This window comes from Arachis hypogaea, chromosome 19 (genome assembly GCF_003086295.3).
Source record: "Arachis hypogaea cultivar Tifrunner chromosome 19, arahy.Tifrunner.gnm2.J5K5, whole genome shotgun sequence".
Taxonomy (NCBI): Eukaryota; Viridiplantae; Streptophyta; class Magnoliopsida; order Fabales; family Fabaceae; genus Arachis; species Arachis hypogaea.
In genome coordinates, this window is record NC_092054.1 from 33104276 (window position 1) to 33176364 (window position 72089).

General features: G+C 35.3%; 2 protein-coding genes, 1 non-coding gene and 1 pseudogene across 3 annotated transcripts; 3 read left to right on the plus strand and 1 right to left on the minus strand.

The window, feature by feature from the left end:
• Positions 1–1474: 1474 nt before the first annotated feature.
• On the plus strand, positions 1475–3029 carry LOC140182235 (protein MAIN-LIKE 1-like). The gene is made up of 4 exons (XM_072228375.1): positions 1475–1546; positions 1666–1755; positions 2108–2861; positions 2968–3029. Exons 1-4 carry the CDS (start codon positions 1475–1477, stop codon positions 3027–3029), a joined length of 978 nt encoding a protein of 325 aa, XP_072084476.1.
• A 3590-nt stretch (positions 3030–6619) lies between these two features.
• On the plus strand, positions 6620–9841 carry LOC112778224 (ferric reduction oxidase 5-like; annotated as a pseudogene).
• Positions 9842–13294: 3453 nt separating this feature from the next.
• On the minus strand, positions 13295–24395 carry LOC112775584 (lon protease homolog 1, mitochondrial). The gene is made up of 20 exons (XM_025819313.3): positions 23865–24395; positions 23306–23371; positions 23018–23209; positions 22872–22937; positions 22641–22682; positions 22408–22530; positions 20887–20985; positions 20636–20701; positions 20471–20557; positions 19785–19824; positions 19180–19351; positions 18213–18337; positions 17489–17619; positions 17285–17389; positions 16990–17103; positions 16226–16393; positions 15969–16070; positions 15318–15569; positions 14155–14664; positions 13295–13729 (listed from the first exon to the last, which is right to left on the minus strand). The coding sequence occupies exons 1-20, from the start codon at positions 24186–24188 to the stop codon at positions 13526–13528; spliced, it is 2988 nt and encodes a 995-aa protein (XP_025675098.1). The 5' UTR covers positions 24189–24395; the 3' UTR covers positions 13295–13525.
• Positions 24396–43547: 19152 nt separating this feature from the next.
• LOC112781173 (small nucleolar RNA R71) lies at positions 43548–43655 on the plus strand. Its single transcript, XR_003191966.1, has one exon. It is a non-coding gene; the product is annotated as a small nucleolar RNA R71 (small nucleolar RNA).
• The last annotated feature ends 28434 nt before the right edge of the window (positions 43656–72089 follow it).

A 72089-nucleotide genomic window follows, 5' to 3' on the forward strand; every position in this document is an offset into this window, starting at 1 on the left:
ATGGAGAAAATTGAGATATTAAAATGTATACATGAAATTAAGGATTCAAGTATTCAACAAAGAAAATTAAAAGATGATAGATGAAAGTGGTTTAGAGACAAATATAGAAGCTAGATTTGGATCCTCTAAAGTTTGAATTTCACTTTAGAGAGTAAAGTGTGATCTTCTACCCTTGAATAGTTTCTCTTTCATATTTATTATTGGTCCCACCTATGAAATCAATGGTGAGAGATCACACTTTACTCTCTAAAGTGAAATTCAAACTTTAGAAAATCCAAATCCGGATAATCGGGACATGTGTCAAAGAAAGCGGGATGTTAAAAAAAAAGAGCATTAAGTACAGAGCGTTAGACACCATTAATGTTAACGTAATTAATATTTAACAATTTTTATATTAAAATAGATTATAATAAATAAATATTATTTAAATTATATTATTTAAAATTATTTTTAAATAAATAATTATTAAAAAAACATCAATTTAAATATTTTTATATTATCTTATTATTTTAATTTAAATATTTAAATAAATTTTATTAATTAATTTTATAATAAAATTAATATTTATTTACTAAATTAAAAATAACATATAAAAATTAGTAAAATATACTTTATATTAATATAAATAAATATTATATTAAAACATAATACACCAATAAAATACATAAAAAATAATATCTTATAAATAACTAAATAAAAATAAGTAAAAAATCAAATGAATAAAGTCAAATAAAAATCAAAAAGATTTTCTATAAAATAGACATAAAGAACCTATAGTAAATAATAAAAAAAAGGCTCATATAAACAAAGAAATAATAAAATTTTATCAAAAAAAATGAAAATTTAGAACATTAAAAAAGTAATATAAAAAATATTTATCATATAAATAAAATAAATAATAAAAAATAAAAAAATAAAAAAGAGTACTACAAATTTTATAATATCAAACAAAAAATATTTTATAATTATTTTAGTACTCTCAATATTCTTTGATTTAGTATTAGGGTAAAAAACGTATATGTGCCAAGGGGGATTAAAATTACCCAAATCAGTCAAACGAAATTCTGATATATCAATCCACCAATGAACAAATATATGTAATTCGAATCAATACAATTCTAATTAGTTTTCAATGTAATTCGAATTGATATAACTCGAATTACTCGAAACAATTGGCAACACGTAATTCGAATCAATATGTAACGAATTATAAACTTATAATTCGAATTGATTCAATTCGAATTAGTAGGGAATCGTGCTTTTAAGGTAGTTCGAATCAAATTGATTCGAATTACTCAATTTTGCAAACTAGTAGTAATTCGAAACGAGTTCATTCGAATTACGTGGGAGTTGTTTATATAAGGAGTTCGAACCAAGGTCATTCGAATCACTTTTTCATTCTCAAACTCCACCAAATTCCAGAGAAAACAACTCAGAATCGGTCCAAGAAAGAGTGGAGCGGCAAAGTCAGGCGATGGGGGACGATCCGGGAAGGCTGTATCGACTGGATGGAGTTGCTCATATCGCCAGGGTGATCAACGACGAGGTTAGTGGTTTTTGATAGTGGTTTATGATATTAGTTTATGTTAGTGGTTTATGATAGCGGTATTGATAGTGGTTTATGTTAGCTGATTTACATGCGGTTTTATTGGCTGTTTATGTTAGTGGGTTGGGCTAGTGGTATTGCATGCGGTTTCTTCTAGTGGTTTTGTTTGCGGTTTTGATGGTGGTTTATGTAAGCGGTTTATGTTAGCGGTTTAGGGTGGTTTATCTTAGCGGTTTATGTTAGCAGTTTAGGGTGGTGGTATTGATGGTGGTTAATTGAGTGGTTTTGCATGTGGTTTTCGTAAGTGGATTTGGGTGTGGATTATGTTAGTGATTTTTTGTATGCGGTTTTAGTATGTGGTTTCGCTAGTGGTTTACCACTATTATTTTGTGCATGTGTTTTCCAGAAAAGGTTTATGTTTGCGGTTTTCGTAAGAAATTCTGTTAGTGGTTGACTATATCTGTTATTGCAAGTGGTATATTTTAGTTGTTTACGTTGTGAGTTTTATCTGTTAGTGGTATTGTAAATCGTTTCTAATTATGCGGTCCATGTATTGCGCAGCCCCGGTGTTGCATATCGAGCATTCGGCGGCAGCAGAGGATGCGACTGGATGATAGGTACGTTCCGTACTTACAGATGGCCGGATTATACCATCTTGCGAGACTAAACGACAGATGGTTTAGATTGGACGAGCCCCTTGTGAGTGCCTTCGTGGAGCGGTGGCGTCCGGAGACGCACACGTTCCACATGTCGTTCGGAGAGTGCACGATCACACTCCAGGACGTTGCGTACCAGTTGGGGTTGCCAGTAGATGGACGTTACGTCAGTGGTTTCCTGACAGACTTCCACGTATACATAGATGGTGGCAGGCCAGCTTGGCAGTGGTTCCATGAGTTGCTAGGTGTGTTACCTCTCGCGAACCAGATACAGAAGTTCGCAGTGAACTGCACCTGGTTCCAGGAGACTTTTGGAGAGTGCCCCGAGGGGGCAGATGAGGAGACGGTGAGGCGCTTTGCCCGAGCCTATATCATGATGTTGTTGGGCACCCAGTTGTTTGCAGACAAGTCAGGCAATCGTATACACATCAGATGGTTACCGTTTGTGGCTAGGCTTGAGGAGATGGGTAGCTATAACTGGGGGTCGGCGGCACTAGCATGGTTGTACCGTTGCATGTGCCGAGTGGCCAACAGACATGTAGTGAAGTTAGCTGGGCCGTTACAGTTACTTCAGTCGTGGATCTTTTGGCGTTTTCCTGGTTTTAGGCCTGCTGGGTATGATGCGTTTAGCTGGCCCCTTGCCTCGAGGTACCGCTATCGTATTGTACTATTTATCTTTAGTTTATTTATTGTCAATTTCTCATGCAATTTTATGCCTTTTAGAATCATTAATGACCGCAGTACCATGTTTAATTTCCTACGCAGGTGGTCAGGTTACAATCCTGGGATTAGCGAGAAGGGACCTCGGGTACAGATGGCTCGACTGAAGATCGACTTGTTACAGGCTCGGGATGTAAGTACGCTAATCTCATATGTATAGTTAATGCTTCTTTCAGTTTATACGGTTTAACGAGTTCGTCAAATGGATTTGTGATGAGCGGATAATTTATACGCTTTTTGGCATTGTTTTTAGTATATTTTTAGTAGGATCTAGTTACTTTTAGGGATGTTTTCATTAGTTTTTATGTTAAATTCACATTTCTGGACTTTACTATGAGTTTGTGTGTTTTTCTGTGATTTCAGGTATTTTCTGGCTGAAATTGAGGGACTTGAGCAAAAATCAGATTCAGAGGTTGAAGAAGGACTGCTGATGCTGTTGGATTCTGACCTCCCTGCACTCAAAGTGGATTTTCTGGAGCTACAAAACTCGAAATGGCGCGCTTCCAATTGAGTTGGAAAGTAGACATCCAGGGCTTTCCAGCAATATATAATAGTCCATACTTTGGCCAAGAATTGACGACGTAAACTGGCGTTCAACGCCAGCCTTCTGCCCAAATCTGGCGTCCAGCGCCAGAAAAGGATCCAAAACCAGAGTTGAACGCCCAAACTGGCACAGAAACTGGCGTTCAACTCTACAAATGTCCTCTGCACGTGCTACACTTAAGCTCAGCCCAAACACACACCAAGTGGGCCCAGGAAGTGGATTTATGCATCAATTACTCACTCATGTAAACCCTAGTGACTAGTTTATTATAAATAGGACCTCTTACTATTGTATTAGACGTCTTTTTGACCATCTTTGGATCTTGGGATTATCTTATGATCCTTTGATCACATTTTGGGGGCTGGCCATCTCGGCCATGCCTGGACCTTCACTTATGTATTTTCAACGGTAGAGTTTCTACACTCCATAGATTAAGGTGTGGAGCTCTGCTGTTCCTCAAAGATTAATGCAAGTACTACTGTTTTCTATTCAATTCATCTTATTTCGCTTCTAAGATATCCATTCGTACCCAAGAACGTGATGAAGGTGATGATTATGTGTGACGCTCATCATCCTTCTCCCTTATGAACGCGTGCCTGACAAACACTTCTGTTCTACATGAATTAAGCTAGAATGAGTATCTCTTAGATCTCCTAACCGGAATCTTCGTGGCGTAAGCTAGAATGATGGCGGCATTCAAGAGAATCCAGAAAGTCTAAACCTTGTCTGTGGTATTCCGAGTAGGATTCAATGACTGAATGACTGTGACGAGCTTCAAACTCGCGAGTGCTGGGCGTTAGTGACAGACGCAAAAGGAGGGTGAATCCTATTCCAGCATGATCGAGAACCGACAGATGAATAGCCGTGCCGTGACAGGGTGCGTGAGCATATTATTCACTGAGAGGATAGGATGAAGCCATTGGCAAGGGTGATGCCTCCAGACGATTAGCCGTGCCGTGACAGGGCATTGGATCATTTTCCCGAGAGATGACCGAAAGTAGCCGTTGACAATGGTGATGTATCACATAAAGCCAGCCATGGAAAGGAGTAAGACTGATTGGATGAAGATAGCAGGAAAGCAGAGGTTCAGAGGAACGAGAAGCATCTCCATTCGCTTATCTGAAATTCCTACCAATGATTTACATAAGTACCTCTATCCCTATTCTACTATTTATTATTCGAAAACTCCATTATCACTTTATATCTGCCTGACTGAGATTTACAAGGTGACCATAGCTTGCTTCATACCAACAATCTCCGTGGGATTCGACCCTTACTCACGTAAGGTATTACTTGGACGACCCAGTGCACTTGCTGGTTAGTTGTATCGAAGTTGTGACAATTATGAATTAAGATCAGAGCACCAAGCTTTGGAGCCATTACCAGGATTTGTTTGAGCCTGGACATCACAATTTCATGCACCAATTTGATTTGCTTTTTTCAGTTTATATGGATGCCCTATAGCACACCCGACGTCCTCCAGGTTGTCCATCCGGAGGTCTTGGAGCCTCGGCATACGATGTTATGGTGGTGTGTGACCTCCCTGATATATTTTGCGGTGGTTGAGTGGCATCAGGTTGATAGAGTGTTACCGCAGTTCGGTGGCGTACAACCTCCCCCGCATCCCGCCCTGAACATCGACTTCTTGATGTCACAAGAAGCCTCCGAGCGTCTTTGCCCTTGAAGGTGAGGGTGAAATTTGCTGCTACGTGTCGAATGCAGAATGTCCGGTATGCAGCCGGAGGTAGCCATCCCCTGATAGGAGCCTCAATCGCGGCCTTGATGCCGTTATGCCTGTCTGAAATAACTAGAAGACCTGGCTGCGGTGTGACGTGCTGACGGAGGTGAGAGAGAAAGAAGAACCACGAATCAGCATTCTCACCCTCAACTAGTGCAAATGCCACAGGGAGTATGTTGGAGTTCCCGTCCTATGCAATTGCGACAAGCAACGTTCCCCCATACTTACCATATAGATGGGTGCCGTCGATACTCACCAACGGCTTGCAATGACGAAATGCCTCGATACAAGGTGGGAACGTCCAGAACAGCCTATGAAAATAAGCATGAGACTTGTCCAACTGTCCCCCAACTCGAACAGGGCATGTCCGAAGGACTGCTACTGAACCAGGCATGGTCAACTGGACTCCTAACACCCACCTAGGGAGCTCGTTGTACGACTCATCCCAGTCACCATAGATGATGGCAACAGCCTTCTGCTTCGCCATCCAGACCCTCCTGTACGTCGGCCTGAATCCAAAGTGTGCGGCCCTGGCATTTAGGAGCACCTTGATGTTGACGGATGTATTAGCCCTCACCATTGGCATAATGAATGTCGCTATCACATGATAATCCAAACTCCTATGGTCGCTGGAGATAGAGGTGGCGAGACACGTATGCGGTCCGTTGTACCGTTTCACTTCCCAGACTCCCTTGCGCTGCCGGAGACTCAACCGAATCAACCACGTGCACCCATTCCCAAACTCAGAATACTTTCCCACATACCGGCGATAGTCAGACTCAACTACCTTGTACTGTACCCCTCGGTGGATGCTGTAAGTCTTCACACTCAACAAAGCCTCATCTTTATCCTGAAACTGCTGACCAACCTGGAACTCTGTCATACCAGCAGACCCGTCCACATCTCTAGCGCCAAATCCAGCAGCTTGCCCAGAAAGCCCATCATGCCTCATGGCATCCAGGTCCAATGATGAAAAATGGGGTGGGTACTGCTGTTTCCCAGAACTAGATCCACCTGCAGCCCCTCTTGGGTCACTCGCTCCGAGATCATCGCCACTGTCGTCAGCAATCAGATCCGGCTCAACATCATCATCATCTGGATCATCAAACAATCCGTCTCCAACACCAGCTGGTGTAGCACAATGTACTGAGGTCGGAAGATGTTTCCCTGTACCAACCTCGTCGCCGACATTGCCACTGAGGTCAATAGCGAACGAAGGGGAGGCGACAGGCTGGGTCGGTGGCTCATACGCAGGGACGGAGGAAGAAGCAACGGCAGGTCTCGAGCTAGAACCGGCCACCGTGGCTAAAGTGTGCGTATTCTGGTTCGAACCCCCCGAGTTGGATACCACATCAACCAACTTTGCCAACAGCTTTGGTGTCCTCACCTCGGGAAACTGCCGGCGACAATGATACATGACCTACAAGTCCTCATCACTCCCGATCGTGAAACAGTCATACTTCACGGTATCTTGGAGCACCGTCATTGGAATGCGATAGAAAAACTTCTTAACCCTTTTCAGACCATCCAGACCAAGTTTCAGAAGTACAGAGCTAACAAGGTCATCATAGCTCGTCGTAGGCCTCACGATAATACAGAGAGGATCCTTATCGGTGAACTTCACACTGGATCGAGTTTTTCTCTTAATCGATCCTCTGTGGTGAACCAACACTAGAAAACTATCCTCACTAGCCATCTGACCCCTCTATTGAGAGCAACTCACGTACACATCATATATATAGACCTCTGCTTCATAGTAATTCGAATCAAGTTCATTCGCACTATATATATATATAATTCGAATCATATCAATTCGAATTACCCTAAGTAAGCAACCAATACTAATTCAAATCAAGTAGATTCGAACTCCCTCTTCATGCAGTTGATGCTAGTAATTCGAATTGACTTAATTCGAACTACGCTTCCTTAAATCGATGTATATTGATTCGAATTACTTAGGAACGTTACTAGTCAATAATTCGAGTTATATCAATTCGAATTACGTTGAAAACTAATTCGAATTACATATATTTGTTCTTTGGTGGATTGATGTATCAGAATTTTGTTTGGCTGATTTGGGTAATTTTAAACCTCCCTTGGCACATATACGTTTTTTACCCTTTAGTATTATTTTGGATTATAAATTTTTATTAGGGCTAACCACCAAAAACGCTTTCGAATTATTCAAACATTGACAAAAATACACCCGAATTTTACTATCGACAAAAATGCCTTTAAATAATTTAAAAACACAATAACAATACCCAACAGTAAATATATATTTGTAAAACATACCTTAGAGATTGAATTTTGATGTGATTTTTTACAAGCATAATTAAAAAAATGAGATATCATTATTCTTAAAATTTAGTGATTTTTTTCTAAGTATATATTTTTTATGATTTTTTAAAAATATTATTAGTTGTTAAAAAAATTACAAAAAAATATATACTCAACGAAAAATTACCAAAATTTAAGAATAATAATATCTCATTTTTTTTAATCATGCTTGTAAAAAATTGTATCAAAATTTAATTTCTAATGTATTTTTTGAGAAATACATATTTAATATTAGATAATCTTGCAAAAAAACTAACATTGAATATGTATTTCTCAAAAAAATACATTAGAGATTGACTTTTGATGCAATTTTTTATGAACATGATTAGAAAAATGAGATATTAATATTATTATTAAAATTTGGTGATTTTTTGTTAAGTATATATTGTTTTATAATTTTTTTAAAAGTATTATTGGTTGTTAACAAAAAAAATATAAAAAAAATATATACTTAACCAAAAATCACCCATTTTTATGTATAATATCTTATTTTTATAATCATGTTTGCAAAAAATTTTATCAAAATTCAATCTCTAAGGTATTTTTTAAAAATATATATTTACTATTGGGTATTGTTGTTATGTTTTTAAATTATTTAAAATTATTTTTGTCGATAATAAAATTTGAGTGTATTTTTTTTAACGTTTAAATAATTTGAGAGCATTTTTTATGGCTAATCCTTTTTATTATTTATGACTCTATTATTAATTAATTTATTATTTACTTTATTTTTTTAATAAAATCATAATTCATATTATACAAAATTTTAATAATAAACATAATATATAAGAATTATAAACTAACGTAGATGATTACTTATATTTTTTTTATAAAAATAAATAAATAGTAGAGTTGATAGAAAAAAATAAATTTTTTTATCTAATTTTTCAACGAATAACAAACTAATGCTAACAAAAATACAGAAATTACAACTTTTAGCATTCAGAAGTAAAATCACTTCTGCAATCGGGATAACAAAAAAATTATCACACATTAAAAAAGGGCATTCATTTGTTCAAACTCTTTCAAAGACTAAACTAAACACGCTCTTGCACTTAAAGGTTTATAACGTTAAACCAACTTTTCTTTCTGCTTCTGCTTCTGCTTCTGCTGCTTCTTTAAGTGGCTGCTTCCAACACTTGACACTAAAAAAACACTTCACATACATACGTGCTGCCGCCAACTCCGACTCCTACCTCTCACAACCTTAACCACACTCCACGGTATTATTTTCTCTTCGTTGAATTGGCATAACTCCCTTCATATCCGTAATCCGTGAACTCATCTTTCATACCCAACAACAACAATCTCACACTCCAACTACCTCTTTCTTCTTCAATCCCCACACAATTATAATCTTCAGTTACAAATCAAAGTATACATTACAAGAGAAGAGAAAAAAAGACCAAGAAAAAGAAACCCACCAACAAACTCTTACATGTGTTGGGTCGAAAAATTGGCTATAGCTTTGTTCCATAATCTCTTCCTCTTTCCTAATGTTCCTTCTCCTCATGGGGCTTGTAACTCGTTACTGTATCTACCCAATCGAACAAAACAATGGTAAACTTTATGATTGGACATTTAAGGTTTTGTGGTTCATGTTTTTGGCATGTGGAGGGATAAGTGCATGTTCTAGTGCTGTTTTTGTTTGGTGTAAGAGATTAAATGACTTGAAAAGTAAGAAAATTTCGAATGTGCAAATTTCAATAACACCACCATCATCATCATCAACAAGAGCAAGATCGGAGGAGAGAGAGCTTGAAAGCTTTCCCCATCAAACTCTAATGGAAGCTACCAAAGTGCATTTTGGTGCAAGGCCTGATCTCAAGAGTAAGGGTAATTGCATATTTAGATTAGTGATTTCTTTTAGTTGATTCATATTACAAAATAATATAAGATATGTATTTTGTTAATATAATAATTTATATTACTTTATATTTTCTCACATAATATAAAATATTTTAACTTGTTACCAATTATATTTAATTAGTTTTTACATATTTTATGATTATTGATAAAATGTTAAAAATATAATTTATTTCATCAGTAATATTTTATTTGAATCAACCAAAATAATTGGTTCTAATCTGCATATATTTGACGTAATTTTCTATTATCATCAAGTAATTAATACTAATTGGCTGCTCATGATAATTCAGAAATTCTGTATGAGTGCAAAGAAGAAGATGTTGGAGTAATGGTTTGTGGGCCCAGCAGCATGAGACATGAAGTAGCCGAAATTTGTGCTTCTAGTTCAGCCCACAATCTTCACTGAGTCCATTAGCTTTAATTGGTGATAAATGATTCACACTTATATTACAATTTAAGATGTTATATATTTATCATCTTATTGTAATATTAATACATATTTTGTTACTAGTGAATTAGGTACTTTTCTACTTAGAGTTAAGTCTTATTTTAGTCTTTGAGATTGACGAGTTATACCGATTTAGTTCTCGAAATTTCAATTGCTCTAAATTAGTTTTTCAGATTAAAAAAATACACTATGTTAGTCTCTTCCTCATTTTCTGTCATCAGAACACTGACATTGTCAATGACGTAGTCGATTCTTGCCACGCTGGACATAAAAAAATGACGTCATTTGTATTTGGCGCTAAACATACTTTAAAATGACATTGTCTGCCTCTGAAAGAAAAATAAAACGTTACTCTTCTTTTGTCATCACTCTTTGTATTCAACTTCTCCATAATAGTTGCAGAAAAAAAAATTTCACTTCTAAGTGACAAAAATTAGTGAGTGGTAGCTGTGTTAGGATTTCTGGAAACTACCGGATCACCATATAGTAATCCAAACAAAAAGCTACTTATTTAAATTATGTTGCACCAGAATTTGTTGTTGATCCAAATTTTATTGCACCAGAAGTTATTATCGTTCTTCTTTTAAGTAGTGATCAACATGCACCTGTTCAAGCTCCTCCAAAATCTGCACCTCAACTTACTAATGTCCAGGAAATTGAGATCAAAATTTTTCAACTAAGTTACTCAGATACACAAGAGTCTCAAGAAGTAATTGCATTTAGTTTAACAAACCACATTTGATTTAATAGAACAATCAAACTAAATTTATGTAATATTTACAGAGAAGAAAAGAAAAGAAAAAAGATGAAGATGAAGTGAAGAAGAGTGACATAAATCTTATTTAGGTTATAAAAGGGGATTAGGTACGATTTTGGTCTCTAAGGTAGGGACTGAAAATTTTTTTCGCCTCCAACTTTTTTTGCATATAAAATTGTCCCTAAAGTTTAACTTAGTTTTAAAATCGTCTTTTTTACCAAAATTTTAATTTTTATTATTAAACTACCCGTAATTAAAAAATTATAAAATGAAAAAAGAAAAAAAAAAAAGAGAACACGGGGAAGGGGGAAGGGGGAAGGGCAGAAAGGAAGAAGAAGAAGGGGGAAGGTCAGAGGGGAAGACGAAGAAGGGGGAAGAGGAAGGGCGAGGGACAGACGAGGGGAAGAGGAAGGGTGAGGGACGGACGAGGGGAAGAAGAAGAGGGAAGGGCGAGGGACGGATGGACGTCGACGCCAGTGTTCGACGTCAACGCTAGCAGATCCGCGAGGGTGCGCGCCGCTCGCTGTTTCTGCTCCTCCTTCTCGCTCGCTCGCTCGCTCGCCGGTCATCACTGCTCCTCGTCGGTCGCCGCTGCTTCTCGCCACTTGCCGCTATGCTTTGCATCCTCGCCGATGTTCTTCCATAGGGTTCCAATTTTACTCCTGATTTGTTGATTTTGTTAATTACATTGTTACTTCTTCTGTATCTTCTGTTAATTATATTGTTAATTTTTTTTTTGTAGATTTGTTGATTTTGTTAATTATATTATTTCTAATTATGATTCTATTATTGTTATTGATTCTAATTCTATTCTACTTCCATGGTTCTTCTGCTTCTGTTTCTTCTTCTTCTGATTCTGATTCCATTATCCATTGTTGTTGTTGATGCTTCTGGTTGCTTCTACTTCTATTTTTTTGTTTGTTCTTTGGAGTTGAGAGAGATAGTGATGGAGATTATACAAATTTATTTTTTCATTTCTGTTTCTGCTTTTTTGTTTATTACATTGTTTTATTGTTGTTATTGCTGGTGCTTTGATGAAGAAGAAGAAGTAAAAAGAGATGATGTTGTGATGGAGAAGAAGAAAAAGAAGAATAGAAAATGAGGATTTTGGTGAAGAAGGAGAAGCGTATTTTGGTCCAAAAGACGATTTTAAAACCAAATTAAACCTTAGCGACGAATTCGAATGCAAAAAAAAGTTGGGGATGAAAAACATTTTCAACTTTTACCTTAGGACCAAAATCATACTTAAATGAAACAATTAAATTGGAGTAACTCCACTTTTATGGCATATCATCTAACCGTTACTATGTTTATGTGGCAAGAATTGGTCATGACGGTGTTAGTGCTCCGATGATAGAAAATGAGAGAAGGACTAACGTGGTGCATTTTTTTGAATTTGGGGCACTAATTTAGAGCAATTGAGATCTCGAAGACTAAATCAGTACAACTCACCAATCTCAAAGACTAAAAGTGGGACGTAATTCTTTCTATTTTTACTAAAAATATAAGATAGTAATAAATGTATGAATATTTAAGATGATGATAGGTATTTACGTTGGTGTTTATTTCAATACAATGATAACTTTTTAGTAAATCCTATCTAACCCTCTCTAAAATAACATATAATTTATCCTCTATGATATGTCAACTTCTAATTATTGGATGTTATCTTAATGATAACTAACTATACTTGTAACTTGAGTTACCTCAGTTTAATTAGAGTTAATATCTTAACCATAATAAAATTATTTTGTAATTAATTTATTATTTAAAATGAGTAATTATCTAATTTTTTAAAATATTAATAACCAATATTTTTTTAAAATAATTCTTTCTAAAAGAACACTTTTGAGTTCTCGTTACTTGGACATTATCACTCTTTAATATAACCATTCACTATCTACCATGATAATAATTGAATACTTTGAATATCATTTTATTTATTTATTTTTTGTCTTTTTTTAAGATATTTTTATCAAAATATAAGATATTTTTACTAAATTATAAACCCGGTGAACTTTTAAATTTTTAAATAAATCTAACTATTCATGCTAAAATTTTAATCTTATTAAATAAAACCAATATAAAGAATGATCTATCATTATCAAAAAAGATAATAAAAAATTGGATAGAAATGAGATTTTATGAGTTCACCTCTTTAGAAGGCGCGACAACAATTAAAGAATGGAGAGGAATGAAAACTATTAGAGAGAGAGTTAGGATACCTGATTTGGGAAAAGAAGTTTTTCAATTTTTTCTTCTGTATTTCAAAAGAAAAAATGATTCAAAAAAATAGGATTAATTATTAATATTTTAAAAAATTATATAATTATCTATTTTAAATAATAACTTAATTACAAAATATCCTATTATGATTAAGATATTAATTCTAATTAAATTAAAATAACTCAAGTCACATATAATTAGTTATCAGGTTAAGATAATATCCAATTAAGAATCGAGTAAAATTTACCTAAATTTTTACGTATAGATATAATAAAAATATAAACATGTAAAAATACGATACATAGCCTATATTATCTATATCAGTATTTAACTTTTTTTAAAAATATATATTATATTTTTTTTATACTAAAATGTCTTTATAATTAATTAAAAAGGGAAAGACGAACTATTCTCCTTCAGGCATGAGCACTCCCCATCTTGAGAAAACAATTTGATACCGAACATCTCAAGTCTCAACTATAAAATATAAATGTACATATTATTACACTCGGTTACAAAATCTGAAAGAGAAAATGATACTTCTCCTCTGCCCAGCAGATGAATTTAAAGGTCCAAGAAACACTGGCATTAAATTAAATACAAAAATATAGTACAAAATTCAGGCTGGTTACCAGCACATCAAAGAATTGAGTTTCAAATAAAGGATGATCCTACAGAGCATTATAGCGAGACTGACTTCTCCGAATGCTGGGAATTGTCATCATCAAAAGCCAAATCAAAGATCTGCATGAAGTCATCAACAAAATGAACATCAAGACCTTCTTTAACATTTGGTGCCAGCTCGTCAAAGTCTCTCCTGTTGGCAGAAGGGAATACAATGGTCTTAACTTCGCTTCTCCTCGCAGCTATTGTTTTCTCCTTAACCTGCACCATATTCAAAGCATTGCATGAGTCAAGGATGCAAATAAATACTCCATATCACCAAAAATTGGGCAAGGGTTCATAGAGGTTTGTATTCTTTTTCCATTTACGGTTAGTTTTTCTTTGGTGTCTTTCCATTTATAGTTAGTTAATATGCTAAAATATATTTTAGTTCCAGAAAATGGTTTTATCTTTTTCAAATAATTATAAAAATACAACATTGTCTTCGACTTTAAAAATAAGATCATTTTCAAGATCAAGTAGGCCTTTAATTGCAGAGTAGATACTGAAAGCAGGTAGCCAACGCATGGACAATACCATTTCCTTTCATAAAGAAAATATTAAAGAGAAAAAAAAAATATGTAAGCATGACTGCAGCTAAAGATTATAACCAATAAGATCGGAATAAATGGCATTTCTCAACCTACCCCGCCAATGGGAAGAATCTTCCCGGTGAGTGTGACTTCCCCTGTCATTGCCAGATCCTTTTTTACGGGCTTCTTCATAGCAAGGGACAACAATGAAGTCGTCATCGTGCAGCCAGCACTAGGTCCGTCCTTTGGTGTAGCCCCTGCAGGAACATGGAGATGTAACTTTGAATTTGCAAAGAAATGATTTTCTGGTTCCTTCTCCAGTAGTATTCTTCTGGCAATTGTATGAGCTATCTGAGCACTTTCTTTCATCACATCCCCCAATTGACCAGTGAGGTTCAGGGCTCCTTTTCCATCCCCTTCTTCGACAAGGGTTGTCTCTATATAAAGGGTAGAACCACCCATAGCTGTCCAGGCAAGACCCATGACAACTCCAATAGGTGTCTGATCGTAGATGCGTTCAGCATGGAAGACAGGCTTGCCAACATAGTCAGCTATATTTGATTTATCAACCAACACTTTCTCAATTGTCGTAGTTTCAATTTCCTTATCTTCATCACTTCCTTCCTGCCAAAATCAAGATCCATACAAATGAGCAACAAGTGAGCTGTTGGACAAAAAAATTCAGGTTTATAGAAAGAAAACACATCAACTGCTAAATGTGTGTGCCGATATTGGTAGAGGCCGTTCAGATACACGTATAAAATGCATTTTTTCTATCATTTTTTTTTTGGCCAATATAAAACTGTTATACCATGTTTGGACATATGAGAAGAAAACCGACAGAACACCTAGTCAGGAAGGTGGATGAGATGGAAGATGGACAAAGAGTGAAAGGCAGAGAAAGACCTAAGAAGACCATCCATTAGGTGGTCAAACGAGATCTACATGTAAACAGTCTCTCTGTAGACATGATACATGACAGAGCTCAATGGCGTCGTTTGATTCATGTAGCCGATCCCACCTAGTGGGACAAGGCTTTGTTGTTGTTTCTTGTTGTATAGAACTGTTATACCATAACATCTGCATGCTCATGGCAACACCATAACATCAAGTAATGTATTGGAGAGTTACTAAGTTTTCATTCACTAATACTTGGTTTTATTTGGTAATGAATCAATTGCCACAAAGTAAATTTAACAAAAAAAATAAAAAAATCATATATATATATATATATATATATATATATATATGCTCCCAGAAAAGTTAACATTACATACCTTCACATCTGTCAATTGGTTTTCAGGAGATTCAGATTGATCAACTGGTAGATCTGTTTGCTCCTTGTCAACTTCTTTGTAAGGCTCACTCATTTGTTCAGGGTTACTACTATCTGCTACCATGGAGCTTTCCTTCTGATTGGGATCTGGATGTGATTCAACATTATCTTCTTCAACTCTTTTAGCCTCAACAGATTGAACACTAGCAACAGTGGCTTTTGTCTCCCCTTTCCTCACTAGTTGTAGTGCTATCTGCGATACCACAAACAGAATATTTTGGGCCCAGGTAACCAAAGCATTTACTAAAATTCAAATATATTGAAATATAGCAATCTCCAAAATTGAAATCAAACAGCTAAGTCAATATTAAGAAACAACCAACAGGAGATAAATAAGTGCAACTAAATATAAATATAGCGGCTCTTGCTCATTTGACACTATACTTAGAACATTGCTAATGGTTATGGGCAACAACCTACTATTAACAATAGCACATCTTTAATTCTGCCATAACAATTCACCATTTCACAAAACTTTTACTTTGTCCAATGATAGCCTAACTATGCCATGTCATTTATCCAAACTTGGAACTTGCTATACAAAGATATTCAATACAATTGAACTATATACATGCAGACTTAAAGGCAGCACCTTTCGGTATATTTTCTCTATGTGCTTTTGGAGATTCCTGACACCTGCTTCTCGGCAGTAATTTTCTATCAAGGCAAGAAGAGCAGCATCGGTCACTTCCACCTGAAGCAAGTTCATTTTTGTAGTTAATATTTAGTCGATAAAAATGAAAATGGCTATAAAAGACGGCATCGTCATGTTTGCAGTAACCATGGATTTCAAGTATGGCATTCTTTGTGTATAAAAGGGACTACAACATGGGTGGAAAAAAAAAGTACTTGTTCTGGCTTGATTCCACATGCTTCTCGTGTACTCTTCTCCAGATAATCTCTGGCGATGTGCATTTTCTCGTCAGTGATGTATCCAGCAATAGCAACAACCTCCATCCTATCCAACAGAGGGTTTGGTATCATTTCCACTACATTTGCAGTGCAAACAAAGAGAACCTGTGGAAATGATTTCAATGGTAAGTCATGTGGTTAACATGTTGAATAACCAAATTTTCCCCTAGAATACTATCATTAGCCACGCAACCATAGTTATCAAAACCGAGCCAATAATCGAACCAATCAAGACATTGGGTCAGTGGTTAAACCAATAGGTCACTGGCTGAACCGTTTAAATAAAAATTAGTTAATTCAATTTCATTTATATAATATATTTAATATATATATATATATATATATAACAAATAACAACTTAGCCTAGCGGTATTGGGTAAGCTTGCCTAGGCATACTAGGAGAACCTGGGATCGATTCCCGAGTTATATAAAACAGGTGCTAATGCCATGCTGACGTCATTGCTTCTGTGACCTGCTAGTTCACTTGGTCCGTTTAAACCAGGTTTGACCGGTTTTCACTGGGTTGACCAAGTTTGACCAGTCTAAATACTAAATTAGACCTGGTAGGGTTCGGTTCACCAGCTTTTCGGTTGAACCAGCTGGTCCGGTTTGATAACTATACACGCAACCCACTTGAACATGGACATGAACATATTACACATAAAAAAGCATGTCACCATTCAAGCTACCAAATATGTTACCTTTGATAAATCAATGGGAACATCAAGATAATGGTCCAGAAAATTAGCATTCTGCTCCGGATCCAAGAGCTCTAGCAAGGCACTTGCTGGATCACCAGCATGTCCTCTGCCCAACTGTCAATTGAATAAAACAAATATTCAAATATGAATACCAAAATCATCCTCCTAAATTCTAAAAGAACATTTAGGAAGGAAAACAAAAATCATGCAGCATATTTATTTTGACCAAGCAAACATACTAAGGGAGAATAGAATACTCAATTCAAATAAATTGAACCAACTACCAATGTATTACTTTGTCAATCTCGTCAATCAAAACAAGAGGGTTGGCTGTCCCCACATTCTTTAGGCATTGTACCATCTTTCCTGGCATAGCACCAATATAGGTTCTACGATGACCCTGTAAGATGGCGTATATATGATTCAGAACACTACCTCATTTGTTGCCATGGAACTAACATATAATTTAACCTTAACAAGGAGACAGAAAATTAGTTACCTTTATTTCAGCTACATCAGCTAATCCTCCTACAGAGAAACGGAAGAACTTACGGTTCAAGGCACGTGCAATTGAACGGCCAATACTTGTTTTGCCCACTCCTGGTGGACCAGAAAGACAGATTATTTTTCCTGCAAATATGAGAAAGATCAGGAATCATGTCAACCTTTTTGAAAATGAAAAGATGAAAGGCACCATAGGCAATAAATACACCATGATATTTAGAAGACTGATACAGTCAACCAAGTTATTAATCTTCCAAACTTCTATGCGTAAAAAGTTAATTTAAATAAACATAACTAATAACATACTCCACAGCTTACACTGGCATATTCTCCCATAACATAAAATAATCTTTTTTTGGGTAAAATATATGTAAATAGTCTCTCTCTCTCTCTATATATATATGAAATCAAGCATCAAGATATGTGGTGATTAAAGATTTCTTAGCAAAAGCATCTCTGCTTTAAGAAATGACATCACTATAGTATCTATAAAACTTGGCGGACACTAGATACATTACTATTGATATTATATTCAATCAATTAGCTGTAAAGTGTCAATTAGGTTAGATTAGAATCAATTATGAATGATTATGTTTATCTTTAGTAGGTATTGTAATGATTAATCAGTGTATATAAATATATGAGCTGAGGAGTTCAGAAGCCTCAAGCTTTTCACGTTAAATCACTGTCTAAACAATTACAAAAATGAAAATGATTACCTTGAGAAGTCCCTCTTAGTTTCCCAACAGCTATGAATTCCAATATCCTTTCCTTCACATCAGTTAATCCATAATGATCTTCATCCAGAATCCCTTGTGCCCGAGTAACATCGAAGTTCTCATCACTGGATTTTGAAATAATAGATCAACCAAATTATGAGATTCACAACAGTCATAGTAAAAGTAAAGAACGCTACACATGGTCCATTTGCTTTTAGTTCTGAAAAAAAAAATTTTAAAAAATAAGAGAGGAAAGAATTAAGTCAAACAGATTACCTAAGAGGAATTGACGTTGAAAGAATTAGCTTTTGTTTTTGGATATTTTATAAGTAAGGATAAAACAATATTATTTTCAAAGGCATGATTACCAAAAAGAATATCTACTTCTACTATATATAATCTACTTCTACTTCTATGTCTACTATTTATAATCGGAATTGGGAGGACCGGCGGGGTTTGGACATTTGGTGCACAATTTTTCTAAAATATCCTTCATCATATATGTCAATAAAAATACATTGTTTTGTTATTTATAAGACTTGAATCCAATACCTCATTCTTATACTTACCTTCTTGACTTATCTCACATTTATTATTATTACACATTTAATATATATAAAAGGATATAGATTAATAATAGCCACTAAAAGTGGCTTATTAATCCATTAGTATCATATAATTCAAGCATGCTTAGTTGAGTAGATGTTATTATAGGCTAATAATGAAATTTCATCTTATCAGACTCATTCACTGTTCCCAGAATCTACTGAAAACTCTATCTACGCATTTTAGTTAACACCACAAAAAACCACCAAAAACCCTTGTTGACTTGTTCTAATTTGAACTATCAACCACATCTGTCCAACCCACATAAATGGTAACAGGGATGTTATAAGATATCCTTGAAATCACAAATTTCAATTCCTACAGCCAACAGTAATAAGAGCAAAGTTCTGTAAACACAAACCTGTATTCTCCCCAAGGTAGTGCAGTCAACCAGTCCAAGTAGTTACGGGTAACACTGAATTCACTAGAACTAGCCTCCAACAGCTGCAGCTTTGTGAGTTCTTCGTCTATGACTTGCAAAACATGAGGGGGGCATTTTTCTCTCTTTGGTTCAATCCTTTCCCTGAATTTACCTTAAATAAAAGAAAAGGTAATTCTATTTTAGCAACAAGCCAAAAAACACTTCACCAGAGAATACAACCATTCAGCCATACTTGATGGAATGGCTGGAAGCAATATAACTCAAATATGATCAGATTATTACTGCAGGCCAGCCAGAATATGAAAAAACTATAACAAAGAGAACATTCCTACACTTATTATGCGGCCACAAGATTTAAAGGATACTGCATAGAAACACAGAGATGAGGACAAGATAAAGTTAAACCAGTCAAGTGAGAATCATTTAGTGATTTCTAAGTCATGAAGACTTTGATCACTAATTAATTGATTCAACAATGATCTTTCCTACATGCTTATATACACAATCAACCTTGAGGCAAGAAATGAGAAACAAAAAGAAGTGTATCATCCTGATTTACAAACATATTATAGAGCAGAACATACTAGTGAGAGCTGTCTTATCATCGGTCTCCAGACCCAATTCCTGTAAATACACCAAAAGAACGAATAAACAATAAATTCTGACCAACTAAATATCATTTGCAAAGGATAATAATTTAACTCATGTTAGGAGTACTGTATTGCATATTTCTTTCAAATTTCTATGCATGGTTAGAGCTACTAATTGACTTTAACTGACACAACAGATGAGCTTAGCAGTGGTCTACACATGATGCCACCATCGCTCTCAGCAGTGTGTAGAACCACTGCTGGCATTCTATTCGGTGATGTTTCTGGACATTTTGTTTCAAGTAGCAATCAAAACAATATGTATCTATAGGAGTATAGGTTGAGAAAAATGCTGAGTATATATCTGCTATATTGTTTACTATATTCTAGGGAAGTCACACAGGCCAAGTAGCTACATTTTTCTATGGTCGTTATCTTGTGGTTTTGAAAGTTTTGGTGTCAATCTAGGGCATTGATCTTGCTGCTGGTATTCTCCTTATGCTAATACTTGTAGGCAATTTAAAATAAAGGATTGAAGAATAGAAGCTAAATCAAATATGCAATGAACCAAACTTTCTAGTTAGAAAATAGGTTGACAAGCCAGAAATAAAAAGTTGTTCAGCATTACAGGCACACCGATGTATTACATAACCAAATCATGAGAGATTTGTAGTTTGTACCTTCTTTATGGCCTTAAGTTGCTCATTTAACAAGTAACGGCGCTGCTCACCACTTATCTTTTCTTCAATTGCTTTTGCAATTGATTCCTAACAAAATCAACACCCGCGTCAATATATGATGAAAATTTGAGTGGAGCATAAAAGTGCATTCAAAAGAACTATTACCTGAATCTTACTGATTTCCATCTCTTTCTTTACCAACTCCAGTGTGAGTTTTAATCGTTTATACACCTGTTCAGCAAAATCAGAAACAATAGTTCCAATATTATAATTTTAAAATTCCACAGGTTCACTTATTTATATGTTAATTGAAATTAAAACTGATTATAGCCTCAGAAATATCTATATTTTTATATATAGTCTGCAATGCATAAAGCCAATCTTTCTCAGCGTAAGTGGCAAAGTACAGTACTCACATCTAACTCTTCAAGAACTTCTTGACATTGCAATTTGTTTGCCCCGGATATTGCAGCTCCAAAATCTGCTAGCTTCGGATAAGTGAAATCACCTATATGCTGTGCATTTTAAAATGAAGAAAGTCAACATGACATGATAAAATAATATAGGTTAAGTAATTAACTATTATCCAATATTAATTGTCATAACCGTCAAATAAAGTCGTACTGCATCATTCATGCTTATATGTTTCACAAAAAGAAAACTTATGAAAACAATAAAAAAAAAAAAAAAAAAAAGATAGCCATTGTATAGTACATGATCGTATAGTCCATTCAGTTGCTTATAGGTTGTAAAAAGAATATAGTTTCACTATCCTGCAGTTATGTTATAAAAAGAATTTTCTTTCAGAAAATTCCTCATTATTTACAAGGAACAAACTGACTCAACCAAATAATTGAAATATAATAATGGACTGAAACCTCTTGATCTTCTGATTGAAATGGAAGTTATATTTAAAAAAATTATTGTTGATTTGTTTGCTGTAAATGCAGCTCATATCTCATATCAGACAGATAGATAATATTTCAATTTTCAATTGATATGACATGAAACAAACTCAAGTATTCTATAATGTATTAATGTCAAACATGCACAATGGACAATTATATTAAATTAAACAACAAACTTTTAGTTTCCTCCACAGCAAACCTAAGGTAAATGATTATTACAAAACCCATATTATGTTGCAAGGATGCCTAACAAGTCCATATCACCAAGATCCAGCATATTTGAATTTGAGTGATGCTTCTTGAATACATGAAAATAGTGAAAGCTATCACATGTTTGGGGTTCTCAACATTGTACAATAAAGCAAACAGGACAAAGGAAAATGTGCAACAACTGAATTTGAGGTTGGGGGTTAATTATGTTAAAAGGACCCTGGGCCTTGGAAGGAATTAGTTAATTAGCAAGAAGAAATAAAAGAGATTATGGTTATTAGAGGTGTAGAACAGGTTCAGATGAGAAATTAGTCATTAAGTCTGGGGAGCAAGGGAACTCTCATATATTGCTAATCCATTGTGGTTTTGTATACAAGAATAATGCTCACTTAACATTCTGATCCCGTTCCAATGGATGTATATGTCTATATGTTAACAGTTTTAGTCATTAAAAACACATTAAAACGGTACATTTTCAAGGAATTTAATGTGGTTAATGCGAATAATAATAATTTACCTACCCTTTACCAAACATTTTTGTTCCTCACTAAACCTTTCATATTTCTTCCTTCTACCACTTCGGTTCCACTCACAGTAAAATTATAAAAAATGATGGATAATAACTATTTTCCATGTGACAAGATGGTGTGATAGATCAATTCATTGGATTTGTTACAATATTAAGAAAAGATTCATTTAGTCAAGTAACTTAAACATGAGACACTAGAAAGTAATTGATGCAAACAAACAGTGCCACATAAACAAAGGATAACTCCAATTCCCTCTCCCTAATAAACTCATATAGAGAAAGATCCAAACCTTAGTGTAAGTCTGGACATGGTCTCTCCAAAGGGAACTTGTTTTAAGAACATCCCTTAGGGTTGATATAACCTCAAAAGATGTGGCCTTTATAAGATCATCATCTTTATTATATGGCTTATCCTGCATCACCAAGTAAAACCACATAAAACTACAATAACAAGGCAAAGAAACCTATTACTCCTGACCAAGATGTAGACTAAGGAAACAATAGATAGCAGTTACAAACGAACCTTGAGATGATCAACTTTTACAGTAAGTGGATCCTCACTAACCTGTAGATAAGACACAAGTTTTCACATCAAATAATCATCAGAATATTTCAGACGCTACTAAGAGAAATGATTATTTGTAAACAGAAATCCCTTTCAAGTGCGAGAAACACCCAGTTGTACAAGTAGGATGGCACAAAAAGATACATCAAACATCAATTTTTCTGTGTTTTCCATTTGGTCAATACATACCATCTCTGTTATACGTAGACGCCGATGACCAATCAGAATCACCTGTTCCCCATGGATGCTCGAAATCTGGCATTGAAAACAGGATTAGCGACAAAACCAGATGCAAATATTCAAGATATGTAAGTCATTGATTCAAAAACTCATACTTGAGCTAGAGTCCCAACTTCATGAAGACGATTAAACAGCTCTTTTCCTTTTAAATCATACACACTTTTTTCCGTTTCAGAGCCAGATACTATGCTTGGATCAGCCCCTGGATCATCCTTAAGAAGGAAAGCACCAGCATAAGGGGCTTGTCTTTCTCGACTTTCCTGCAAAGCTGCTAACAATTTTGGATCCTAGATGCATAGTAAAATACCAATCAGACAACCATACTGGCAGCTTTTTCAAGCTATATTTAACCATCAGTCCATCATTTTGATAAGAAACAGTACCTTAACATAGATTGGCATATAAAATCCTGGAAAAAGTGGCCGATGTGGCAATGGCAATGCCAAAACCTGATCGGAGCAAACATAAGAATACAAACATTTTATTATATTCTCCAAACGAGGAAAATGGTAATAAATCAATGTATAAAAGGCATACCATTGATAAACTCCAAATATTTACTTTAGCGAGTAAAATAATTAAAAAAATGGACATTGAAACCATAGCTATATTTGCCTGATGAAGGAACAGCACAGTGTACTGTTGCATTGAGACAAGTAAGAATTCGCAGCCTTGGACACAGTTTACATATTAAAAATATTTTTTTTTCTGTTAAATTAAAAAAAAAAACTAACTTGATCCATAACTCCACAGTCCACACCTTGCATAACAATGATAATTTACTACCTAACTACAATTTCGACACACACATTCTTCATTCATACACTTCAAAGTTCAAACTTAACTTCAAACACAGCATCAATAACCAAAAACCAAAATTCGGCAATTGTTGAAGACTAATTTAAACAACTACAGTTCTAAAATAAATCCAGAAAAACTAACAGTGAGGTAATCTTCAGGTCTGGGGTAAGTGGACACTATAGCCGAAGAAGCCTTCGCCTGCGCCTCGTCGGCGGCACCGGACTCAGTCGACTTCACTTCCGCGTCAACCGCCTGATCCGACCCGTCGCCAGAACCCGAACCGGAACAGAAAAATAAGCGCCCAACCGAGTTACCATTCCTCCGGCCCAACCCGCCAAGTGAATTGAGCACTCGGAGCAGCGGGGAGCTGGACTCAGCGACGGGCCGGAGCGCCGTAACCGCCGCGGCAGAGGGGAAGCGATGGTGGTGGATGCGGGAGGACGAGGAAGTGATGAGCTTCAACATTGATTTGTTCAATGAAGCGAAGGAGCGAATGGAATTGTTGAAATCGAAGGTTTTTGAAACATGCCCTAGAATACTGTTCGGGAATTTAGGAAATGGGGCTTAATTGTGCTGGAAACGTCCATGGATGCTGTTGAAAGAAGGAAATGGGAGGGGGTGTGTTATTTTGTTGAGGGTTAAGCCCTTCATAAACCCTCGCATGTCTAGTTTGACGAAACTAGCCTTTTGTTACCACTGAAGTACGATTTTGTCCTTGAGAATATTTTCATATTTAATTATTTATTTAAATAAAAAACCCAAAGAATAGCCTTGGCAAAATAATTACAAAATTTATCCCATTTTTATTTTAAAAAATTAAAATTCTTTTACTTATTTTTTGTTTTTAAATTTTAAGTCTGTCCCACAATAATTCGTTTCCAATTCTTATTTTATATTTGTTGAAAAAAATATTTTTATTCTTCTTGATCTTATTTTTAATACAAATCATATTTTTTATACTTTTTTTTCTCTAAAATCTTACAAAACAATTTTTTTTATAGTGTAAGAATAAATTTTTTCCATTTTTCTATCAATTATTTTATCAAGTATGATTTTTTATTATTCAACTATTTTTTCACTTATTTTTTCACATATTTTATTTTAGTCTCACTTAAAAAATATATAGTGAGATATTACATTTTAAAACAACAATTAAGTGAAAAAAAGCGGAGAGAATACTGTAGCTGTAAGCTTTTGGCATTTTAGAAGACAGGTTTTATAAAATAATGTAGATAGCTTCATCTAGTTAAAGTCATTAGCTCAATTTATCTGCTAAAAATTCTTTAAACATGATTCTAATTAACCCTCTACTCTTTATTTTTTATCTATCAACTTCCAAATCAAGTATTCTTTTGCAGCCAAGTATTAATTTTTTATATCGATAATTTATAGATTTAATCAACCCTTAATTGACATGAAGATGTTATTAGTATCTAAAGATCGTCAATTAAAAAATTCTATGTATGAAAAATATGCAATATTAATCATAAATTTACAAGTACCTTTAATAATTTATATCTTTTTTCATCGTTGCATAAATATTATCTAAAACAAATTTCTGCCCAAATTGAATTTCATTGTATGATGATAGATTCTCATATGCTATGTAGAGTTTCTCAATCAAACTCTCTAGAGAGATTAAAAATCTTGAAAAAAAAAATATAGAGTAAAGTATCGTTTTTGTCCCTAACGTTTGGGGTAAGTCTTATTTGTGTCCATAACGTTTAAATCGTCCTATTTGTATCCTTAACGTTTATAAAAGTGATTCAATGTTATCCTATTATCAATTATACTAACAAATCAGATTATATTTTTCAATTATTCTCATTTGGATGTATTCATTCTCAATTAGGTCTCACTTAGATGTGTTCGATGTTAATATTATACCCACTATTTGTGTTTAGATTCAGTTATGTCCCTAGAAACGTGAATTATATAAATGTTATAGGAATTAGTTTCAATATTTGATGAGCTATTTTTCGGAGTAGATCATCGATTCTATCCCAGACATTTGTATTCTAACTTCAAGAAGAGATTTTTAAAACTCAAATTAAAGCACTCATGATGTGTAATTGACGGCAGGATAACATTGAATCACTTTTATAAATTTTAGAGATACAAATAGGACGATTTAAACGTTAGAGACACAAATAGATTTACCCGAAACGTTGGAGACAAAAAAGATACTTTACTCAAAAATATATTAATAATAAAGGACATACTATTATTTATATCAAATTTTAAAGGCATTTAATTTTAGTTTTTTTTATTACTTGTTGGCATATATTGCGGATTAAACTTTTTATTCTCTTGCATCATTAACTGCTAGTTTAAAAGAACAAAGAATGTAAAAAAAAAGTGTTAGAGAAAAAAAGATTATAATTTTAGGCAAATTACCAAAATCGCCCCATTTTTTAATATGCTAACAAAATATCCTTTATTTTTTATAACGACAAAAATATTCTCAAAACATTACAAAACACAACAAAAATATCTAATATTATATATATATATATATATATATATATATATATATATATATATATATATATATTCTCAAAAAAATACTTTATAAATTAAACTTTAATGCGATTTTTTGCAAGTAAACTTTTTAGAGAGATCTGAAATCATAAAAAAAATATTGATAATGAAGAAAATACTATCATTTATGTCAATGATAATTTTAAAGGCATTTAGTTTTGGCTTTTTTTCCGGTCACTTGTCAACAAATATTGTGGATTATGCTTTTTATTCTCTTGCATCATTAAGAGATGCTTTTAAAAGAACAAAAAAGGCCAAAAGAGAAAAAAAAAAGTGTTAGAGAAAAAAAATTACAAGTTTAGGTAAACTATTAAAATCGCCCCGTTTTTTAATACGCTAATAAAAATATTCTTTATTTTTTATAAAGAAAAAAATGTTCTCAAAACATTACAAAACACAGTAAAAATACCCAATATTAAATATATTCTTAAAAAAAATTATAGATTAAATTTTAATACGATTTTTCGTAAGTAAACTCCCTAGAAAGATCTGAAATCTTGAAAAAAAATATATTAATAATGAAGGATATACTATCATTTATATCAATAATAATTTTTAAGGCATTTAGTTTTAGCTTCCTTTTTTCTGTCACTTATCGGCATATGTTGCAGATTAAGCTTCTTATTCTCTTGCATCATTAAGTGCTAATTTTAAAAGAACAAAGAACATAAAAAGAGAGAGAGAAAAAAGTTATAAGTTTAGTAAACCATCAAAATCGTCCCGCTTTTGAATACGCGGACAAAAATATCTTTTATTTTTTATAATGACAAAAAGGTATCAAAACATTACAAAACACAACAAAAATATCCAATATTAAATATATATTCAAAGATACTTTATAGATTGGACTTTAATGCGATTTTTCGCAAGTAAACTCCCTAGTGAAATATGAAATTTTGAAAAAAAAATATATTGATAATGAAGGACATACTATTATTTATATCAATGATAATTTTAAAGGCATTTAATTTTAGCTTTTTCTTCTCCCATTTGTTGGCATATGTTGCGGATTAAACTTTTTATTCTCTTGCATCGTTAACCGCTGATTTTAAAAGAACAAAGAAGACAAAAAAAAAGTGTTAGAGAAAAAATGGTGACTTTTGGTAAACTACCAAAATTATCCCATTTTTTAATATGCTGATAAAAATATGCTTTATTTTTTATAAAGACAACAATATTCTCAAAACATTATAAAATACAACAAAAGTACCCAATATTAAATATATATTCTTAAAAAATATTTTATAAATTGGATTTTAATGCGATGTTTTGCAAGTAAACTCCTTAGAGAGATCTGAAATCATGAAAAAAAAATATATAGATAATGAAGGACATACTATCATTTATGTCAACGATAATTTTAAAGGCATTTAGTTTTAGCTTCTTCTTTTTCTGCCACTTGTTGACATATGTTGCGAAATATGCTTCTTATTCTCTTGCATCATTCATTAAGGATTTCTTTTAAAAGAATGAGCAAGTCAAAAAGAAAAAAAAGTGTAAAAAAAAAAGTTACAAGTTTAGGTAAACTATCAAAATCGTCCTGTTTTTGAATACGCTGACAAAAATATCCTTTATTTTTTATAACGACAAAAATGTTCTCAAAACATTACAAAACACAATAAACATATCCAATATTAAATATATATTCTTAAAAAATACTTATAAATTGAACTTTAATGCGATTTTTTGCAAGTAAACTTCCTAGAGAGATCTGAAATCTTGAAAAAAATTATATTAATAATGCAGGACACACTATCATTTATATCAATAATAATCTTAAAGGCATTTAGTTTTTGTTTTCTTTTTTCTGCCACTTGTTGACATATGTTGCGGATTAAGCTTCTTATTCTCTTACATCATTAAGTGCTGGTTTTAAAAGAATTAAGAAGATAAAAAGAGAGAAAAAAAGTATCAGAGAAAAAAAGGTTATAAGTTTAGGTAAACCATGAAAATAGTCCCTTTTTGAATACGTTGACAAAATTATTTTTTATTTTTTGTAACAACAAAAAGGTTTTCAAAACATTACAAAACACAACAAAAATATCCAATATTAAATATATATTCTCAAAAAATACTTTGCATATTGGATTTTAATGCGATTTTTCGCAAGTAAACTCCCTAGTAAAATCTGAATCTTAAAAAAAAAATATATTAATAATGAAAGACATACTATCATTTATATCAATGATAATTTTAAAAGCATTTAATTTTAGCTTTCTTTTCTACCACTTGTTGGCATATGTTGCGAATTAAGCTTTTTGTTCTCTTGCATCGTTAACGGATGGTTTTAAAATAACAAAGAAGACAAAAAGAAAAAAAAAGTGTTAGAGAAAAAAAATTATAAGTTTAGGTAAACTACCAAAATTTTCCCATTTTTTAACATGCCAACAAAAATATCATTTATTTTTTATAACGACTAAAATATTCTCAAAACCCTGCAAAACACAACAAAAATATCCAATGTTAAATATATATTCTCAAAAAATACTTTATAAATTGGACTTTAATGTGATTTTTTGCAAGTAAACTCCCTAGAGAGATCTAAAATCATAAAAAAAATATTGATAATGAAGGACATAATATCATTTATGTCAACGATAATTTTAAAGGTATTTAGTTTTGTCTTTCTTTTTTTTTTTTGTCAGTTATTGGCATATGTTGCAAATTATTCTTCTTATTCTCTTGCATCATTAAGTGTTGTTTTTAAAAGAACAAAGAAAGCAAAAAGAGAAAAAAAAAGTGTTAGAGAAAAAAAAAGATTACTAGTTTAGGTAAACTATCAAAATCGTCCTATTTTTGGATACGCTGACAAAAATATCTTTTATTTTTTACAACGATAAAAATATTTTCAAAATATTATAAAACACAATAACAATACCTAATATTAAATATATATTATTAAAAAAATACTTTATAGATGGGACTTTAATGCAGTCTTTTGAAGACATACTATCATTTATATCAATAATAATTTTGAAGGCATTTAGTTTTAGCTTCCTTTTTTCTGCCACTTGTTGGCATATGTGGCAGATTAAGCTTCTTATTCTCTTGCATCATTAAGTGCTGGTTTTAAAAGAACAAAGAAGATAAAAAGAGAGACAAAAAAAATATCAGGAAAAAAAAGGTTATAAGTTTAGATAAACCATTGAAATCGCCTCCGTTTTTAAATACATTGACAAAAATATCCTATATTTTTTATAACAACAAAAAAATTCTCAAAACATTACAAAAGACAACAAAATATCCAATATTAAATATATATTTTCAAAAAATACTTTATAGATTAGAATTCAATGCGATTTTCCGCAAGTAAACTCCGTAGTGAAATCTAAAATCTTGAAAAGTAATATGTTAAATACTATCATTTATATCAATGATAATTTTTAAGGCATTTAATTTTAACTTATTTTAACCACTTGTTGGCATATGTTGGGGATTGAGCTTTTTATTCTCTTGCATCATTAACCGCTGATCTTAAAAGAATAAAGAAGGCAAAAAGAGAAAAAAAAAGTGTTAGACAAAAAAAGATTGTAAGTTTAGTTAAACTATCAAAATTGTCCCTTTTTTTAATATGCTGACAAAAATATCCTCATTTTTTATAACGATAAAAATATTCTCAAAACATTACAAAACACAATAAAAATACTCAATATTAAATATATATTCTCAAAAAATATTTTATAAATTGAACTTTAATGCAATTTTTCGCAAGTAAACTTTCTAGAGAGATCTGAAATCATGAAAAAAATATATTGATAATGAAGGGCATACTATCATTTATGTCAACGATAATTTTAAAGGCATTTAGTTTTGACTTCCTTTTTTTCTGCCACTTGTTGGCAGATGTTGCGGATTATGCTTCTTATTCTCTTGCATCATTAAGTGTTAAGTTTTAAAAGAATAAAGAAGGCAAAAAGAGAAAAAAAAGAGTGTTAGAGAAAAAATAGGTTACAAGTTGAGGTAAACTATCAAAATCGCCTCGTTTTTTAATACGCTTATAAAAATATCCTTTATTTTTTATAACAACAAAATATTCTCGAAACATTACAAAACACAACAAAAATACCCAATATTAAATATATATTTTCAAAAAATACTTTATAAATTGGACTTTAATGCGATTTTTTGCAACTAAACTCCCTAGAGAGATCTAAAGTCTTGAAAAAAATATATTGATGATGAAGGACATACTATCATTTATATCAATAATAATTTTAAAGGCATTTAGTTTTAGCTTCCTTTTTTTCTGTTACTTGTTGGCATATGTTGCTGATTAAGCTTATTTTTTTTCTCTTTGCATCATTAAGTGCTAGTTTTAAAATCACAAAGAAGGCAAAAAGAAAAAAGAGTATATAAAAAGGTTATAATTTTAAGTAAACCATCAAAATCATCCCATTTTTAAATACATGGACAAAAGTATCCTTTATTTTTTATAACGGCAAAAGGTTCTCAAAACATTACAAAACACAACAAAAATATCCAATATAAAATATACATGCTCAAAAAATATTTTATAAATTGGACTTTAATGCGATTTTTCACAAATAAACTCCCTAGTGAAATATGAAATTTTGAAAAAAAATATATTGATAATGAAGGTCATACTATCATTTATATTAATGATAATTTTAAAGGCATTTAGTTTTAGCTTTCTTTTTTTCTGCCACTTATCGGTATATGTTGTGGATTAAACTTTTTATTCTCTTACATCATTAAGTGTTGGTTTTAAAAGAACAAAGAAGGTAAAAGAGGATGGGGATGGTGAAGCACACAAAGTAGGGTAAAAGTATAAGGGTGTGGTGGTTATAGTTGGAATTGAATTGAAGTGAATGATTGAAAAATGAATTGGGGCAAAAGATTTTAGCTTTGGGTGCTACGGAAAGAGAGATATAAATGAAGAGGATGAGACTTATCAAGGGTAAATTTGTCAAAAAGACAAATTTAATACTAAATGGAATGTTGAGAACCATTTTGAATCGAAATAGAAGTTAGGAGCGATTTCAATTTTTACTCCAAACCTTAAGGAACAAAATAGTAATTATCCCAAATAATATATAGCGATTAATTTTGATGCACTAACAATTTAAAGCGTTTTATACAGTCGTGTAATTACATCCGTTCTTTTGGATGACCATTCACGCGGTCAATGTGAAAGATAGTTAATGTGACGTTACCTAATTAAATGCACGTGTAAAATTACTTTACATTGACATTGCATCAAAATTAAATTCATAATATATATACTATGTTGTTTTGATAAAAAAAATTATATAATTGATTAAAATAAATATTTTTTATTTTAGTAAAAAAATCATATTTCATAAAAATAAAAAACTTATTTAAACCATATTTTTTATCTTAATAAAAAAAAATTACAACAAATATTTTTATTCTAATTTCAATAAAATTAGCCTAGTTAACTTTTCAATAAACTTATTTAGAAAAGTAAATTGGCTCTATAGTTAACATTATATTAAAAAAGTTATCTAAAAAATATTAAATTACAAAAATTATATTACCTAAATTTATGAAATTTCAATAAAATTTACTATCAGTCTATCACACTGGCACCCTCCTATACAACTATTGACTGTCTTGTATATTTTTCCGGCTCTTTCCTATCAACCTGCCACTTCGAATCCTCTCTCTCCTGTTCAGACACACCTCTCTCGTTTATATGTGGTAGTTTCTCTCCGCCATCTTCGCAACTTCTACTTTTCACATACACAATCTCTCAATATTTAATTTATCGTATTTTTAAATAATTTATTATTAATAGTATACAAACTTTGGGCAAATTCCTAATTTTTTATAAGTAATTTTTAATTTTCGGTTCACATTTCATTTTCCAAATTTCATTTCAAAATGTTTTGTTCTTGCATTGTTTTGGCAGATATTTTATGAAGAATGAAAAAAATTAGAATGCAACTTTATACCTTAAAATTACCTAATAACCTCTCCTTTTTCTAGCATCCAAGTAAGTTTGTCATCTGCTTCATATATTCAAGTATTAAAGATTGTTATTATTTTTGGACTGAAAATTTCCTATATAATTGCTTGGTTCCACGTTCTATTAGGGATAATTAGTTCATATACCTATAATTTGGTGTATGGTTCGAGTCAGACATAAGACTAGGAGTAATTGAGAGAAGAGTCCTCTTTAATTATGATAGTAAAGCCTATGCCAACTTTTTAGAGAACTCCTTTCTCTAGTATTTTTCTTTCCTCGAGAATGCTATGCCAACCCCATGACGGACGATTAACTCCCACATCTGATCTCATGAATTTTGAATATTTGTAATACCTGCTCTGAAAAATCTTGGCAACAAGGGAGTTAGGCCTTGTTAAAAGTTTCCAACCTTACTTTGTTAACTTGCAAGGTTAAAGACTTTACAATCTTTGAAATTAAAACCTCTCTGATCTTTTGGCATACAAAAAATTCTCCAGTCGATGTATTGTATTCTTTTTTCTGATTCTTTTTTGTCTCTACCAGAATTGAAAAATAATTTTTTGTATTTCTTCAATTAAAGTTTCTGGAAGCTTAAAATAACTCAGGATATAAATTGGTATTGCTGTAGTCACAACCATGATAAGAACTTCCTTTCCGCTTAGAGATAGTAGGGCTTTTTTTCAATGACTTAATTTTTGACACACCTTATCTTTAATATAGTTAAAATTTGCTATTTTTGATCTCTGCACTATTGTTAGGAGTCCCAAATACCTGTTTTGGTTATCGACATGTGGAATGTGAAGGATATTAGCTAAATTATCTCTCACATCAATAGTGTATTCTTACTAACGAAAATAGATGATTTATCTAGATTAATCTTTTGTCCAGTTAGTTCCTCGTACACCTGTAGGATCTGTATTATATTTTGACACTTTTTTTTATAGCCTTGCTAACAAGAATTGAGTCATTTGCAAAAAATAAATAGCTTATCTTCAAAAACTTCTGATAAAGTCTCAAACTAGATATTTTCAGTTTCTGTTCTCTTCTATGGAGCATATGAGAGAGACCTCTTGCACAGAACAAGAAAAGATCGGGAGATAGAGGGTCCTTGCTGTAATCCTCTAATGGCCTGAAAAAGCCATGAGGTTGTCCATTACAGTAACAGAGTTAAAAACTATCATCACAAGCTCCTTCATCCAAGCTATCTATTTTTCACAAAAATCCAACTTTCTTATCATTGCCTACACAAAACTCTATTCTACCTTATTATAAGCTTTACTCATTTCTAATTTCAGAGCAAGATCATAGTCATCATATTTATTATTCTTTAAATTAATTTTTTAATTATTTTTAATATCTTTTTTCAATTATATCGAATATTTATTTTTTTTTGTTTTAATAAATAATAATATATATTATTTCTAAACTTATTTCAAGAATACTTTGAAAGAATAGCACAAGAATTGTAGCATTTTAGGTGGCATGGGAGAGAAATAGAATTGAAAGAAAGTGGAGTTAAAGTCTAAGACTATTGTCTTATTTTGGACTTGTTTTTTAGTATGTTGTTGTAGTCTTCATGTTCAGCTTTTGTATTCTAATTCCTTGTTTTACTTGTTTGTTTTCACATTGTATTGGTTTGATTTGTATAGTTAGTGTGTTTTGAACTTGGACAGTATAATTGGCTGTTATATGGTGTAACCAGCTCAATACCTATTGGTGTTTTTGTGAGTATGTACCTATCGAGATCAAACTTCTTATTCTCTACAAATTTGCGAGTTGTGCATACGCACGAAAGGATCGTACGCACAAGATGGGAAGTCCATTCTGATTTGTGCATGCGCATGGCAATGTGCATACGCACAGGTCCTATTTTTGTGAACAAACTCTATTTTTGATTGTTTGGCTTTTCCAACAATCTTGTAAACTTTCGTAACCCCTAATTAAGGTCCAACAACTTGTTTTTAGGCTTGAAAATGAGTGTGAACATATGAATTGTGTTAAAATAATATTTTGGATGAGATTAAGGATTAAAGTTGATGAATATTGATGACAGCTTGTGAGTGATGAACTTACTGAATACTAAATTGACATAAGACATGAACGATGAGATTGACGATGACTGAATATAGCTTGATTGGCTCATTGGCAAGGTCTGGGTGATATCTCACTTGTGTATTAATTGAATATCTGTTTATGGTAAGGTCTGGGTGTTATCCCGCTTACGTAATGAATTGAATTTGATTGATACGATACCTTCCTATGTAGATACCAGGGTGTGGTTTGCCCTACTTGCTCTGGGTTGAGGACTGGAACTTTCTGGGTAGATACAGTGGTTCGCCCCACTTGCACCGGGTTGAGATTTGAGACTTTGTCGACCCTCCGTCTCAAGATGTGGCTAGACACTTAGACCTTTTCGGATAATTCCTCCAACGGAAGTGAACACCTCTTGGGGATGCGCACACTGAGGGATTGTCCAGGATTTGCTACCGGACATGTCGGGTTTGGCTATATAACCGACAGATGAGCTCATTGGTCATAGGGTAGACATGCATCATTTTTATTTGTGTGTTTGGGTGTGCATCTTGTATTTGGCTTGCCTTATTGAATAATTGTGTCTATATGCTATTTGATCTAATTGCTCTATCTATTCTCTCTATTTGTATATTTCTTGTATTATTTTGTATGTGTTTGAACAACTGAGAGATTCTTTATGCTGGCGATGGTTACGCTGAGGGTTGTTCCTAATGTGATGATTAGAGGTTTGTGGAAAACTGAGTTTTGATACTGAATTACTGAGTTGGAACCATTATGATAACGAGAATACTAATGACCTATACTGAGAGGAATTGAAAATTTGAGAGCACTAATTAGTTGAGATTTAGTTTCTGAGTACCTTGTTTGGTTTAGAAAGGACCCTAAGCTTGAACTTTGTGTCGATTGGAGTATAGGATTGCCTAGCGGATTCATATCTTTTTACATTATCTCTATTTGGAATTATTACCCTACTGGGAACCTTTTGGTTCTCACTAGATTTGGGAATTGTTTATTTTACAGATGCAGGACGTGATGCACCTCGTTGAGCATGCTGGTTTGCTCTCGGAAGCAAAGACTGTCTTTTAGGACTTTTCATTTTTCTTTAGAAGTTGTTATTCTCTACTTTTGTATAGTGTAACTGTCTATCCCTCTTAGAGGTTGATTATGGAGAAATAGGATGTATATTTTGTATCTTTCTGGGCTGTACTATATTATCTTGCTGGCCTTCTCTTCGTAGGTCGAGACTAGTGTTGTTATGTATCTTTTTGAATCTTATGTATATATTTATATGTCTCGCTCTTGTCTGTATATTGACTCTTTATGCTTTCGATGTTTCGAGTGTGATGTGCTTTTGTTCTGTTATCTTTCTTCACAGGCTCCTAGTTAGGGGTGTTCAGATCCAAACCGGTCCAAAAAAACTGCGAAACCGGACCGATCCAAACTGAAAACCGAATTAAACTGCTCTATTTTGGATATTTTTTGAATTTTGAATCGGTTTTATTGTGGTTCGGTTCCACTCTACACAACTGAACCGAACAGAATGGAACTGCAATAATAATAATAATACCCTTACCGTAGCACACTAGCGCCGCTTCCCCAAAGGTTTGAAACCCCAATCTAAAGAAAGAAACCCATCTGCCCTCTCTTAGTCTTCGTTCTTCACTCTCACCATCACAGCATCATGCACTCTCACCATCACAGCATCACTCACTCTCAGTCACTCTCACTGTCACATGCCGACGCCCTCTGTCACTCCTCTTCTGAATGATACCCTTCGTCGCCTCCTCTTCACGGTGACGCCGCTGCCGCCTCCTCTCTTCGGTGACGCCGCTGCTGCCTTCTCCCCTCAGTGGCGCCGCTGCCACCTCTTCTTCAAGGTATATTTTTACTTGCTTTTGTTTATTTTGTTTTGTTCTGTTATTTTAAAATTTTGTTTAATTTTAATTTTTACTTGTTAATCTGTGTTAAACTTTGTTAAAATGTTCAAGGTATATTTTACTTGCTTTTGTTTATTTTGTTTTGTTCTATTGTTTTAAAATTTTGTTTAATTTTAATTTTTACTTGTTAATCTGTGTTAAACTGTGTTAAACTGTTCAAGGTATATTTTACTTGCTTTAAACTATGTTTTAATTTTATTTTGTTCTTGTTGTACTGTTATTCTTGTTATTAAAATTTGTTAAACTTTGTATTAAATTAAGTATTTTGTTCTTGTTGATTGAAACTGAATTCTATTTTTTTTTATCTTCTGCAGATTTTATATTTGTTCGGTTGATTTTAGCTTTCAATTTGAAGGTCAACAATGTCAACTTCATATCCTGAGGTAATTTTTTTAGTGTGTAATGTGTATGTTGGTAACAACTCAATATGTTGAGTTGTTGATTAATTGAGAAAAATATTAAAATAACATAAACTGATTAATTATTCTTTGTTAAAATAGGATGTTCAAAGTAGCGAGCCAGGATTTAACAGTGCTACTCCATCCACTTTTGAATCAGTCAGATCTTTAGGACAGTCAGAGTCAATGCCGCTTCCACAGCCGCAGTCGCAGCCACAAATTCAGACGCAGACGCAGCCACCATCGCTGCGGCCACTGCCGCCGCGCAGTGATTAGAACAATGAAGGAACTAGATCTAAGAGGAGAAGAGGCAAAGCAAATGTTGCTGATGAGTCACCTAATCCTGGCAGTCTGAGGAACACGGTACAGGTAACACTAAAAAACCTGTTAGACCCGAAGTTAGGCGCCAGCTTGGTGCACGAAATTGTGATCACACTTTTCACAACTCCGCACAACTAACCAGCAAGTGCACTGGGTCATCCAAGTAATACCTTACGTGAGTAAGGGTCGATCCCACGGAGATTGTCGGCTTGAAGCAAGCTATGGTCATCTTGTAAATCTTAGTCAGGCAGATTCAAATGGTTATGAGGTTTTGATAAATAAAAGATAAATAAAACATAAAATAAAATAAAGATACTTATGTAATTCATTGGTGGGAATTTTAGATAAGCGTTTAGAGATGCTTTGTTGCTTCTGAACCTCTGCTTTCTTATTGTCTTCTTCCAATCATACGTGCTCCCTTCCATGGCAAGTTGTATGATCCTCTCGGATGAAAAATACCAGGTACGATTTCTGCACAGCTAATCAACTGTCGGATTTCTCGTCTCGGATGAAAAATACCAGGCACAGCTACCGCACGGCTAATTATCTGTCGGTTCTCACTAGCGTTGGAATAGGATCTCTCTATCCTTTTGCACACTGTCACTGCGCCCAACATTCGCAAGTTTAAAGCTCGTCACAGTTATCCCTTCCTAGATCCTACTCGGAATACCACAGACAAGGTTTAGACTTTTCGGATCTCAGGAATACTGCCAATTAGTTCTAGCCTATACCACGAAGGCTCTAATCACGAATTTGGATGCTCTGTTGTCAGGAGAGACGATGCAAATCATGGATTAGAGACCCAAGAGAATATACTCCAGCTGTCGTCCAATGACTACGTTGAACATCATGTAGACCGCTTGTGGTTGTCAGGCACGCAGATCTTGGCTAAGCGAGTAACGAAGATAGTGGGTGATTGTCACGGGTCACCCCTTCATTTTGACTTAACTGAATTAAGTACGAGAGTATATCTTGGAGAAGAAGTAAGCATGAATTGAAAGAAAAACAATAGTACTTGCATTAATTCATGAAGAATAGTAGAGCTCTGCACCTTAATCTATGAGGTGTAAAAACTCCACCGTAGAAAATACATAAGAGAAAAAGGTCTAGGCATGGCCGAATGGCCAGCCTCCCAATGAAAAATGGCATAAGCCTAAAAGTCCAAAGATTTTTAAATACAATAGTAAAAAGTGCTATTTATGCTAAACTAGTTACTAGGGTTTACAGGAAGTCAGTAACTAAGTGCAGATGGTGCATAAATCCACTCTCGGGGCCCACTTGGTGTATGCTTGGGCTGAGCATTGAAGCTTTCATGCGCATAGACCATTCTTGGAGTTAAACGCCAGCTTGGCTGCCAGTTTTGGTGCCAGTTCTGGCGTTTTACGCCATAAAGTTTTTGGCTGACGTTTAACGCCAGTTTGGGCCATCAAATCGCGGGCAAAGTATGGACTATTATATATTGATGGAAAGATGTCTACTTTCTAACGCAATTGAGATCGCGCCAATTGGGCTTCTGTAGCTCCAGAAAATCCATTTCTAGTGCAGCCGGGTCAGAATCCAACAGCATTTGCAGTCCTTTCTCAGCCTCTGAATCAGATTTTTGCTCAGGTCCCTCAATTTCAGCTAGAAAATACCTGAAATCACATAAAAATACACAAACTCATAGTAAAGTCCAGAAATGTAATTTTTCCATAAAAACTAATAAAAATATAATAAAAAGTAACTAAAATATACTCAAAACTATATAAAAACAATGCCAAAATGGGTATAAATTATCCGCTCATCACAACACCAAACTTAAATTGTTGCTTGTCCCCAAGCAACTAAAAACAAAATAGGATAGAAAGAAGAGAAAATACAATAAGTTTCAAAAATATCAATGAAGATTAGTTTCAATTAGATGAGCGGGACTGGTAGCTTTTTGCTTCTGAACAGTTTTGGCATCTCACTTTATCCTTGGAAGTTCAGAATGATTGGCATCCATAGGAACTCATAATTCAGATAGTGTTATTGATTCTCCTAGTTCAGTATGTTGATTCTTGAACACAGCTACTTTATGAGTCTTGGCCGTGACCCTAAGCATCTTGTTTTCTAGTATTACCACCGGATACATAAATGCCACAGACACATAACGGGGTGAACCTTTACAGATTGTGACTCATCTTTGCTAGAGTCCCCAGTTAGAGGTGCCCAGAGCTCTTAAGCACACTCTTTTTGCTTTGGACCACGACTTTAATCGCTCAGTCTCAAGCTTTTCACTTGACACCTTCACGCCACAAGCACATGGTTAGGGACAGCTTGATTTAGCCGCTTAGGCCAGGATTTTATTCCTTTGGGCGCTCCTATCCATTAATGCTCAAAGCCTTGGATCTTTTTTACCCTTGCCTTTTGGTTTAAAGGGTTATTGGCTTTTTCTACTTGCTTTTTTTCTTTTTCTTTCTTTTTTTTCTTTTTTTTTGCCATATTTTTTTTTGCAAGCTTTCTCTTTTTCACTGCTTTTTCTTGCTTCAAGAATCAATTTTATGATTTTTCAGATTATCAATAACATTTCCCTTTTTTTCATTATTCTTTCAAGAGCCAACAAATTTAACATTCATAAACAACAATATAAAAAATATGCACTGTTCAAGTATTCATTCAGAAAACAAAAAGTGTTGCCACCACATCAAAATAATTAAGCTAATTTCAAGAAAATTTTTGAAATTATGCACTTCTTGTTCTTTTGCAAATAAATATATTTTTCATTTAAGAAAGGTGAGGGATTCATGGAATCATTCATAGCTTTAATACATAGACACTAGACACTAATGATCATGTAATGAAGACACAAACATAGACAAAACATAAAGCATAGAAAATGAAAAATAGAAAAAATAAGAACAAGGAAATTAAAGAACGGGTCCACCTTAGTGACGGCGGCTAGTTCTTCCTCTTGAATATCTTATGGAGTGCTTGAGCTCCTCTATGTCTCTTCCTTGTCTTTGTTGCTCCTCTCTCATGGCCTTTTAGTCTTCTCTGATTTCATGGAGGATGATGGAGTGCTCTTGGTGCTCCACTCTTAGTTGCTCCATGTTGGAACTCAAATCTCCTAAAGAGGTGTTGAGTTGCTCCCAATAGTTGTGTGGAGGAAAATGCATCCCTTGAGGCATCTTAGGGATTTCTTGATGAGGAATTTCCTCATGCTCTTGTTGAGGTCCATGAGTGAGCTCTCGTGTTTACTCCATCCTTTTTTTTGTGATGGGCTTGTCCCCTTCAATGAGGATATCTTCCTCTATGACAATCTCAGTTGAATTGCATAGGTGACAGATGAGATGAGGGAAGGCTAACCTTGCCAAAATGGAGGGCTTGTCAGCCACTTTGTATAGTTTTAGAGATATGATCTCATGAACTTCTACTTCCTCTCCAATCATGATACTATGGATCATGATATCCCGATCCACAGTAACTTCAGATCAGTTGCTAGTGGGGATGATAGAGCATTGGATGAATTCTAACTATCCTCTAGCCACGGGTTTGAGGTCAGGCTTTCTCAATTGAACCGGCTTGCCTCTTGAGTCTCTCTTCCATTGTGCTCCTTCCACACAAATGTCTGTGAGGACTTGGTCCAACCTTTGATCAAAGTTTACTCTTCTAGTGAAAGGATGAGAATCTCCTTTCATTATTGGTAAGTTGAATGCCAACCTCACAGTTTCCGGACTGAAATCCAAATATTTCCTCCGAACCATTGTGAGCCAATTCTTTGGGTTTGGGTTCATACTTTAATCATGGTTCTTAGTGATCCATGAATTAGCATAGAACTCTTGAACCATTAAGATTTTGACTTGTTAGATGGGGTTGGTGAGAGCTTCCCAACCTTTTCTCCGAACCTCACGTCGGATCTCCGGATATTCATTCTTTTTTAGCATGAAGGGGACCTCAGAGATCACCTTTTTCTTGGCCACAATTTCATAGAAGTGCTCTTGATCGACTTTTGAGATGAATCTCTCCATCTCCCATGACTCGGAGGTGGAAGCAATTGCCTTCCCTTTCCTCTTTCTAGAGGTTTCTCTGGCCTTAGGTGCCATTGATGGTTATGGAAAAACAAAAAGTAGAGCTTTTTCCCACATCAAACTTAAAAGGTTTGCTTGTCCTCAAGCAAAAGAAGAAAAAAGGGAGTAGAAGAAGAAGAAATAGAGGGGATGGAGGGGTGTGGTGAATTCAGCCAAGGGGGTTAATGTGATTATGATGTGTGAAATGAAGGTGGTAAGGAGGGGTATTTATAGGGTAAGAGAGAGAGAGGGAGGTCGTGTATGAAGGGGGTGGGTTTGGGAGGGAAATGGTTTGAATTTGAATGGTGAGGTAGGTGGGGTTTTATGATTGGTTTTTGGGGAAGAGTGGATGGATGTGAGTGGTGAAGAGATTATGGGAAAGAGGGTAGGATGTGATTAGTCAAGGGTATTTGGGGAAGAGTGTTCTGGAAATGTGTGAAGAGGGGAGAAAGAGAGGTGGGGTAGGTGGGGATCCTGTGGGGTCCACAGATCCTGAGGTGTCAAGGAATTCTGCTCCCTGCACCTTTCTTGCATTTAAACGCCCTCTGTGTGCCATTTCTGGCGTTTAACGCCAACTCTGCTACCTTTTCTGGCGTTAAACGCCAGGCTGATGCCCTTTTCTGGCGTTTAACGCCAACCAGACACCAGACACCCTTTTCTGGCGTTAAACGTTAGTCTGTCTGCCAATTCTAGCGTTTAATGCTCAGAATGCTACCAGACTGGGCGTTAAACGCCCATTCTGCTATCCTTACTGGCGTTTAAACGCGAGTAAGCCTGTTCTCCAGGGTGTGCTATTTTTGATGCTGTTTTTAATTCTGCTTTAATTCTACAGTTGTTTTTGTGACTCCACATGATCATCAACCTAAAGAAAACATAAAATAACAATGGAAAATAAATAAATATAATTAAATAACATTGGGTTGCCTCCCAATAAGTGCTTCTTTAATGTCAATAGCTTGACAGTGAGCTCTTAGAGAGCTTCACAGAGACTCAAAGCTTAATGGTGGCCTCCCAACACCAAACTTAGAAGTTGAGTGTGGGAGCTCTGTTTGACTCTGTATTGAGAGAAGCTTTTCATGCTTCCTCTCCATGGTTACAAAAGAAGATCCTTGAGCCTTAAACACATGGTAGTCCTCATTCAATTGAAGGACTAACTCTCCTCTGTCCACATCAATCACAGCTTTTGCTGTGGCTAGGAAGGGTCTTCCAAGGATAATGGATTCATCCTCATCATTCCCAGTGTCTAGGATTATGAAATCAGCAGGGATGTACAAGCCTTCAACCTTCACTAAGACATCCTCTACAAGTCCATAAGCCTGCTTCCTTGATTTGTCTGCCAATTCTAGTGAGAATCTTGCAACTTGTACCTCAAAGATCCCTAGTTTCTCTATTACAGAGAGTGGCATGAGGTTTATTCCTGACCCCAGGTCACACAGAGCCTTCTCAAAGGTCATGGTGCCTATGGTACAAGGTATTAAGAATTTTCCGGGATCCGGTTTCTTCTGAGGTATTTTCAGTTGAACTAAAGCATTCAGTTCATTGATGAGCAATGGAGGTTCATCCTTTCAAGTCTCATTACCAAATAACTTGGCATTTAGCTTCATGATTGCTCCTAGATACTGAGTGACTTGCTTTTCAACAACATCTTCATCCTCTTCAGAGGAAGAATAATAAGCATCAGAGCTCATGAATGGCAACAGTAAGTTCAGTGTAATCTCTATGGTCTCTGTATGAGCCTCAGATTCCTTTGATTCCTCATTAGGGAACTCCTTAGTGGTCAGTGGACATCTATTGAGGTATTCCTCACTAGAAATCACTGCCTCTTCCTCCTCTATAGGTTCGACCATTTTGTGTATATTGATGGCCTTGCACTCTCTCTTTGGATTCTCTTCTGTATTGCTTGGGAGAGTACTATGAGGGATTTCAGTAACTCTTTTACTCAGCTGACCCACTTGTGCCTCTAGATTTCTAATGGAGGACCTTGTTTCAGTCATGAAACTATGAGTGGTCTTAGTTAGATCAGAGACTATGGTTGCTAAGTCAGAGAGGCTCTGCCTAGAATTCTCTATCTGTTGCTGAGACGATGATGGAAAAGGTTTGCTATTGCCAAACCAAATTCTCCCACCATTATTATTATTGAAGCCTTGATTAGGCTTCTGCTGATCCTTCCATGAGAAATTAGGATGATTTCTCCATGAAGGATTATAAGTGTTTCCATAGGATTCTCCCATGTAATTCACTTCTTCCATTCCAGGATTCTCAGGATGATAAGCTTCTCCTTCAGAGGAGGCTTCTTTAGTACTGCCGGATGCAGCTCGCAATCCAGTCAGATTATGAGAAATCATATTGACCTGCTGAGTCAATATTTTATTCTGAGCCAATATGGCATTCAGAGTATCAATCTCAAGAACTCCTTTCTTCTGAGTCATCCCATTGTTCACATGATTTCTTTCAGAAGTATACATGAACTGGTTATTTGCAACTATTTCAATGAGTTCCTGGGCTTCTGCAGGTGTTTTCTTCAGATGAAGAGATCCACCAGCAGAGTGGTCCAGTGACATATTGGACAATTCAGATAGACTATAATAGAATATACCTAAGATGCTCCATTCTGAAAGCATGTCAGAAGGACACCTTCTGATCAATTGCTTGTATCTTTCCCAAGCTTCATAGAGGGATTCACCTTCCTTCTGTCTGAAGGTTTGGACTTCCACTCTAAGCTTGCTCATCTTTTGAGGTGGAAAGAATTTGGCCAAGAAAGCATTGACCAACTTTTTCCAAGAGTTCAGGCTTTCTCTAGGTTGTGAGTCCAACCATATCCTAGCTCTGTCTCTTATAGCAAAGGGGAAAAGCATAAGTCTGTAGACCTCGGGATCAACCCCATTGGTCTTAACAGTGTCACATATTTGCATGAATTCAGCTAAGAACTGATGAGGATCTTCCAATGGAAGTCCATAAAACTTGCAATTTTGCTGTATTAGAGAAACTAATTGAGGCTTAAGCTCAAAGTTGTTTGCTCCAATTGCAGGAATTGAGATGCTTCTTCCATATAAGTTGGACATTGGTGCAGTAAAGTCACCAAGCATCTTTCTTGCATCTCTAGCATTATTGTTGGGTTCGGCTGCCATGTCTGCTTCTTTTTCGAAAATTTCTGTAAGGTCATCTCCAGAGTGTTGTGTTTTAGCTTCTCTTAGCTTTCTCTTCAGAGTCCTTTCAGGTCCAGGATCAGCTTCAACAAGGATGTCTTTATCCCTGTTCCTGCTCATATGAAAAAGAAGAGAACAGAAAAGAAGAGGAATCCTCTATGTCACAGTATAAAGATTCCTTTATGTGAGTAGAAGAATAGAATGAAGAAGGAGGAAGAAATTCGAACACACACAGAGAGAGAGGGTTCAAATTATGAGTAGAAGAGAAGTGTTAGTAAATAAATAAAATAAATAGAAAGAGATGAGAGAGAGAGAGTATTCGAATTTTAAGAAGAGAGAGAAGAAAAATATTTTTATTTTTATTTTAATTATAAGTTAGAATTCGAAATTATTAAAAGAAATAAAATAAAATTAAAATTTAAAACAATTAGTTAATTAAAAGAAATTTTGGAAAAGTGGGGAGTTATTTTCGAAAATGAGAAGTGAAAAAGTAGTTAGGTGGTTTTTGAAAAAGATAAGAAATAGTAAACTTTTTTTAAAATTAAAACAAACAAGTCAAGTGGTTAATTGAAAAAAATTTGAAAATCAATTTTGAAAAGATAAGAAGTTAGAAAAAGATTTTGAAATTAAAATTTTGAAAAAGATATGATTGAAATTTATTTTGAAAAAGATTAAAAAAGTGATTAAAAAGATTTGATTTTTAAAATTAAAGCTAATGACTTGGCTAACAAGAAACTAAAAGATATGATTCTAGAATTTAAAGATTGAACTTTTCTTAATAAGAAAGTAACAAACTTGAAATTTTTGAATTAAAACATTAATTGTTAGTAAAGTTTTCAAAAATATAGAATAAAAATAAGAAAAAGATTTTGAAAATTTGTTTAAAGATTTTCGAAAACATTAAAAGAAAAATGAAAAAGATTTTGAAAAATTTTGAGAAAGAATTCGAAAATATCAAAAGAAAAATGGAAAAGATTTGATTTTGAAAAGGATTTGAAAAGATAGAATTTTTAAATTGAAATTTTGACTTGATGGTGCACGAAATTGTGATTACACTTTTCACAACTCTGCACAACTAACCAGCAAGTACACTAGGTCGTCCAAGTAATACCTTTTGGTGAGTAAGGGTCGATCCCACAGAGATTGTTGGCTTGAAGCAAGCTATGGTTATTTTGTAAATCTTAGTCAAGAGATTAATGATAAGAGTGATTGTATTTATGAAAAATAAATAACATGAAATAAATAGTACTTCTGATTCAGTAATGAGAACAGACTGAGGTTCCGGAGATACTCTGTCCTCTGAATCTCTGCTTTCCTACTGCCTTCTTCTCCAAGCACGCATGGCTTCCTTCAATGGCAAGCTTTATGATCCTCTCGGATGAAAAATACCAGGTACGATCTCTGCACGGCTAATCAACTGTCGGATTTCTCGTCTCGAATGAAAAATACCATGTACAGCTACCGCACGGCTAATCATCTGTCGGTTCCCACTAGCGTCGGAATAGGACCCTTGTCCTTTTGCATACTGTCACTGCGCCCAACATTCGCAGGTTTGAAGCTCATCACAGTCATCCCTTCCCAGATCCTACTCGAAATACCACAGACAAGGTTTAGACTTTCTGGATCCCAGGAATGCCGCCAATTAGTTCTAGCCTATACCACGAAAGTTCTAACCTCCGGACTCGGTCCGTGGATCAGAAACCCAAGAGATACGCACTCAAGCTGTCGTCCAATGACTATGTTGAGCTCAGATAGAACGGAGTGGTTGTTAGGCACGCGTTCATAGGGTTGAGGATAATGATGAGTGTCACGGATCATCATATTCTCCATATTAAAGTACGAGTGAATATCTTAGAATAGAATCAAGCGTGATTGAATAGAAAACAGTAGTAATTACATTAATTCATTGAAACACAGCAGAGCTCCTCACCACCACCTATGGGGTTTAGAGACTCATGCCGTAGAAGATACAATATGAAGTGTAAAAAATGTCATAAGTTCTAAATTGAATCTCTAAAAGTAGTTTTTATACTAAACTAGTAACTTAGGTTTACAGAAAATGTGTAACTAAGTGCAGATAATGCAGAAATCCACTTCCGGGACCCACTTGGTGCGTGTCTGGGCTGAGCTTTCAAGCTTTCACGTGCATATGTCCAAAGTTGGAGTTAAACGCCAGAAAGTTTTAGGCTGACTTTGGATGCCAGTTTGGGCCATCAAACCTCAGGCAAAGTATGAACTATTATATATTTCTGGAAAGCCCAATATATCTACTTTCCAATGCAATTGAGAGCACGCTAATTGGGCTTCTATAGCTCCAGAAAATCCATTTAGAGTGCAGGAGGGTCAGAATCTAACAGCATCTGCAGTCCTTTTTCAGCCTCTGAATCAGATTTTTGCTCAGGTCCCTCAATTTCAGCCAGAAAATACCTGAAATTATAGAAAAACATACAAACTCATAGTAAAGTCTAGAAATATGATTTTTGAATAAAAACTAATAAAAATATAATAAAAAGTGACTAAATCATACTAAAAACTATGTAAAAACAATGCCAAAAGGGTATAAATAATCCGCTCATCACAACACCAAACTTAAATTGTTGCTTGTCCCCAAGCAACCAAAAATAAAATAGGATAAAAAGAAGAGAATATACAATAAATTTCAAATATCAATGAAGCTCAGTTCCAATTAGGTGAGTGTGGCTAGTGGCTTTTTGCTTCTGAACAGTTTTGGCATCTCACTTTATCCTTTGAAGTTCAGAATGATTGGCATCTATAGGAACTCAGAATTCATATAGTGTTATTGATTCTCCTAGTTCAGTTTGTTGATTCTTGAACACAGCTACTTTATGAGTCTTGGCCGTGACCCTAAGCATTTTGTTTTTCAGTATTACCATCGGATACATAAATATCCCAGAGACATAACTGGGTGAACCTTTTCGGATTGTGACTCAGCTTTGCTAGATTCCTCAGAGCTCTTAAGCACACTCTTTTTGCTTTGGACCACGACTTTAACCACTCAGTCTCAAGCTTTTCACTTGGATCTCCATGCCACAAGCACATGGTTAGGGACAGCTTGATTTAGCCGCTCAGGCCAGGATGTTATTCCTTTGGGCCCTCCTATCCATTAATGCTCAAAGCCTTGTATCCTCTTTACCCTTGCCTTTTAGTTTAAGGGGTTATTGGCTTCTTCTGCTTGCTTTTTATTTTTCTTTCTTTCTTTTTTCCTGCAAGCTTTTCACTGCTTTTTCTTGCTTCAAGAATCAATTTTATGATTTTTCAGATTATCAATAACATTTCTCTTTTTTTCATTATTCTTTCAAGAGCCAACAATTTTAACATTCATAAACAACTAATTCAAAAATATGCACTATTCAAGCATTCATTTAGAAAACAAAAAGTATTGCCACCACATCAAAATAATTAAACTAATTTCAAGATAAAATTCAAAATTCATGTACTTCTTGTTCTTTTGCAAATAAAAGCAATTTTCATTTAAGAAAGGTGAGGAATTTATGGAATCATTCATGGCTTTAAGACATATACTCTAAATTTTATTGATCATGGAATAGAAATAAGACAAAATAAACAGAAAAGCAGACAAATAATAACGAAAAAGAAATTAAAGACATGAAAATAAATGACTCTAATACTAATGCTTATGTAACTCTAAAATAGGTTTCTAATAATAAAAGTTATCACAGAGTTAGGACTCAACAACCTTTATTTTGAGAGATAGGTACTCCTTCAATCTGTGGGATGTCTGGCTCTTCAAGGATCAGCTTCTGGCACTTTAGTTCCTGTAACTCACGCCCTTGCTTCTCTTGTTCTCTAAGGAGTTTGCAGAGCATGCTGTTCTGATTCTGCTGCTCTTCTTTGAGTTGATCCATAGATTCTTGCAGCTTGTTGATAGATGCTTCTAAGCGGGTCCAATAGTCAAATTGAGGAATTTCTGGGAGGAGCTCATGCGCCCTCCTCTTGATGAGGTTGTCTTGAACTTGAGGTCCATCCATTACCCTTTTGGTGATGGGGTGTTCAACTGGGATATACTCATCCACACCTATCTGTACCCCCGCGTCCTTACATAACAAACTGATCAAGCTTGGGTAAGCCAATTTGGCTTTAGTGGATTCCTTGTTTGCAAATAAGGAAATTTCACAAGGAATTAACTGATGAACCTCCACTTCTTTTCCCAGCATAATACAGTGAATCATCACTGCTCTTTTGACAGTGACTTCAGAGTGGTTACTGGTGGGAAGTATAGATCGCCCAATGAAATCCAGCCAGCCCCTAGCAACTGGCTTGAGGTCTCCTCTCTTCAGTTGGTTTAGGACACCTTTTGAATTGGTTATCCACTTGGTTCCAGGGAGGCATATGTCCTCTAGAAATTGATCCAACTTTTTATCTTTAGCCATTCTCCTATTAAAGGATTCTGGATCATCCTGCAGTTGAGGAAGTTTGAGGACTTCTCTCACTTTGTCAAGATGGAAGTAGATAATCTTCCCTCTGACCATGGTTCGAAAAGTATGGAAGGCAGTTCCCTCCATTCTTTGCTTATCTGTCAGCCACAAATTTGCATAGAATTCCTGGATCATGTTTCTTCCCATATTCATCTCAAGATTAGCTAGGATTTTCCAGCCTCTGTTTCAAATTTGCTCTTAGATCTCCAGATATTTGTCTTCTTTCAGATCAAACTTGACTTCTAGGATTATTGATCTTCTGCACACAATTTTGAAGTAATGATATGCATGTTCTTTGGTGCAGAACCTCTCATGCATTCATTGTGGTTTTGGATTGTTTTCTTTCTTGCCTATTGTAGTGGTTTGTTTTCCTTTAGGGGCCATGATCTTGGTCAGTGATCACGGAAAATTACACCAAACTTAGAGGTTTGCTTGTCCTCAAGCAAAAGTAAAGAAAGAAGATGAATAAGTGGAGAGAAGGATTCGAATGATGGAGGAAGGGGGATGGCCGAATGTATAAATAGAGGGGAGGGAGGGAATGATTTCGAAATTTTAGAAAAAGATATGATTGAAAGATATGATTGATAAAAGATAAACATGATATGAAAAAGATGAGATTCTTTTCAAAAATTTAAAAGAAAGGAAAAAGATATGAGGAGGTTAAATCTGAATTTTGTTTATGCATCTAAGAAATAAAAGATAATATGAATGAGTTAAAAAGATTTGAAAAGAAATTGGAAAGATGAATGAGTTTTTGAAAAAGAATTGAAAAGAATTGAAAGAGAATTAAAAGAATTTATAAGGTTATGAAATTTTTTATAATGGAAATTAAAAAATGAATGTTTGTAATGTTTAGATGCAGAAAATTCAAAAAAAAAAAATGAATTGGAAATGAAATTACCTCTCCCCTAACTGTTTTGGCGTTAAACACCCAGAATGATAGCCATTCTGGCGTTTAACGCCCATCTGGTGGCCATTTTGGGCGTTTAATGCCTAGTCAGATACCTTGCCTGGCGTTAAATGCCAGAAATCCTTTCTCATTAGGCATTTTTCTGAACGCCCAGGATGCTGCTGTTTCTGGCGTTAAACGCCCAGAATGATATCTTTACTGGCGTTAAACGCCCAGAATGATAGCCATTCTTGCGTTTAACGCCCAATTTGCCTCTTTACTGGCATTTTAACGCCAGTGAGCTCTTTTTCTCTGTGATTCTTCTGTTTTATATTCTGAAACTTCATTTCCTTGACTTTTTCACTGATAAGCATTAACGAACATAATTAACAAAATTAAATAAACTTATATAATTGTTATAAACATCTAATAATGGCTGGGTTGCCTTCCAGTAAGCGCTTCTTTATTGTCTTTAGCTGGACTTTACTGAGCTTTTAAGTTAGTCTCAGCTTTGGCATTCTTGCTCAACATTGCCTTCAAGATAATGTTTGATTCTCTGTCCATTAACAATGAACTTTTTGTCAGAATCAATATCTTGAAGCTCTACACAACCATATGGTGACACACTTGTAATCACATATGGTCCCCTCCACTGGGATCTCAAAGACTCTAGAAGACAGCTTTTTGTCATGCCATCTTTTTGCTTTCTATTTATAAATTTTAGCATTTTCGAAAGCATTGAGCCTGAACTCTTCCAGCTCATTCAACTGGAGTAATCTTTTTTCTCCAGCTACCTTAGCATCAAGGTTTAGGAACCTGGTTGCCCAGTAAGCTTTGTGTTCTAGCTCCACTGGCAGATGATAGGCTTTGCCATACACAAGCTGGTATGGATAGGTCCCTATAGGAGTCTTGAATGCTATTCTGTATGCCCACAGAGCATCATCCAGACTTCTTGCCCAATCCTTTCTACAGGTACTTACAGTCCGTTCTAGGATTTGTTTTAGTTCTCTATTCGAGACTTCAGCCTGCCCATTTGTCTGTGGATGATATGGAGTCACCACTTTGTGGTTAATTCCATATCGGACCAGAGTAGAGTCAAGCTGTTTATTGCAGAAATGAGTGCCTCCATCACTGATCAGTATCCTAGGGACACCGAACCTGCTGAAGATATGCTTCTGGAGGAACTTCATTACTGTCTTAGTATCATTAGTGGGTGTTGTAATTGCCTCCACCCATTTAGATACATAGTCTACTGCCACCAGAATATAAGCGTTTGAATATGATGGTGAGAAAGGCCCCATGAAGTCAATACCCCATACATCAAATAACTCAATCTCTAAGATCCCTTATTGAGTCATGGCATAACCATGAGGCAGATTACCAGCTCTCTGGCAATTGTCACAGTTATGTACGAACTCTCGGGAGTCTCTATAGAGAGTAGGCCAGTAGAAGCCACATTGGAGAACCTTAGTGGTTGTTCGCTCACCTCCAAAGTGTCCTCCATATTGTGATCCATGGCAATGCCATAGGATCTTCTGTGCCTCTTCTCTAGGCACACATCTGCGGATTACTTCGTCTGCACACCTCTTAAAGAGATATGGTTCATCCCACAAGTAGTACTTTGCATCAGAAATCAATTTTTTCATTTGTTGCTTACTGTACTCTTTGGGTATGAATCTCACAACTTTATAGTTTGCGATGTCTGCAAACCATGGTAATTCCTGAATGGCAAAGAGTTGCTCATTCGGAAAGGTTTCAGAGATCTCAGTAGGAGGGAGGGACGCCCCTGCTACTGGTTCTATCCGGGACAGGTGATCTGCTACCTGGTTCTCTGTCCCTTTTCTGTCTCTTATTTCTATATCAAACTCTTGCAGAACCAACACCCATCTAATGAGTCTGGGTTTTGAATCTTGCTTTGTGAGGAGATATTTTAGAGCAGCATGGTTAGTGTACACAATCACTTTTGACCCCACTAAATAAGATCTGAACTTGTCAATGGCATAAACCACTACAAGTAACTCCTTTTCTGTGGTTGTGTAATTCTTCTGCGCATCATTTAAAACACGGCTAGCGTAATAAATGACATACAGAAGCTTGTTATGCCTCTGTCCCAATACTGCACCAATGGCATGATCACTGGCATCACACATTAGTTCAAATGGTAATGTCAAGTCTGGTGCAGAAATGACTGGTGCTGTGACCAGCTTAGCTTTCAGAGTTTCAAACGCCTGGAAACACTCCGTGTCAAAGACAAATGGTATGTTAGCAGCTAGCAAATTGCTCAGAGGTTTTGCTATTTTTGAAAAATCCTTTATAAACCTCCTATAGAATCCTGCATGCCCCAGAAAGCTTCTGATTGTCCTAACATTGGTAGGTGGTGGTAATTTTTCAATAACCTCTACCTTAGCTTGATCCACTTCTATTCCCTTGTTCGAAATTTTGTGCCCAAGGATAATTCCTTCAGTCACCATAAAGTGACATTTTTCCTAGTTTGAAACCAGGTTAGTCTCTTGGCACCTTTTCAGAACAAGTGCTAGATGGTCAAGACAGGAGCTGAATGAATCTCCAAATACTAAGAAGTCATCCATGAAGACTTCTAGAAACTTCTCTACCATATCAGAGAAAATAGAGAGCATGCACCTCTGAAAGGTTGCAGGTGCATTGCACAGACCAAATAGCATTTTTCTGTAGGCAAATACTCCAGATGGACATGTGAATGCTGTTTTCTCTTGGTCCTGAGGATCTACTGCAATTTGGTTGTAACTTGAATAGCCATCCAAAAAGCAGTAGTATTCATGACCTGCTAGTCTTTCTAGCATCTGGTCTATGAATGGTACAGGAAAATGATCCTTTCTAGTGGCTGTATTGAGCCTTCTGTAGTCAATACACATACGCCACCCTGTAACTGTTCTTGTAGGAACCAGTTCATTCTTTTCATTATGAACCACTGTCATGCCTCCCTTTTTGGGAACAACTTGGATAGGGCTCACCCAGGGGCTATCAGAAATAGGATAAATAATCCCAGCCTCTAGTAACTTAGTGACCTCTTTCTGCACCATCTCCTTCATGGCTGGATTTAGCCGCCTCTATGGTTAAACCACTGGCTTAGCATCATCCTCCAATAGGATTTTGTGCATGCATCTTGCTGGGCTAATGCCCTTAAGATCACTTATAGACCACCCAAGAGCTGTCTTGTGTGTCCTTAGCACCTGAATTAGTGCCTTCTCTTCCTGTGGCTTTAAAGTAGAGCTTATGATCACTGAAAAAGTGTCATCTTCTCCCAGAAATGCATATTTCAGGGATAGTGGTAGTGGCTTGAGCTCAGGTTTAGGAGGCTTATCCTCTTCTTGAGGAGTTTTCAGAGGTTTTTCTGTTCTCTCTGGTTCCTCCAGGTCAGGCTGAACATCTTTAAAAATGTCATCTAGCTCTTATTCGAGACTCTCAGTCATATTGACCTCCTCCACCAAGGAGTCAATAATATCAGCGCTCAGGCAGTTTTTTGGTGTGTCTGGATGCTGCATAGCTTTGACAGCATTCAACTTAAACTCATCCTCATTGACTCTCAGGGTTATCTCCCCTTTTTGGACATCAATAAGGGTTCGTCCAGTTGCTAGGAAAGGTCTTCCTAGAATGAGAGTTGCACTCTTGTGCTCCTCTATTTCCAGCACTACAAAGTCAGTAGAAAAGGCAAACAGCCCAACCTTGACAATCATGTCCTCAATTATGCTTGATGAAATCTTAATGGAGCCATCAGCAAGTTGGAGGCATATCTGGGTTGGTTTAACTTCATCAGTCAAACCAAGCTTTTTGATGGTGGATGTAGGTATTAGGTTGATACTTGCTCCAAGATCACATAGAGCTGTCTTGGTACAAGAACCCTCTAATGTGCATGGTATCATAAAGCTTCCAGGGTCCTTAAGCTTCTCTGGTAAGCTTTTCAGAATGACTGCACTGCATTCTTCAGTGAGGTAAACTTTTTCAGTTTCTCTCCAATCCTTCTTATGACTTAAGATCTCTTTTATGAACTTAGCATAAAAGGGTATTTGCTCAAGTGCCTCTGCAAATAGAATCTTTATTTCAAGAGTCCTGAGATGGTCTGCAAAGCGGGCAAATTGTTTATCCTGTTCCGCTTGGCGGAGTTTCTGAGGATAAGGCATCTTGGCTTTGTATTCTTCAACCTTGGTTGCTGCAGGTTTATTTCCTACAGAAGTGGTTGGAGAAGCCTGCTTAAGGGGGTTGTTATCAGCACTTGCATGTGTCTGATCCCTTATTGGCGTTTGAAATAAAGATTGCTACCCTTTTCTAGCGTTTGGACGCCAGAACTGGCCATCCCTTGGGCGTTTAACGCCACTTTCTTACCCTTTTCTGGCGTTTGAATGCCAGAATCATTCCTCTCTGGGCTCTTACTGTCCTCAGAGGGATTTTGGGCAGTGGGTTGGTCATTTTCTGTTAGTTGTTCCTTTCTTGGCTTCCTACTGCTTTGAATTGAGACATTCAATGTCTTTCTACTCCTTAATTGAACAGCTTGGCATTCTTCTGTTATCTATTTAGATAGCTGATGTCTTGTCTGATTCAGGTGTTTTTCCATATTCTCATTAGCATCTTTGGTTTCTTGCAGCATTTCTTTAAATTCTGCTAACTGTTTTGTTATAATAAGCAATTGCTGATTGAGTTCAGCAACTTGTTCTTGAGGACTAAGTTCAGTGGATACTGCATTAGCTTCTTCTTTCATGGAGGACTCACTATTGAAGTATAGATATTGATTTCTTACAACTGTATCAATGAGCTCTTGAGCCTCTTCAATTGTCTTTCTCATATGTATAGATCCACTAGCTGAGTGGTCTAGAGACATTTGGGCCTTTTCTGTAAGCCCGTAGTAAAACATGTCTAACTGTACTCATTCTGAAAATATTTCAGAGGGGCATTTTCTTAGCATCTGATGCCAAGGCATCTTAGGCTAGTTTCACTAGCCTTTTTCTTTTATTTTTAGTTGTTTTATGCATTTTCTTGAGCCTTAAGTAATCATTTGGGCCAAATAGTCATGCTTGTCTTAAATCATTCAACATGAAGATTTTGATGCAAATTCCATGAGTTTTTAGTTATATTACTTGAATGCTATGAATGGAAGATTTCTCATGAAATTTTGCAAGACTTTGATGCAATTGTTTGGATGATTTCAGGGAAGAAGAGGCTAAGCAAGGAAGCAACAAAATCAATAAAGGAAGCTTGAATATCAAATGTGGAGTTTAAGTTCCAGTTTAAGCCTAAACTGGAGTTTAAACGCCAGAATCATGAAGGCTAAGAAATGCTAGAATTGAAGTTTAACCTCCAGTTTAACCTTAAACTGGAGGTTAAACGCCAGAATGAAAAGTCTCACCAAAGAAGCATTCCACGTTTAACCTCCAGTTTGACCTCAAACTGGAGGTTAAACGCCAGAATGATAATGCCACTCAGGAAGGAGTTCCACGTTTAACCTCCAGTTTAACCTTAAACTGGAGGTTAAACGCCAGAATGGGAAAAGCACCAGGGAGCCATTTCCACGTTTAAGCTCCAGTTTGACCTCAAACTGGAGCTTAAACGTGTTCGACCAAGTTTTCTCCTCCAGGGTTGCTCTCTCCATTTCCACGTTTAAGCTCCAGTTTGACCTCAAACTGGAGCTTAAACGTGTTCGACCTCCAGGGCTACCTTTTCCATTTCCACGTTTAAGCTTCAGTTTAACCTTAAACTGAAGCTTAAACGTGTTATATGGAACAGCTTGACCATGCCTTCTTCAAACATAAATAACTTGAGCTACAAAACTCCAAATGAGGTGATTCCAAATGCATTGGAAAGAAGACATCTAGAGCTTTCCAAGAATATATGGCATGCATGGTGGATACTAAAAATTGAGGGAGAAAATAGCCCCGTAATGTGCATAGAAGAGCATAGTACCAACATGCAATCAGGCTAGCTGACCTCTTCACCTTCCATGGAGTATAACTCGAGTTGTAGAGATCCAATTGAGGTGCTTCCAGTTGCGTTAGAAAGCTGACATCCATAGCTTTCCAACGAGGTATAATAGTCTATATTTGGCATCAAATTGGCAAGGTTGACAAGAGAACAAAGTGACGACTCAAGAAAGGGGGTGCAACATTTGAGTGTAGTTTAATGGATCATTATCCTTTTTGGATCAATTATGTCACTCAGCCCTTCAAGCAAGCAAGGCCCATCAACAACACCAAATCAAGGCCACAAGAATCATCTAGAATAGTTTATTTTCATTTGATTGTAATTTGCTTTGAATTTCATTTTCATTTTGTAATTTAGGGAGCCTATTTAAAGGCCTTAGTTTCTGCATTTGAAGGGGGGGGGATTGAAGGGGAATCCAGCCCCTGAGGGGGACGGACTTTTACTTTCACTTTTAGCTAGTTTTCCTTTTCTTTGTAATTGAATTCAGAGCTATGATTCACTAAACCCCCTTTCATTGGGTTAGGGAGCTCTATTGTAATTCAATGAATCAATAATAGTTTATCTTCTTCTTCAATCTTTTCTCTTGAATTTTGTTAGAAAGCTTCTCGATCTAATTCCATTGAGTAGTTGTCTTGGGAAAGAAACTACTCATACTTGGAATCCTTCGGAGCCTTGGGAAAGGAATGGAGGATTCATGCTAGAGAAGCTTTCTCACAGTGAATTGGATTGGGGTTTGGATGGATATTGTGACATGTAATCCTACCAAATTGTGGTTCATGAAATTGTGTGGTATAATCAGTGATCAAGCATCATCTCTTCTTATGAACATTTAAACCAAGGGATTGGGAATTTGTTCGTTTTTAGAGAGAATTGGTGAGCCAAGGGATTGGGATCCAATCATATAAGATTGCCAAGCAAAATTCAATGAACGCATTGGTTGAGGAAGAGATAAACATGTTTTGATTCGGAGATCTCAATATCTCCTATAACCCAATGAATTCCCCATTTCTGATTTCCACTTTCTCTTTACATTCTGCTACTCAATTCATGCAATCACCCCCATTCCCTTTTAATTTCAGCAATTTAGTTTCTGCTCTTTAATTCATGCAATTTAAGATTCCGCCATTTCAATTTCTTGTCATTTACTTTTCCCGCCAATTTTACATTCCGCAATACTCATCTCAATCTTGATTCCGCTCAACTAGAACACACTTCTAATCCGAATTGCTCACCCAACCAATCCTTGTGGGATTCGACCTCACTCTATTGTGAGTTTTTACTTGACGATAACCGGTGCACTTGCCGGAAGGAATTTTGCCGATCGTGCAATTTCCTAAATCATAGCATAACTAGTTTATGTGCATCAAGTTTATGGCGCCGTTGCCGGGGATTGGTTTTCGATTGACAATTCTCAAATTGGAAGTTAACTAGATTGAGAAATTTTTCTTTTCTTTTGTTAATAGTTTTTGTTTCAGTTTATTACTGCTAATTTCTGCAAATTTTAATTTGTTTTCTTTGCTTATTCACTTGTTAGCATACTAACCACTAGCTGTTTGTGATATTGCCTCACTATGGGATTTCCACTATCTTTGGATGAGTATTGTTTGAGACTGAGCACATTGCAAAAAAGAAAGAAGTATCCATCATCTTTTGGTCAATCAAAATTCATGAGAAACTCTCCACCACCACAGAATGATTCATGTTATTATGCTCATGGTGGGTGGGAGTATCAGGGACAGGAAACGGGGTACTTCCCAGAGCCACAAAATGGTCCATGTTTTGGTGAATTTGATCACTACTCAAGTTGTGGCTGGGAAGATCAAAACCAAAGAGATTTCACTTATTCACACCCCATTCATCAAGGGCCATCACCTCTGAATTATCCAACCTCACCTCCTAGTTTTACATATCCAAATTCTTCATCACTTGAGCATTTCTCAGCACAAAATTCCTTCTCAAATTCATACAATTCATTTCACTTTCCACAAGACTCATTCCACTACACACAAGAGTCATACCACTACCAACACTCCAACCAAAGACTCTATCAGCCCACACAAAACACATACTCCCAACCACCATATCACAGCCAAGATAATCAACCTCATCAACCCAATCCGAACCAACAATTTCAAGATCAATTAAACAGGATAGAAGGAATGCTTGCAACTATGGGCAGAGATGTGGCAGATTTGAAAGGCTTTAAGGAAGAATTGATATCCAACTTACAAAATCATGGTGCTGCCATTCAAAAGCTAGAAGCACAAATTGGATATCTATCAAAGCAAATCCCTACCCACAATTCTTCTAGTGATACCATGGCAAACCCAAGGGAGGAATCAGAAGAACAAGAAAGGGAGAAAGTCAATCAAGGGAGATCACACTCCAATGACACAGAAAGTTGCAAAGAGGAAGGGTTCATTGAACCACAAATTCAGGAAGCTTTTGATGAACAGGATACTCCAACTGTCCAACAACAACCAAGTTCTGAGATCAAGGATGTGAAGGCAGTAGAAACAAGCACCAAAATGAGGATTGTGACCGAGAAACAAAGGACCATATCCATGAAGAAGAGAAGGTCGAAGAACAATCCAACTCCTGAGCCAACAAGCAAGTTCACTCAAGCCAATCACAAGGGAAAGCTTGCTGGAAAGAAGCATTCACAACAAGGGGCACTAACTAGCTCCTTTACCCACTTGAAGTCATTCCTCTTAACAAACTGGAGGAAGAGGAAGAAAGTCAGGAACAGCATGTCAAGCTAATGACGTTAAAGAAGCGCTTGTTGGGAGGCAACCCAACCAAAGGTAGTTTTTCTTTTCTAGTTATTTCAATAAAAGAGTTAAGTAGATTATTCTGTATTGCAAGGAGCTAAGTTTGGTGTTGCACACCAAAACAATTCAAGGGTGAATGTGAGATTCTAAGTTTGGTGTTCCACCAAAAACTTCATTAAAAGCACATTTCTACCTCAGCATGACTAGTCACTAGCTCCAACCAATCAGGGAAACTACTTAAACAATAGTTTAATTTCTAGTTCATAGTTTCTTTTTCTAGTTCATAGTTATTTTCTTAATAAAAGCACATGAGGTTTTCTGCATATGATCCAAATTGCTGCATATGGCAAGGAACTAAGTTTGGTGTTCACACACCAATCTAAGTTCAGAGGCCTACAAACATACATGCATGCTAACCAATTCTCAAAGTGCTTGGGGAACAAGCAACTTCTAATAGCTTTGCAGGAAGACAATCAATCTCATGGAAGGAATATACATCATCATCAAAGAGAACACCAAGGCTAGGAAGGATGATGAACAACAAAGAAGATGCTAAAAGGTTGTATTGTCACTTAATTGCTTGTACTTTGAATTGCTGATATTGGAAGTTTGCATGCACCCCTGCTTTAAGTTTGAGTCATTGCAGTTTTTGTTTGTCTGTTTGTTTAATTTCCAAATAAGTGATAGTCTAAGTGTCTGGATAAACTTCACTTGCTTAAATGTATGCTTGCCATGCTTGTTCTGTTTCCATAAAATAAAAGAAATGTTTGAACAAAAGTAACTCAATTCCATTTGGTAAGAAATCAAATAAGATTAAGTGGTGGTATGCATGTTTGATTGAATAGTCAGCTCACTAAGAAATAAAGTTAGAATTGTCACTTTTAGTGGAAATTAGGATGCTGTCTATGGATCTTGATGAATAAATGTCTTTGGCCATGAAAAAGAAAGAAAAAGAAGAAGAAAAAGCCACTGAAAAAGGGCAACCAAAAAGCAAAAAATTGAGAAAATAAGCTAGGCACCAATGGTTTGAACTTCTAAGACAAATGCCTGTGGTGTTTATGTATTAAGGATATGCTTGGATGAATAGGTTCTGAGGAGTGTTTCAACACTTGGTAACTTGGGTTAACTAACCCGGGATTATCAACCAAAAGTCCATTATCAAGAGCAACCTAAATACAAAACATTTAGTCACACAAAGAGGTGCTGGGCACCAATGTCTCAAGAAGAAATGTGAACTAAAATGCCTGTAGTGGATATGTGTAGTGCACTAATAAGAAAAAGAAAATGCCAAAGGCTTGAGCAACACATGACACTGAGCAACAAGGAGCAAATAAGCTCAAAGAAAAAGAAAAACAAAGAAAAGAAACTTGCCAAGGATATGTGAATAACAAGAGGCCATAGCAGTGTTTTAGTGGAAACATAAAAAGTGACATTCTTACCTAAGAAACAATAAAGTGATGCTGCAACAACTTTCTGCATGAACACCCCATTAATCAATGTCAATTACTTACTGATATGGCTAATGAATTTACTTTCTGTTTCATTCTTTCTTCTCAATAATTCAGAACTTGCTTGGGGACAAGCAAGGATTAAGTTTGGTGTTGTGATGCCAAGGCATCTTAGGCTAGTTTCACTAGCCTTTTTCTTTTATTTTTAGTTGTTTTATGCATTTTCTTGAGCCTTAAGTAATCATTTGGGCCAAATAGTCATGCTTGTCTTAAATCATTCAACATGAAGATTTTGATGCAAATTCCATGAGTTTTTAGTTATATTACTTGAATGCTATGAATGGAAGATTTCTCATGAAATTTTGCAAGACTTTGATGCAATTGTTTGGATGATTTCAGGGAAGAAGAGGCTAAGCAAGGAAGCAACAAAATCAATAAAGGAAGCTTGAATATCAAATGTGGAGTTTAAGTTCCAGTTTAAGCCTAAACTGGAGTTTAAACGCCAGAATCATGAAGGCTAAGAAATGCTAGAATTGAAGTTTAACCTCCAGTTTAACCTTAAACTGGAGGTTAAACGCCAGAATGAAAAGTCTCACCAAAGAAGCATTCCACGTTTAACCTCCAGTTTGACCTCAAACTGGAGGTTAAACGCCAGAATGATAATGCCACTCAGGAAGGAGTTCCACGTTTAACCTCCAGTTTAACCTTAAACTGGAGGTTAAACGCCAGAATGAGAAAAGCACCAGGGAGCCATTTCCACGTTTAAGCTCCAGTTTGACCTCAAACTGGAGCTTAAACGTGTTCGACCAAGTTTTCTCCTCCAGGGTTGCTCTCTCCATTTCCACGTTTAAGCTCCAGTTTGACCTCAAACTGGAGCTTAAACGTGTTCGACCTCCAGGGCTACCTTTTCCATTTCCACGTTTAAGCTTCAGTTTAACCTTAAACTGAAGCTTAAACGTGTTATATGGAACAGCTTGACCATGCCTTCTTCAAACATAAATAACTTGAGCTACAAAACTCCAAATGAGGTGATTCCAAATGCATTGGAAAGAAGACATCTAGAGCTTTCCAAGCATATATGTCATGCATGGTGGATACTAAAAATTGAGGGAGAAAACAGCCCCGTAATGTGCATAGAAGAGCATAGTACCAACATGCAATCAGGCCAGCTGACCTCTTCACCTTCCATGGAGTATAACTCGAGTTGTAGAGATCCAATTGAGGTGCTTCCAGTTGCGTTAGAAAGCTGACATCCATAGCTTTCCAACGAGGTATAATAGTCTATATTTGGCATCAAATTGGCAAGGTTGACAAGAGAACAAAGTGACGACTCAAGAAAGGGGGTGCAACATTTGAGTGTAGTTTAATGGATCATTATCCTTTTTGGATCAATTATGTCACTCAGCCCTTCAAGCAAGCAAGGCCCATCAACAACACCAAATCAAGGCCACAAGAATCATCTAGAATAGTTTATTTTCATTTGATTGTAATTTGCTTTGAATTTCATTTTCATTTTGTAATTTAGGGAGCCTATTTAAAGGCCTTAGTTTCTGCATTTGAAGGGGGGGGATTGAAGGGGAATCCAGCCCCTGAGGGGGACGGACTTTTACTTTCACTTTTAGCTAGTTTTCCTTTTCTTTGTAATTGAATTCAGAGCTATGATTCACTAAACCCCCTTTCATTGGGTTAGGGAGCTCTATTGTAATTCAATGAATCAATAATAGTTTATCTTCTTCTTCAATCTTTTCTCTTGAATTTTGTTAGAAAGCTTCTCGATCTAATTCCATTGAGTAGTTGTCTTGGGAAAGAAACTACTCATACTTGGAATCCTTCGGAGCCTTGGGAAAGGAATGGAGGATTCATGCTAGAGAAGCTTTCTCACAGTGAATTGGATTGGGGTTTGGATGGATATTGTGACATGTAATCCTACCAAATTGTGGTTCATGAAATTGTGTGGTATAATCAGTGATCAAGCATCATCTCTTCTTATGAACATTTAAACCAAGGGATTGGGAATTTGTTCGTTTTTAGAGAGAATTGGTGAGCCAAGGGATTGGGATCCAGTCATATAAGATTGCCAAGCAAAATTCAATGAACGCATTGGTTGAGGAAGAGATAAACATGTTTTGATTCGGAGATCTCAATATCTCCTATAACCCAATGAATTCCCCATTTCTGATTTCCACTTTCTCTTTACATTCTGCTACTCAATTCATGCAATCACCCCCATTCCCTTTTAATTTCAGCAATTTAGTTTCTGCTCTTTAATTCATGCAATTTAAGATTCCGCCATTTCAATTTCTTGTCATTTACTTTTCCCGCCAATTTTACATTCCGCAATACTCATCTCAATCTTGATTCCGCTCAACTAGAACACACTTCTAATCCGAATTGCTCACCCAACCAATCCTTGTGGGATTCGACCTCACTCTATTGTGAGTTTTTACTTGACGATAACCGGTGCACTTGCCGGAAGGAATTTTGCCGATCGTGCAATTTCCTAAATCATAGCATAACTAGTTTATGTGCATCAGCATCCCTCTGTACCTCTCCTAGGCATTATAAAGGGATTCATTATCCTCTTTTTTAAAGCCTTGGATGTCCAGTCTTAGCTGTGTCATCCTTTTTGAAGGGAAGTATTGATTCAGGAATTTGTCTGATAATTGTTTCCATGTTCTTATGCTTGCTGTGGGTTGGTTGTTTAACCACCTCTTAGCTTGATCTTTTATAGCAAATGGAAATAGTAATAATCTATAGACATCCTGATCTACTTCCTTATCATGTACTGTGTCAGCAATTTGTAAGAACTGTGCTAGAAACTCAGTAGGTTCTTCTTGTAGAAGACCGGAATACTGGCAATTTTGCTGCACCATGATAATGAGCTGGGGATTTAGCTCAAAACTGCTAGCTCTGATGGGAGGTATACAGATACTACTCCCATAGGAAGAATTAGTGGGGTTAGCATATGACCCCAGAGTCCTTCTGGACTGTTCATTTTCACTTAGGTCCATGATGGAGAAAGGGAGATGATATGGATTGTAAAATAGAAATAAAGTAAAAGAAAAATCAAAATATTTTTGTTTTTATTTTATTTAATTAAGGATAACCGAATTCAAAAGAAAAGAAAATAAAATAAAATAATTGGAACTAGAAAATAAGTTTTCGAAAACTAAAAGAAAATAAAATAAAATAGATTAAAATAAATAATAATAAAAAAATTCGAATACTAAAATGGCTAATCAATTAAAAAGATTTGAAAAATTTTGGATATGATTTTCGAAAATTGGAAACAGAGAAAGTGGTTAGGAAGTTTTGAAAAAGATATGTTTTTTTTTTTAATTTTAAGATTGAACTTTCTCAACAAGGAAACACCAAACTTAAAATTTCTCAATCAAAATAATAAAATAGTACAAGTAATTCGAAAATTATGAATAAGAAAAGAAAAAGATTTTGAAAAATTTTATAAAGAATTTTCGAAAATTATAAAAAAAATAGAATTGAAAAAGATTTAAAAAAAAGATAAATTTTAAAATTGAAATTCTAACTTGACTAACAAGAAACTACCAAATTTTAAAAATTTTGACTAAATCAACCTAGGTAATTTCGAAAATGATAAGTAAATAAAGGAAAAGATATTTTATTGAATTTTTGAATTTAATGCGGAAAGAGAAAAACAATAAATCGACACCAAACTTAGAATTTTTAGATTAAAACAAAAAAAGCAAACAAGAAAACTTTGAATGTCAAGATGAGCACCAAGAACACTTTGAAGATCAAGATGAACACCAAGAACAAATTTTTGAGATTTTTAAGAAAATAAAAACACAAAGGACACCAAACTTAAAAATTTTTATACTTTGGACACTAATAATTCGAAAATGCATAAGAAAAACAGGAAAAGATACAAAACAAGAAGAACTAAAGATCAAACAAGGAAAATAAACAAGAACTTGAAGATTAAGAAAGAACTAAGAACATATAATTCGAAAAATTGAAAGAAAAATAAAATCGTGCAATTGACACCAAACTTAAAACATGAAACTAAACTCAAACAGAAGACTAAATTGAGGTTATTGGTTTTTAAAAATTTTTGAAAATAATTTAGAAAAAGAAAATAAGGATTTTAAAATTTTAACTAAAAACAATAATAGAATACTCAATTTTAGTGACTCTAAACCAAAAAGATAAATTTTTCCTAATCTAAGCAACAAAATAAACCGTCAGTTGTCCAAACTCGAACAATCCCCGGCAACGGCACCAAAAACTTGGTGCACGAAATTGTGATTACACTTTTCACAACTCCGCACAACTAACCAGCAAGTGCACTGGGTCGTCCAAGTAATACCTTACGTGAGTAAGGGTCGATCCCACAGAGATTGTCAGCTTGAAGCAAGCTATGGTTATTTTGTAAATCTTAGTCAGGAGATTAATGATAAGAATGATTGTATTTATGAAAAATAAATAACATGAAATAAATAGTACTTGTGATTCAGTAATGAGAACATGTTGAGGTTCCGGAGATGCTCTATCCTCTGAATCTCTGCTTTCCTACTGCCTTCTTCTCCAAGCATGCATGGCTTCCTTCAACGGCAAGCTTTATGATCCTCTCGGATGAAAAATACCAGGTACGATCTCTGCACGGCTAATCATCTGTCGGTTCCCACTAGCGTCGGAATAGGACCCTTGTCCTTTTGCACACTGTCACTGCGCCCAACATTCGCAGGTTTGAAGCTCGTCACAGTCATCCTATCCTAGATCCTACTCAGAATACCACAGACAAGGTTTAGACTTTCCGGATCCCAGGAATGCGGCCAATTAGTTCTAGCCTATACCACGAAGGTTCTAACCTTCGGACTCGGTCCGTGGATCAGAAACCCAAGAGATACGCACTCAAGCTGTCGCCCAATGACTATGTTGAGCTCAGATAGAACGGCGTGGTTGTCAGGCACGCGTTCATAGGGTTGAGGATAATGATGAGTGTCACGGATCATCATATTCTCCATATTGAAGTACGAGTGAATATCTTAGAATAGAATCAAGCGTGATTGAATAGAAAACAGTAGTAATTACATGAATCCATTGAAACACAGCAGAGCTCCTCACCCCCACCTATGGGGTTTAGAGACTCATGTCATAGAAGATACAATATGAAGTGTAAAAAATGTCATAAGTTCTAAGCTGAATCTCTAAAAGTAGTTTTTATACTAAACTAGTAACTTAGATTTACAGAAAATGAGTAACTAAGTGCAGATAATGCAGAAATCCACTTCCAGGACCCACTTGGTGCATTTCTGGGCTGAGCTTTCAAGCTTTCACGTGCATATGCCCAAAGTTGGAGTTAAATACCACCCTGGGTGCCAAAATGGGCGTTTAACGACAAGAATCATGCCAGTTCAGGCGTTTTACGCCAGAAAGTTTTAGGCTGACTTTGGACGCCAGTTTGAGCCATCAAATCTCGGGCAAAGTATGGACTATTATATATTTCTGGAAAGCCCAAGATGTCTTCTTTCCAACGCAATTGAGAATGTGCCAATTGGGCTTCTGTAGCTCCAGAAAATCCAGTTTGAGTGGAGGAGGGTCAGAATCTAACAGCATCTGCAGTCCTTTTTCATCCTCTGAATCAGATTTTTGCTCAGGTCCCTCAATTTCAGCCATAAAATACCTGAAATTACAGAAAAATACACAAACTCATATTAAAGTCTAGAAATGTGATTTTTGAATAAAAACTAATAAAAATGTAATAAAAAGTGACTAAATCATACTAAAAACTATGTAAAAACAATGCCAAAAAGGGTATAAATAATCCGCTCATCACTTGACTAACAAGAAACTACTAAATTTTAAAAATCTTTGACTAAGTCAACCCAAAATTTTGAAATTTATGAGTAAAATAAGGGAAATATATTATTTTTTATTTTTTTGAATTAATGAAGAAAGAGAAAAACAACAAAATGACACAAGACATAAGAATTTAAAATAAAAACAAGTAATGCATGCAAGAACACTTTGAATGTCAAGATGAATACCAAGAACACTTTGAAGATCAAGATGAACATCAAGAACATATTTTTTGAAAAATTTTTAAGAAAAGAAAGATATGCAAGACATCAAACTTAGAAATTTTTAATGTTTAGACACTATGAATTCGAAAATGCATATGAAAAACAATAAAAAACACAAAACAAGAAAAATTAAAGATCAAACAAGGGAAATCATCAAGAACAACTTGAAGATCATGAAGAACACAATGCATATATTTTAGAAAATTCAAGAAAAATTAAAAACATGCAATTGACACCAAACTTAAAATTTGACACTAGACTCAAACAAGAAACACAAATTTTTTTGGTTTTATGATTTTATTAATTTTTTGTATTTTTTTCAAAATTATTTTGGAAAAAAAATAAAGAAATTCAAAATTTTTAATAAGAATTCCAGGATTCATGCAATGTTAGTCTAAAGTTTCGGTCCAAAAGAATTAGACATGGCCAAATGGCCAGCCAAGCTTTAGCACAGAATTTTAAATGAGAATCCAAAGGCTCATGCAATGTTATTCTAAAGCTTCGGTCCAAAAGAATTAGACATGGCCAAACAGCCAGCCAAGCTTTAACATAACACATACAAGCATGTCCTTTCTACAATGAAAAGTGGAAGCCTCAGTCCAAAAGATTAGATATGACTTAACAGCCAACCAGGCTTCAACATATCTCATGAAACTCTAGAATTCATTCTTAAAAATTTTGAATGATTTTTTTCAAAAACTAAATATTTATATATTTTTTTCGAAAATAAAAATAAAAAGCTTAAACATAAAATAAAATTACCCAATCTAAGCAACAAGCTGAACCGTCAGTTGTCCAAACTCGAACAATCCCTGGCAACGGTGCCAAAAACTTGGTGCACGAAATTGTGATCACACTTTTCACAACTCCGCACAACTAACCAGCAAGTGCACTGGGTCGTCCAAGTAATACCTTACGTGAGTAAGGGTCAATCCCACGGAGATTGTCGGCTTGAAGCAAGCTATGGTCATCTTGTAAATCTTAGTTAGGCGGATTCAAATGGTTATGAGGTTTTGATTAATAAAAGATAAATAAAACATAAAATAAAATAAAGATACTTATGTAATTCATTGGTGGGAATTTCAAATACGCGTTTGGAGATGCTTTGTTGCTTCTGAACCTCTGCTTTCTTATTGTCTTCTTCCAATCATGCGTGCTCCCTTCCATGGCAAGCTGTATGATCCTCTCGGATGAAAAATACCAGGTACGATTTCTGCACGGCTAATCAACTGTCAGATTTCTCGTCTCAGATGAAAAATACCAGGCACAGCTACCGCACAGCTAATCATCTGTCGGTTCTCACTAGCGTCGGAATAGGACCTCTCTATCCTTTTGCACACTGTCACTGTGCCCAACATTCGCAAGTTTGAAGCTTGTCACAGTCATCCCTTCCCAGATCCTACTCGGAATACCACAGACAAGGTTTAGACTTTTCAGATCTCAGGAATGTTGCCAATTGGTTCTAGCCTATACCACGAAGGTTCTAATCACAGATTTGGATGCTCTTTTGTTAGGAGAGACGATGCAAATCGTGGATTAGAGACCCAAGAGAATATACTCCGACTGTCATCCAATGACTACGTTGAACATCATGTAGACCGCTTGTGGTTGTCAAGCACGCGGATCTTGGCTAAGGGAGTAACGAAGATAGTGGGTGATTGTCACAGGTCACCCCTTCATTCTGACTTAACTGAATTAAGTACGAGAGTATATATTGGAGAAGAAGTAAGCGTGAATTGAAAGAAAAACAATAGTACTTGCATTAATTCATGAAGAACAGTAGAGCTCTGCACCTTAATCTATGAGGTGTAGAAACTCCACCGTAGAAAATACATAAGAGAAAAAGGTCTAGGCATGGCCGAATGGCTAGCCTCCCAATGAAAAATGGCATAAGCTTAAAAGTCCAAAGATTTTTAAATACAATAGTAAAAAGTGCTATTTATACTAAACTAGTTACTAGGATTTACAGAAAGTCAGTAACTAAGTGCAGATAGTGCATAAATCCACTCCTGGGGCCCACTTGGTGTGTGCTTGGGCTGATCATTGAAGCTTTCACGTGCATAGGTCATTCTTGGAGTTAAACGCCAGCTTGGGTGCCAGTTTGGGCATTTAACTCTAGTTTTGGAAAATGCTAGAAAGTTTTTGGCTGGTGTTTAACGCCAGTTTGGGCCATCAAATCTCAGGCAAAGTATAGACTATTATATATTGCTGGAAAGCCCAAGATGTCTACTTTCTAACGCAATTGAGAGCGCGCCAATTGGGCGTCTGTAGCTCTATAAAATATATTTCGAGTGCCGCAGGGTCAGAATCCAACAGCATCTGCAGTCCTTTCTCAGCCTCTGAATCAAATTTTTGCTCATGTCCCTCAATTTCAGCCAGAAAATACCTGAAATCACAGAAAAATATACAAACTCGTAGTAAAGTCCAGAAATGTGATTTTGCATAAAAACTAATAAAAATATAATAAAAAGTAACTAAAATATACTAAAAACTATAAAAACAATGCCAAAAAGGGTATAAATTATCCGCTCATCACAGCTCAACGTGAAGCACTCCCTGGAGGCATTGCAAGGGTGGCGCCTAACTTGGAATTTCCCAAGTTAGGCGCCAGTTCATTAGTACACCATGGTCCCCACGCCAAATCAAGGCATCAACGAAGATTTTATTTATTTTGATTAAAACTTTTATTTTATTCACAAATCGGAAAAGATATTATTTAGTTTTAGAAAATATATTTTTACATTAATTAGGATTAGATATAAAAGGAAAAAGAATAAGCCCTTCGGGCTCTCTCTTCTTTCTTACCTCATTCTGCAATTTACAGTTTTTCAGAATCCTTGTTTTTTCTCAGAACCATGAGCAACTAAACTTCCACTGTTAAGGTTAGGAGCTCTGTTTATTGTATGGATCGATACTATTATTCTTCTATTTTAATTAATGTTTTGATTTCAATTTCAAGAATTTTTTTTCGTTCTTCATCTTATGAATCTGGGTGGAACGGAAGTATGACCCTTATTCTAATTGAGTTCTTGTAAACCTTGGAAAAGCAATTTACTTGAACAACATCTTGAAAACAATTTCTCCTAAATTTCTAATTATCTGGACTTAATGGGATACGTGACATATAATCCTCTTATATTTGGATAATTAGGATTTTTGTGGCACATAATCTAGTTTTGAACTTAACCCTCTAATCGGAATCAGGTGACCAAGGAATTGGCGGTTGATGAAGGTTAGAGGAGACTAAAAAGGTCAAAGGAATTAGGGTTTAGTCACATATAGTTTGCCATGAATTGAATCTTGCATGATTAAAATAGTTGGTAAGAAAAATTAATCTGGAAAATAAACATCTCCGAAACCTTAACTGTTTTCTCATATATATTTCACAACCCATCTACTTCTTGCTTTCTAATTCTCTGAATTTACTGTTTAATGCTAGTGAACTCTCAAACACCATTTTCTATTTGTGTGACTAAGTAAATCACTCAATCATTATTGCTTGATTCATCAATCCTCGTGGGATCGACCCTCACTCACCGGAGGTATTACTTGGTAGTTGGTACGACCTGGTGCACTTGCCGGTTAGTTTGTGGGTTATAAATTCCGCACCAAGTTTATGGCACCGTTGCCGGGGATTAATTGTGATTAACAAACTACCGGTTAATTGATTACCTAGATTTGACATTTTTTTCTTTGTTTTAGTCATTTCTTTGTTTTTAATTATTTCTTTTATTGTGCCACTTAAGTGTTTATGTTATTGCCTCACTAAGAATCCCTTATTTGTGACAAGGGAAATTCCAATTTTTTTTGGTGATTGTTGTTTGAGATAGAGCATTTTGAAGAAGAATGGAGTTTTCATCACCTTTTGATCAAGCAAATTACATGGGATATTGCCCACCACCACAAAATGATTCATGTTACTATGATGATGGTGGTTGGGAATGTCAAGAGCAAGGAATGATGGGGTGCTACCCAGGGCCACAAAATGGTCTATATTTTGATGAAATTGATCACTACTCAAGTTATAGTTGGGAAGATCAAAATCAAGGAGATTTCACTCATTCATACCCCATTCATCAAGAGCTATCACCTCTTAATTCTCCAACCTCACCTCCTAGTTTTACATGTTCAAATTCTTTATCACTTGAGCATGCCTCAGCACAAAATTCCTTCCCAAATCCATACAATTCATTTCACCACCCACAAAATTCATTCCACTACACACAAAATTCTTTTCACAATCCATAAAACTTATTCCATTCCTGGGACAACATGCAATTCCATTCACAAGCTAACCCCAACCAACCATCACAACCTACACAACCCCTCTTAGATAGACTTGCTAGGATTGAACTCCTCCTTGAAGAACTCATAAAGGTCAAGGAAAGAGATAGAGAGAAAGAGAAAATAGCAAAAAGGGACCATAAAGAAAAAATAAGATAATTAGCACAACCCTATACTGGAGAATTAGCCGATCTCTTTCCTTGGCTAGGGAAAGAATACAATGTCATCATCTCAGGGAGTGAAGTAGTGCTTAGCAAGGAGGATGACGACCAAAGAGTGGGTGCAAGGGAGGAATTAGAAGAGCAAGAAAAAGAGGCATCCATACCAAGTGAGATTCCAATGAAGAAGGATGGGGTTGTGAGGGTATATAAGCCTAGGGCTCCATATCCACAGAGGCTACTCAAGGTTACAGGCAACATGCTAGCTTACTCCCAAAAGTCATGAACAACATGTCAAGCTAATGACATTAAAAGAGTGCTTGTTGGGAGGCAACCCAACCGTAGGTAACATTTTTTTTCTTTGCTTAGTTTACTTTCAATAAATTTGGCATATGATTGCATTCTAAGTTTGGTGTTGCCATGCAACAAATTGATTTTCAATCTTCACTGGGTACTTGCATCATTCTAAAATGAAAGCGTCACACTAAGTTTGGTGTTGCCACTTATTTTTCATGCAAAGTACCATGCATACACCACTTATTAATGCAATCACATTATCTCTGTTTTCTTTCTTGTGCCTTTATTGTGATCCTTAATTCTGCTTGGTTAAGCATATGCATTACTCACATTTCATTGTTTAAGACACTCATGACCCATCATAAATTTCAGCACCACTGTTTTATTTGTTGCTTGAGGATAAGTAATCATTCTAAGTTTGGTGTGGGAAGGGGAAGAATAGGAGGAAAATAACAACAACAATGAAGATGAACTACAAGGTGGTAAAGTTCCTTTTTCTCTTATTTGTTCCCTATACATTCAACTACATGATTTTCTTCTAATTTCTTTATATGCATGTGTGATTACTCCTTGTGAATAAGCATAGTTTGATATTTGATTTGTAACATGTTGCTATGACATTATAACTACCATCTTGAATTTTGCTTGCAACAGAGAATTATCCTTTTGAAAGAAAAATGTTGAAGAATTTTATAAATCTTGGGGCAAGCAAAAGATTAAGAGGAGTGGAGGTTCTAATTGTATGATTGTGTATTGAGGTTGCATGTTTGTGAAAACTTGCATGGGAGCTCATAGACAGGAAATAAAGTTTAGAAAAGTATTATAGAAATTCTCAAACATCTATTGATCCAAGAAGCAGTAATAAAAGAAAACAAAAGAAAAAGAAAAACAAAGAACAAGGTCTAAGGCTCTGAGCATCAATTACTAGGAAGAAAAAGAAAGAAACAAGAACTCAAAAGAGTTATTATCCTAGTTAAATGCTTTTGATGGATTTGTGTCAAAGAGAGAGGCTTGAGCAAGTAAATCCTAAAGGGTGCTTCAACACCTAATACCTTAGACCAACTGGTTTGGGAGTATTGATTGAAAGCTTATCTTAGATTTCTGCTTTGAGACATGACACCTAGAGTCGAGGCCAAGATACAAAAAGAAAAGAAAAATGCTAGAAAATAAGTGCTGCTTCAAAGATGACAATCTATAAAGAGACTTCCATAATATCATTTGAATGAAAGTCTTAAGATCTAAGACTTCCAAAATGTAAGGACTAATGAGCACTGGAATCCTTACATAAGCACATAAATTAGAGTTTACCCCACTGTCACTTAATCACTTCACCCACTAAGGCATCATAAGCAATTCTTCAATACATTCCAATTAAGAGAATCCTTTGTGCAAAGTTCTTTTCTTGCTTGGGGACAAGCAAGATTTAAGTTTGGTGTTGTGATGACTGCGCATCATGTTGTATTTTTCTATGCTTTTTCATATCAAAATTTAATTAATCATGCTTAATTATTGAGTATTTTTGTGCTTAAGTCATAGATTACTTTTATCTCTTTGAGTTGATATATTTTGTAGAAAATGGTGGAAAAAAAGTAAGAAGCACAAAACAAGCATGAAAAAAGAAAGGAGCTTAAAAGCTGAAGCAGAAAAGAGAAGAAACAAGGATAAGGTAGCATTAGTGGCACCAATACCAGCATCA

Coding starts and splice junctions, on each gene's coding strand:
- LOC140182235 (XM_072228375.1), top strand. CDS start 1,475: ATGGGGGACGATCCGGGAAGGCTGTATCGACTGGATGGAGTTGCTCAT. Junction 1,756..2,107: donor GTAAGCGGTTTATGTTAGCG/GTTTAGGGTGGT, acceptor TGTATTGCGCAG/CCCCGGTGTTGCATATCGAG. Junction 2,862..2,967: donor TGCCTCGAGGTACCGCTATC/GTATTGTACTAT, acceptor TTTCCTACGCAG/GTGGTCAGGTTACAATCCTG.
- LOC112775584 (XM_025819313.3), bottom strand. CDS start 24,188: ATGTTGAAGCTCATCACTTCCTCGTCCTCCCGCATCCACCACCATCGC. Junction 22,683..22,871: donor GTCTACGTATAACAGAGATG/GTATGTATTGAC, acceptor TCTTATCTACAG/GTTAGTGAGGATCCACTTAC. Junction 16,071..16,225: donor GTGGAATCAAGCCAGAACAA/GTACTTTTTTTT, acceptor AACTTGCTTCAG/GTGGAAGTGACCGATGCTGC.